The sequence below is a fragment of the Juglans regia genome, chromosome 6 (assembly GCF_001411555.2).
Source record: "Juglans regia cultivar Chandler chromosome 6, Walnut 2.0, whole genome shotgun sequence".
NCBI lineage: Eukaryota > Viridiplantae > Streptophyta > Magnoliopsida > Fagales > Juglandaceae > Juglans > Juglans regia.
In genome coordinates this window covers 11,397,243-11,469,331 of record NC_049906.1, presented here as the reverse complement: position 1 = coordinate 11,469,331, position 72,089 = coordinate 11,397,243, and the positions used below count along the sequence as shown (strand labels likewise).

Here is a 72,089-nt window from a genome sequence, read left to right as displayed (position 1 = left end):
GTCCAAATTAGATTAGAGAAGTTTTATTTGGACACTTGGTAAGATCTTATCCACACCTAGTGAATAATTTTAGACACTTGGCACCATGAGGAACATTTGTTCGATTTGAAGGAATCAAGGTGTGAGATCATGTCACTTAAGCAAAACTTTGTTTCATCTGCTCAACCAAATGGTGGCAGACCAAAAAAGGCTTCCGTCCTAGTGAAACCCTTAATGGTGAGAATCCAATTGAAAGCCCAAAAGCTTGGTTGAAACCGAAACCCTAAACGGCTTCCCAAACCCTAAAGTTGGCCTTCAAACCCTTTCTAATCCGATTTCTAGCATTGTGTTTAATCACTTGATTAAATCAGTTCCACATGCTATTAATCCTTCAAATTTGTGTTAGAACATCATTATCCAACCTTGTTAACCTTGAAAATTGATTGGGCCAAGTGATATTGGATTTGGGCTTGATAGCAACCCAAACCCTCTTTAAACCCCAAAATTTAGGCCCTTTCGGTTTAGGCCCACGAAATTGACCACATTAGCATTGCTTCACGGCTAAGTTTTGTACCCCCACTTGGCTGGCCAGATCTTTACAAGAAGGGCCTAGAAGGTTCTTTAAATACAAAGCTAAATGGTCACCTCACTCTTTCACTCTTACACTCCACCTTGTGAAAAGATCTTGGACTGATTTTTATGAGAAGAAAAGGCCAACACTCAACCTTTCCTTTCAGTCATATCCTTTCCATAACTTGTGTAAGAGGCTCTCCAGTCCACTTCCCACGAAAAAGCAACTTTTCTTTACACTTTTCCTTCATAGAACACAAAAGACAGTCTCGGACTATTTTTCTTACCTCTTTTGAATGCCAGTTTCGAAACTTTTGTAAGTGTTTTCTCGCAAAGTTTCCTTCTTGAAAGTTGTTTTTTTTGGAGTCTAATTTACGTGGATATCTTATTCGTTCCATTTGGAGATCAAGTGATTGGTAAAAAGTGGTTTAGACCCCAGAAAGGTCATTCTGGGCGATAAACTGTAGAGTGTGTTATATTTTGGAGTTTATGACCAAGCTAATGAATAGATCTTAGTCCGAAATTTTTATGGAGTACTGTTAACATGTGTATATGATTATTGGTTGAGGATTTGTTGCATGATTAAGAGTTTTGGTGAAATATTTTCTTAGGTCTAGAAATCTAGAAACTGGAAGAGGAAAAACAATTTCTGTTTTGAGAAAGTTTAAATCTTTTATGGTTTAATCTTACTCCAATGGCTTTGATATTTTTATTGGAAGATCCTAAGCCTCTTATATACATGTTAGAATGTTATTTTGAAGATATTTGGTGTTAGTTTCGAAAATATGAAATTTTATGTAAGGAGATATTCGGTTAGGCCAAAATGATGATGTTCTTGGCTAAATTTCTGTTTTGGTTGATATTTACCCATGTGATCTTGAGTTTGAAGCTTGGATCTGTTTTAGGACACCTTTTTGAACCATGTGATGTTTTGGTTTGAAGATCACTTCTTTATAAGTCATGGATCAAGACGTTGATCAAAACAAGTTAGAAACAAAAATCTGTTTTGAACTTAGAAGAGAAACCAAAAAGTTCAAGTATGGTTTTAGTGATTTTGATGAATTTTGTTCATGATTCAAAACATGATTATTCTTAAGAATATTTTATGAGTGTAGTAGAAGAAAAATTTTGGTTTAATCATGAGTTTTGAGATTTGAAAGAATTAGAACAAAAATCAAAGGAAATAGCCTTGTAAGTTTCGGCCATATAGAGTTTTAATGGTTGTGTTTAATTTTAAATTTTTCTGAATTGATATTTGAGCTTAGGACAAAATTTACATAAGGTATGTAAATTTTGGTGATTTTTGGAGTTAGGATGCCAAATCCTTAAGTTAGGGGTAAAATGGTCATTTTCCCACATGTAGAGGGTAAAATGGTAATTTTACTCTAAGTTGATATTTTTCCATATTTCTAATTGTTAGTGATTAAGTTCTAATTTTTAGAAATCACTACTTTCAGTTTCTCATGATCGCACTTGAGTTTTGTCTCGAAGCGCGAAAATCGAGGTAAGTTAGCTTTTAACTTACTATCAGTTTAATGTGTATGAGTGATAAGTAAGGGAACTAAAGTGTATGTATGCATGTTATCATATGTGCCATGCCAAGTCATTACATATTTATCTGTTACATTGAATTTATTATGTCATGAATTATTCATCTGTTACACAAGATATTCTGTCACGTATTGATATACATTGCAAGTATGTCATGTTAAGTTAAGTATGCCATATGTTACATGTATTTCATGTCACATAATATTCACTGTCACATGTTATGCCATGTTAAGAAATGTTGTCTGTTACATGGTATGCTATGTTACGAAATGTTGCCTGTTACATATATACCATGTTATGAAATATTTTCTGTTACATTTATGTCTCGAAGTATGTCATGTCTGTCATCTTAGTTCATGTCACATTATGCTACGTTAGGACTTCTGTCTTTTATGTCATGTTTATGTTACGTCACGTTACGAAATATCATTTATGCCAGTTAAGTTATTCATGTCAATCACGACCCTAAACGTAAGGATGGGGTAATATCCTAGTGGAACTCCTTTGTTCACGCTGGAGTGTCTAAATAGGTGTGAAATTCCCTGGGTTGACGAAGTACAGTCAACAGGTTGCGAATGGGGCGTAATTAGCTGGTCACAGGAGCACGCCAGGCACTAATGCCGATGGTGCCACACATTATGTTACGTGTGTCCACAGCAAGTGTGGCACAAACAAATAAGTCATGGGGCCACAACAACTGTGGAGCATACAATACGTGAGACACAGCAATTGTGCCACGTAGAATACGTGGGGCCACAACAACTGTGGAGTATGCATTAACGCACTCACAGCTGGTATAGAAACGTATGATGTGATGCGGTAATCGGCAGGGACACAAAGCTCAATGGGACCCGTGTAGCACCCATATGGTCACTTAAATGATGAAGTCTATTGAATAAGATTCCAAGTTCATGCATTTCACGTTCAAGTCATGTTTCACGTTATGTTATGTTCAGGTTTACGTTCACGCAATCATGGTAATCCCATGAGACAAGAATATGTTTCAAGTTCATGTTATGTTATGTTCACGTTTACGTTATGTTCCAAGTTCACATTTATGTTATGTCATGCTCAGGTTCATGCTATGTTTCAAGTCCATGTTATGTTTCAAGTTCAAGCTCATGCTATGTTTCAAGTCCATGTTATGTTCCAAGTTCACGTTCATGCTATGTTTCAAGTCCATGTTATGTTTCAAGTCACGTTCATGCTAAGCTTCAGTTTCAGTTTAAGTTATGCCAGTTATGTTATGTTGTATGTCAAGTTATGCTATAATTACTTATGATTTGATTATGCATTCATGTTTTTACTGCCATGCATGCATCATTAACCTGTGTGGAAGTTTCCTGTTAACTTGCTGAGATTTATAATCAAATCTCACTGTGGTAGTCCCAACTACCAATCCTCCCGAATGGTAGATTTTGTTATAGGATCTGAAGGAGAATCGAGAATCGACCAACTGGAAATAATCGACTAAACAATGGTGTGACGTAGATGGTAGTACAGTAGTTACCTCATTACTACTTGTATTTGTGGTGTTCAATCTCCAACACTCTTTTGATCACAACCATTTTGGACTAGTGTTGTGATCTCAATTGTTTAATACGTCATTATGTATGAAGTATGTTTTAAGTATTTGAGATATTTCGGTTTGGTGCATAGTATTGCTGAAGAAAAAAATTATCCGCTGCGAATATTGCATAATGCTAGATGCATGTTAGAAATATTGCATCTTATATGTCATGAACGGGGGCAGGTAACCTTGTGTTGCATGTCTCGACGCTTCAAATGTCTGTCCGATCCCAAGCGGAATTTGGGGGCGTCACAGCAGGGGTTGGCAGGGGATGCCTCCAACGTGGCCTAACAAAAAAAAAAACAACATCCACACCCGCCCCCTGCATCAATTTCCACGGTGCAAGGATGCTTAAGTTTTGGCCCCCCAGTCTGGGGAGCACACCGTTTCGACATTGGGGGAACCGGTTTGAGCTTTTTTCCCATGTGCGTGGTCATTCGCCCATTCGCAAACAAGGTTCACATGATTTTGTTGACCATCAGTCAACTCCAATAAAAAATGTTTATCATCAGGGATGTGCCCCCAATCAGCAGCAACAGGGTAGTCCTTAATGAGCATCTCATCGGCAAGATACTCCTAGCCATTGCCAAAATTCATGAAAAACTTACTCGTCCACTGTTTGGTATTGGAGTAATGCCCTTCAAAGGCCACCAGGCGTTGACCGCGCACACGAAAGCTACAAATGTTCATCGGCAATGACACCATCCCGTAAAAAGAAAGGAAATCATTTGTCGTAAGGTTGGCATACCTCTCCGTAAAAGGCTCCAAAACACTACGGAAGATGATGCAGACGCACATCAACGCGCGTCATACTTTACTGTGAAGCTAGGCAGGAGCGAGATTCAAAAAATGCATAACATCACGCACTGGACGAATGAAAGGAAGACAAAGCCCATTTGTAAGGGTGCAAACCATTAGGGCTACAACCCTGCCATAGTCCTCCTCGTCGACACACCCCCTCTCCTGGACATTCAAGTCCATCGACTCAGAAATGTGGAAGGATTCCCTCAGTTCGACAAGGTCTTCCACGTCTAGAACCGAGCACCACGAATGTCCCTCAAAGGAAGTGGGTTGACGGGTGATAGAAGATTCGGGCTTTTGTTTGGAGGATTTCTTGGTAGGGTTGCGACTAGCCATTAAGAAGGTCTTGAAGGAAGGAGATGCAAGGAAAACATAGAAGAGTATGAGGGAACCCGAATAAAAGAGCAAAGGGGAATATGAAGTAAGATGAGGAAGACGAGGATGACGAAAGAGCAAAGAAGGGCAAAGAAAGTGATAACCGGAGGTGAAACAGCATGTGAAGCACACCCAAGAAAGGTAATCATGAGGATCCTAGGGAATCCGAAAGTTTTGGCTGTGCCCGCAGTTACAGTTCTTTTTGAAACCCATTAAATGAGCGGGAACAATTATTGCTGATGTAAGCACGCCTTTCCTAAAAAAGAAAGGGTGGAAGCTGGTGCACCCCACTTGCATTGGTTATTGTCAAAAGAAGGAAAATAATGAATCAATACGAACAGACTAGTGGGGTAAGTAACCAATAAAAGAAAGGAATGAAAGCATGATTGTTTAATTTCCCATTGCTAGGACAAAGGAAATTTGCGGGGTAACTAGAGAGGACATTTAGACCCCCAGGCTTCGAGCCCATTTCTAAAGCCAAGCCCATCTCTAAGGTCAAGCCCATCGGTAAATCCAAGAAGACTTGTTGATGGCTTGAGGATAAGAGCCCTACAGATAGAGGACTCGTACCATAATTAAACAGGACTGGTGATTAGAGTTAATCACCATCACGCCACATCCTTCTATATATAAATAACTCGGTAGAGGTAACATCATGATCATCTTTATTTTTATATACTTATTTCATGTTGTTACTGACTTAAGCATAGGAGTTTCACAGGACAATCAGCGCCGTCTCTTCATTGCTATAAGTGTCATCCATGTGATTGATAGTGTGAAAACACGTCTTCAACAAGTACGTAATAGAATCACACTAGTTTTGAACGAGTTGTAATGGTTGAGGAAGAACTACTACTCCCCGGCCGTCGAGCTTGATAGGAGAGCACGTACATGATCTTGAAGATAACTCATATAAGGGTAGTACATGACGTTGAAGGACCAAGATTTTTTGGGCATGCAACGTTATGAAATTTTACAATCTTCTAAAAGAAATTGGGTCTTTCTTGCAGGGATTAAATTTTGTGGTCGGAAAGTATATAAAATATGAGATCAGCCTCAATAATTTAATGACAAATACATGGGATAAGACCGATCACAATTTTGTCGACTTCCGATCCATCGATCGAGGAGCTTGACGTGCATGGCCTTTCATCACACGCTGTGCCCACCCTTATAAATTTTATATGACAATGTCTTCCAATAGTACCCCGACCACCCTACCTGTCCCGAAAGAAAAATACCAATCAAAGAAAAAAAGAAAGAGAAGAAGACGATGTGTCCCATTCCTTAAATGTGAACTGCGATAATCGCCATTGACTCGGCACAAAGCGAGTCATTGCATATTACATCATATACAGGATCCAACAAAATTCACAAGAAGTCGTTTTCATGGACCCATGCAATTTACGGAAGATTTCAATCAGTGGCATTTCAAATTTTCAAGGACGATAGTAATATTAGATACCAATAGTATTCCTTTCATTGATGGGTACGTAAATACTCATTTTAAAATATATTGTGAAAAATATTGTGTAAGTATTATTACTCCATTTTCACGAACAGGTCATTTAGTATTTAGATTAGTTCGAACTTATTCACGTGCTGATTCATTTAGATAGAATAAATTATTTATATATATTGGTTTTATAACTTTTTCTAGAAGCTGTTTTGACAAATAAAATTTGATATTTAGCTAATTATATTTTTACAACGTTTATATGTATATAAATATTAATTATATTTATAAGGATTCATGTAATATGTTTAAATTTTAGTATTAGGTAATTTCTTTTAGTCTCTTCAAATATTTAAAGTAATCACATTGGAGGTGCCTACAATTATTGCGTGTAAGAAATAGTGCTTTTTATAGTAATACTTTTAATTATAGAGCTTTACCATAAATTAGCTTTATAGTTGAAAAATTGAACGCTTTAAACATGTAGAGCTTTACTATACTCTTTCGGGTGCGGCTACTCTGCCGCCCCTTCTTGACCGCTGGGCTTACCGCCCAGCGTAAAGTAGTTTTTTTTTTTGTCATATTTTTTTAATATATTTAAATACATTTAAAAAATAAAAAAAATATATCAATACATTTAAAATTACTTCCTTAATCACTAAGTAAAAAAAATAATAATAAAAAAAAAAAAATAAGTGGTCAAATAGAAGTGTCAAATAAAGTGGGCATAGTAGTGTTTTCCTACTCTTAATTGTAGTACTCTAACTTGTATCTAAAGCGCTCTGAAGTTAGTTGCGCTAGTTTTTTAAAACTGGACTGTTATCTATATGAGCTTGTTTCAAGTGCTTAAACCATTTTTTGTAAGTTTATCATACATATCTTTTTTTTTATATGTACTTTTAGGCGATTAAAAGTTCTTTTTATGCTTCCAAATTCAAATTCAAACCCAACTAAATAATAAATATAGATATAATACTGTAAAAATTCATAAATACAAAGTTCTTCAAACTCGATCTGTTTTTTATACTAATTGATCATGATTTTATGTTCACAATCAATTAATTTAATTAATGAATCAACCCCAAAACCCTTAGCCAATTTCAATAGGCTTCTCGAATAATATTGTTTATTTACCGTCCTACTTATTGATTCTCCCAAAACAACCGCCCAAAGCAGAAAGACTCTCTGTAATGAACTCAAATATTTGTAAATGATGAAAATGAAATGAGATGTTGTAATGGTGTTTGTATGATGTAAGAACAGAATGCTGGAATGGGAATGAACTGAACTCTTGTATTGCTACGGGATCTTCGAGGGTCCCTAACCTCCACAATAACAACAAACGAGTAAGTCTACAATAGCTTTCTCAAAAATAGTCAAATTAGAGCACTCCTTCATCCTTATAGCAGTGGATGTCAGAGAATACAAGAGAGAATCTTCTAACTGTTTTTATTCTATTTTAGCTAAAAGACAAACAGGTGTATAACGGATCAATAACACAGCAATGCCTCTTCTGAGTAAAACGACAACGTATTGCCACTCCCTTTAAACACAACACTTCATTAACCTTCCAAAACGCAGCACTTCGCAGCCCTTACTCCTTCAGTAAACGTCGCCGTATTACTCAAGGTCATAACAAATTCCCTCCCTTTAAACAACCTTGTCCTCAAGGTTGCAATCTTGATGCAATTCTATAATATTGGCGAACAAATGCAGATTGTTGGTGATGATCTTCTTGTCACAAACCCAAGCGTGTCGGAAAAAACAATTCAGGAGAAAGCCTGCAATGCCCTTTAGTTGAAGGTGAATCCCATTGCTTTGGTAACTTGACACAACAAAGAATGCAGCCGTGGGCTCCACAAGAGCAACAAAACTTTTGTCTCCATTGTTGAGTAGGACGAAGATGAACATGGCATTCCATTTTCAGGATTTCTTTTTCCCTTCCTCTATCAAAAGGCCACAAGATTAGTTCCCAAAGTTTTAGCAAATTTATCCGCATCTGTTCATTATGGAAATGACCACTGATAAAGATTCTTGTGAGCAAGTGGCTTGCACAATTGGGTCAATTATATGTTTCTGGACACCTTGGATCTTCGAAGATGCCATCTCATTTAGCAAAAAGGACTCTCTTCTAGCCCATACTGAAGATCCAACAATTGCCTCCAATAAGCTGAGTTCGAAAATATAAACATCAGCCCCTAATTTTTTTATTTGCCATGATCTATGACCTTTTCCTATTGCCTCAAATCTGTCAGTTTCTTCCAAGATAATGGACGTCCCATATTCACTCAACTTTGCCAACCAACACTCACATAATAGAATATTATATGTCCTCAATTTGTTGTCCAAGGAACCAGAAACAACCCCAACTCGTAGGAAGTGCACAAGCTTGGTTACGGACTCAGATGCTAGTAAAGGGTAATCACAAAAAAGAAAATGGAATATAAGAGAGGATAGGGCACTTAACTTAGTGAGTTGTTCTTTGTGGAGGGTAAAAGAATCAGTGATCCCAGAAAATTGGAAAGTGCTCTCATCAACAGTGCTGTTGTCATGGACCTTCAAGGACTTGTAGTCGACAGATATAACCAAAACATGGGAAATGAGTTTGCTGGGTTGTTGTGGTTGTATTGTGATCTCCCACGTTTCACCAAACACCTTATGTGCCACATCCCCTATAGTTAACTTTTCTGCCATCAAAGACGCTGCCCACTTTGGAACCCAAGATTCTTTGATGGTGATGAGGTGCATATTCCCACCAACGATTATAAAAGAGAAGAGAGGGAACAAGGGTTCCACTGTGATATGGTGAAAGTCTCAAGTGTAAAAAAATGTATTGTCTTCTTGATCTGTTTCTTCCTCTGCAGCCTCAACTGTTTCATTATCATCTTCAGACTCACTAGCCTTGCCTTCAAGCATGCCTCCACAATTATGGTGAATCTGGAAAGATAAGTCAATCTCGTTCTTCATTTTCACGAATTCAAAAGAGGACTTTCCACTGATGATAAGTGCATAATTATGTTGATAAAAAACTCCCATCTTACTAACATCGGCTCCAGCAGAACTTTGGACAAATCTCCGCCAACCAACAATTTTAACATGTATTTTAACATGTATTCCACCATCCTGTTGAACCAAAAGTTCAACCCCATTGAATCCAAGCAATCCATAACGTCGGAGAGCCCATGGCACCACTCCCCTCTGGTTTGTATCACAAGTACCACTACCCTGTGGTTTAATCAGACCATGAAGAGCACCCAGAGATTTCACATACCTACAAGCCATTTTCTCCAACACAGTTCTACACCCACTTCGAGTCTTTGAACAAGTAGGAGCAAGAGATGCATCAAAGGTGACCCTTCCTCTATCAAAAGGATCTAACACACCCCTCAGCAGCAATACATCAAGCAAAAAATGAGCCAAAACATTCTTACCCTTCAGATTTTCAAGCTGTTGCAGGTTGGCGGTGAGCTTGGCCCACATCTTGGACCCATGGAAGGTGTCGCTGGAGAGGTTTTTGACACATGAAGGGGATTGGGCTTCAGCTAAGCCAGATTTGAGGGCGTCGTTTTGGTGGATGTGTGGGTTTTCTTCTTTGGATACAACTTCCATAGAATCTCCCGAATCATAGAGGGAGTACTTTCTGACAGAATTTCTTAGAACTGATGAAAGAGGTAGCTCGTTGGAATCATGCTTGACTGTTTCTTCTTCATTTTGTTTCGCCCTAACCTGGTCCTGCAGATGAATCTTCTCTTCCTCCCCTGCTTCATCTTCTTCAACTATAGATTTTTCTTCAGCCAACACTGCGGTCCTTTTGGAAATTTCGTTGAAATCCTGTGCAATTTCATGAAGATGCTCCGGAATGGTGGTGTGGACGATTTCTTCCTCCTCTATTGGAATATTTTCCTCTTTTGCTGTAACTTCTGCGCCGTCCTCCACACACTCTATTGCCTCTTCTTCTTCATCCTCCTGGTCGTCCCACTGCGTGAGAGATTCCTTCATCTTTTTGGAATTTTGTTCCATTCCGTCGAGTATTTCACTTATATGATCTACTTTCTCCAAAATTTTTTCTAACAACAATATTTGTTGTTTATTTAATCGTGCTAAACCCATGAAGAATCGGTGGCTCTAGATACTAATTGTAATGAACTCAAATATTTGTAAATGATGAAAATGAAATGAGATGTTGTAATGGTGTTTGTATGATGTAAGAACAGAATGCTGGAATGGGAATGAACTGAACTCTTGTATTGCTACGGGATCTTCGAGGGTCCCTAACCTCCACAATAACAACAAACGAGTAAGTCTACAATAGCTTTCTCAAAAATAGTCAAATTAGAGCACTCCTTCATACTTATAGCAGTGGATGTCAGAGAATACAAGAGAGAATCTTCTAACTGTTTTTATTCTATTTTAGCTAAAAGACAAACAGGTGTATAACGGATCAATAACACAGCAATGCCTCTTCTGAGTAAAACGACAACGTATTGCCACTCCCTTTAAATACAACACTTCATTAACCTTCCAAAACGCAGCACTTCGCAGCCCTTACTCCTTCAGTAAACGTCGCCGTATTACTCAAGGTCATAACACTCTCTCAATTCTGTTATATACAGTGATTTGGAGCATGAATTCACACACCCCAATTGAGGAGGCACATTGTTTTGTTAAGAAAAAACACAGAAAATAAAAATAACACGAAAATAAAAAAGACGAAAGCCAACTACTCTCTCGTTCCTCCCCACGCCAGACTTCCCTCTCATTGCTTCGGCCCCAAGCACAGTACGTTGCAGCAACCACACTTCTATGAGGAATAATTCCAGAAAGTCATCCAAACAATAAAACCAAAAAATAATTCCAGAAAGTCATCCATGAAAACAATCTCACGTCTGAATAATTCCAGAAAGTCATCCCTCCCTCCATCACCCACAAAACTTTTGTTGTGTTTGTCACCATAGCTGAAGAAACAATACCCTCTAAATTGAATCTATGGCCCAGTGCTCCTTTCCAATCTGCCGACCACATGTTTGTGAAAATATTCCTAACCTTCTCAGATCTGCTATCTTATTTTTACTCTTCTTGTTCATGGTTTTGGGATTACAGGTTTTAATAATTTGATCAACAATTGCCACTCTCGATTCCAAAATGCCACCAACACTAAACCCCACCATTCCTCCTCTGCTCATGTCCTTTCTTCTTCTTGTATAAGTAAAGTACTATAATTCAAATCATACAACAATGAACTAATATTTATTCTAAAAACAAAACCTAAAAAGGGAAAAAAAAAATAATAATAGAAATGTGAAAGTCAATTACAAAACAGATATTTTCTTGTTTATGAGTTTCAGACCCTGCTTTCCATTTTTTGGATCTGTAAATTTTCAAATTTTATGATTTGTTTATTCTTAAATCCATCTCAATTCATTTCAATTTATCATTATAATTTTTTTAAAATTTTAATATCAAATATAATAAATAATTACAACTTTTTAAAATCTTAAAATAATAATAATATTAAAAAATAATATTATAATAATATTTTATCATTTCAACTTAATTCATTTTAACCTAATTCAATTTAACATAAAAAAGCAGCCTTAATATAAAGACAATTAGGTTTAAGTGGCAATATCTATAAGAGTTTGCGGGAAGCATGTTCGAAGGGGAGAGAAGAGAAGGGATGCTACGGGATACGTTTCAATCGATTAGAGAAGAAGAGAGGGGAAGGTTCAGCTACGAGTGGAATGGGAGAGAAGGCGTGGAACTATCCCATACCAAAATGCATAATGCAACTTTTTTGTTTTACCGGATCACGTTTCGTGCGCAAGCTGGTTGAGCCAAAACGCTTGCATTTAGACTTGGAAAATGATAAGTTACAATTGGTTTATAATTAATTTACTATTTTATTTAAAATGAAGGATAGTTAAATAAAATTATAATTATTTTTTAATAAAATATCATAATTAGAATAATTGATTTAAAATAAATTATAAAATAATTGTACATATATTATTATCCTACTTTTCCACGGGATCCGTAGAAAGCTATAAAAGAAAGTGATATTTTGTCCACAGCTTTTCAGTTCTCTTGCACCTAAAAGTTAAAACGTGGCACGTCTTTCCAAACGAAACAGTTTTAAAAAGTTTTCTTCCCTATTCTCTCCGTGATTCACGTTTTACAAAGTGGGCAAATGAAACCGACTTACAATAGTTTGATATATAAATACTTTTAATTTTTATAGATTAAATAAAATGAGATAAATTAAAATTAAAATTTTAAATTTAAATAAAATATTATTAATAATATTATTTTTATTTTAAAATTTTAAAAAAATTAAATTATTTATTTTATTTTATGTAATAATTTAAAAAAATTATAATAATAAAGTGAGAGATTTTTAAAATTTTTATTTTATTAATATAATTTTTTTTAATTTTTTATATAAAATATAACAAATAATATAAACTTTTTAAAATTTTAAAATAATACTAATATTAAAAAATAATATTTATTCAACTCTTCTAAAATCATCACACCTCATCCCATCTCCCTCTCTCTTTTCATTCCTCTTTGCGGCTATAAAAGGAGACTCAAGAGTTTCATTTCAGCACAATTGTATTCTTGATTGCTTATTTCCTATAGGCTTATAGCGAGGGTGATTCCGCCTTAACAGGTACTTTTCTTTAAAATTTATAATATAGTGTGATCATATATTTATTTAAACTTTAAGTTTCATTATTTTTGTAAATTTCTTTTTTTTTTTTAAAAAAAAAAATTGGCTAGACATATATACTATAAATCTTATTTATGTACATTTACAACCCAAAAATACTCAAGAACTCCAAAAATTTATCACCCTTCCTAAAATAATTAACAAGGAGTACTCTCATTTAAGGCTTAGCAACGACAATGTTAGAGTCAGAGTGCCCTACCTTTAACTCTGACTCTGACTTTGTCCGATTTTGATTTCGATTTGCATAACTCGTGATCCAATTCCGACTCTAATTTGTCAAAGCGGAGTCCAAGCGAAGTCGGATTTGAGTTTTTTTTTATTAACCCATTTGATAATCTTAGACTCTCACTAATCAGATTTAGGTTTTCAAATTTTAGTTTTTTTAAAAAAATGTTTTTCAATTTCAATTTTATTAAAATATAACAAAAATTAAAAAAAGAAATCATTGTATAAATTATTTTTATTATACATTAGTTTTATATGTTATTATATGTTATAAAAACTCTGGCTCCGCTCCAACTCAACTCCGACTCCGACTTATCTGAGTCGGAGCGGAGCCGATGCGGAGTTAGAGATAGAGTCGGTTTTTTAAATTTTTACTCAACCAAACTCTCATTCACCACACTCCAAAAAATAATTGTAATTTTGGTCATATCAATAATCTTTTTAATCAGTTGCACAAAATGGAGGTATATATTCTCTTAGTGATATCATGGATTTTGATCACCAAAGTCGAGTTGAATTTAGATATTAATATGAGTTGACTTGAGTTGTAAATAGTAATATTTTGTGAGTTCCATTAAGATGAGTCTTACTTTTTTAAATTGAGATGAGTTGAACTTTTTAAGTTAAAATGTACGAAGTAGGTTTAGATGAATTTAACTTTTTTATGGAAAGTTGAAGAAATAGTGGGTCCCATCAATAATTAATTTTAGATGAGTTAAGTTTGGTTCAACAACCGAACATCTGCAACAATCTCAAACATGCATTAAGTGGAGTACTCGATCTAGATAAATCATGCGCATGGGTAAATTAATGGGTTATCGCTCATTTGTTTCTAGAAAAAGTTCAAGTTTTGCTACTAGCTAGTATTTAATAGAAGAATTATATATTTTGTCTTAGTCTGTGGGGTTTTGTAATAGTTTGGAGTTTTTACTGTTTATTTTGGAGGTTGTATCACCGACGACAGGCTTCATGCTTTATGAATGCTCAACGCGGGGGGCATCGGCAGGAGAATCCGGGGAGGTTAGTGCATGTTTACTGCTCTTTCATTTCTCGATCGTATGCTAACGTACGTACTATATATATATATATCATCATTTCGTATTGCTAGAAGTCTAGAATTAAGGCATAAATTTGATATATATATAGTGATCCGTACTGCAAGAAGGTGATCATGCGATAAAAGAATAACAAATATATACTAATTGCATGCATGGTTAATTGATTTGTCTCAAGGCATGCATATTAATGCATATACGTCTAGACAATAACTGTTTATTTATTGCCAACTATTTCTTGTAAAAATAATTATTTTCTATTAAAATGATTATGTTTTTGTCTTATAATCTCATAAATACCTATATATCTAGTTCTAATAATTACAATATTTTTGGAATGGTTAGTTATAAATAGTGCATCTAAATTCACCAAAATTATTTTCCGGTCCCTATCCGTTTTAAATTAAGGAAAATAAAATTACTGTCTTAATTATCCTATATGTGTCTTAATTAGTTCTTTGGTATCAAACTTAGGATTTGATTAGTATTAATTTTATTTCTTAAATAAAATTTATTTACCGTCATATATATATATATATATGCACTAAATATGTACCAGGTCCGGGTTATAATTTGTTCTTTGAATTCAACTGACAACATATTTTTTAAAATCTGTTTGATCTTACTATGGTCCTGATATAAACCTGCGGGAATTGAATTCTTTGAACCCACAATCAATTTGAAAACTCTCAAAAAAAGCCAAATCAAGTTAATGGATGAAGAATTTAGACCCAATCAGAACTCATTATGATTAGGCCCACTTTGATTCTCCATCAGGTTCAGTTCAATACCTGGTATGGATTGACATATTTACTTGAAAACTACTTCCACGATCAACATAAATTGACTACATATAATATACATCACATGAAGTATGTGTAATCATGTAACAAAGACATATCCTCAAAATGAATGTTTATACATCTTAGGAAATAAATAAAATGAGCAAATTCAATTGATTTAAGAAAATAGGTCTAGGAATCTCCCACTTTTTCATCAAATAAATCTGGTATGTACTACTTTTACATCCCTAGGGTTAGAGTCCATTTTAGGCGGCTTTCGTAGGTTCTAGGATTTTCTCTTGGGTTCTATTCTGGGTTATAACAAATGGGTTGGGTCATTTTAAGGATCCAACTAAATTCTAAGGTTTACCTATAATTTCATGGGTAAGTTACCAAACGATGCTAATGGGCGGATGTTAAATTCCAAAAGGAGTCCAACTTGCCCCCTTTTGTGCTTTTAAATAAATTCTTGCGTCTAGTACCAATGAAATTGGGCCCATTTGATTTATTAATATTAAATAGGCTGTAATCTAACCATTGGGCTCAATAAAATTTCATAATCAACTATAATAAAACTTGGATCCGTAGCTTATTCAAAATTATTCAATAAATTTCAAATGGGCTTCTTAAAATATTAATATCATTCCAAAATCATCCACTTAACGGCCTTAACAGGAATGTGAACCTAATTAAAATGTCTATTCAAAATTAATAAAGAATTGTTTATGGACTTATCCAATATATCACATTAAACCTCATTTAGGCCCAAATAAATTATCCATATCCATTCCTTATAATATTGGACTGGGTTGTTATATGTTTTGTGAAGAACCCTTATATTTATCTTTAGTATCACTCAATATGTTCATCTTAAATTCAATTAAGAATCAATGATATTGATTGGGGATAAATTAATTCCCTTGATAATTCCCATGTATGAATGCCCCTACGTACCCCTTTTGGCATTTGATATATTTTGAAATTACTCCTATTGTGTTTTTTCAAAATCACAAAACACAAATTTCTTTATGAACTAAGATAGGTAGAGTAATTTCTTTCAAAACGATCGATAATTTTTATTTTATATTGAGAATTAGACATCGAAAATATATCATCAAAGAATCTTTCATAAATTTTACGGTATGTTTCTCTTATTTCCTTCCATTACCGTCCAAGATGGGTTTGGGATTTGTTTTCTTCTTCTTTTATAGGTCCTAGACCTCTTTTGTAAGGAAGAGGTCCTATTTAAAGTAATATGCACGTAGGTCCTCTTTACAAAATAGATATACACACTCTCTTAGATGAAGATTAGAGCCACAGTGTTTATATACCATTTTTTGTCATCATTCAGTAACATTAATTAGCACCGACCTGGTGAATAATTGCTTATTGCGGCGATATTATTTGCAGCAGACAAAAAATCACTGCAATAGACCGTTTTTCTTGTAGTGTGATAAAAATATATATTCTTAATACTCTATTTCATGTGTGGATCAAATTATCCCTCAATAAGTAGTTCCAACATATAAAATATTTAATTAGAATAAATTTTAAGGTCATGGTTTGAATTCAAGAATTCTGTTCAAATACTATATGAAAACACTTGTCCTAAAAGACTGGAGTTAATGGGAAGAGATAAATTTACTTATTTATATACATAATAGGAAATTGAAATACATGTCATGATGTGTCTATATGTTTCAAGTTTGAATATCTAATTACTTCTTGATTTCGACAGATTGAACATGGCGACAAATATGATCTCAAGCACAATTGTTCCTGAGGTTCTTAGAAATGACAATTATGCGACTTGGAGTGCTTGTATTAAAAACTATTTCTTGGCTCAAGATCTTTGGGATATTTTTGAAACTACCACAAAACCTTCAGAATCAGAAGATTGTGCAGTGGAATTCAAAGCTTGGATGAAGAAGAATGCTGCAGCTTTGCATGCGATTCAAATTTCATGTTCGGTGGAAATACTATCTCAGATCAATCCTATCAGTTCTGCCAAAGATGTTTGGGATAGTTTGTATAAATTAATGAACCAACCACCATCGAAAGGAGTTAACCCAATGGCTGAGAAGGGAAACTCATCGAATATCTCATCTAGTGGTATTCATGGGGATAGATCAACGACTACACCTGATCAAAAGGTTGAAGTAGGAAGCTCCTCAAACAATCCAGGTCTCGATCTCTCTCTCTCTCTCTCTCATCTCTCAAATCAAACAATATTAAGATTATTGTCAAAAAAAAAAAAAACATAAGATTATAATTAGGGACCAAGAAGACAAAATGATGACATGCCCATTGAAACATATGTTTTCTTCTTTCTCTTTTCTCTTTTTTTTTTTTTTTTTGATAATAAAGGATCACATTCCATTTATAAAAAAGGACATACAACTTTGACTTAAAAAGTCAGTTACAAACGTTAATAGCTCCTCAGCACACTTTCGTGGCTGACATGGTCTAGCCCAGACGACAGAAACTCTAAAGACCGAAGTCTAAGAGATTCGTCGTACACATCTCTGTCCCCGACAGGGTAAACAAAACCCATACCCCGACTACACGAGGTAGGGTGCACAACCCCATACACCACCAGAGCGGAAATGGGAACACACCGCCAGCGGACCACAGTCTGCGGGGACTAAATTTTTTGATTTTTTTTTTTTTTTATTAAACAGAACACAAGAAAATACAATAAAACACAACTAAAACCATAAGCACAAGAAAAAGCTCCGAACGGCTGCGGAGGCGCGTGCAGAACACGCGCCACCCTGGGAGAAAACCACCGACCGATCTTGGAAGATCCGGACTCACAGACCCCAGCGGCGCCGCGCGTGGCGACGGTAGAGGGCCTCTCGGCGTCGCGAGAAGGCCACTCGCCGAACGCCTCCGAGATTTTTGGCCTCGCGTGCGAGCAACTCGCCACTCCGGATGGCATCGCCTTCGGTAGACTTGAAGATCGGCGGATGGGCAACACCATGGAGAGGCGCGTGCTGATCTATTGTCGCCGGAAAGACCAGAGCCGCTGTTCCCCCTTATTTTGCCTACAAAACAAAAAAAAAACACAAAAACGGAGCGGCTGTGTGCACAGAGCTGACGGAGGTGGGGAGAGGTGGGGAGAGGGGGAAGGAGCTGGAGCTCCCACCCCCTCAAGCCCTCGAGACAAAGCTGTAACAAGCGCAGAGACGGGTTCGAGAGAGACGGGTTCCGAGCCGGCGTATACACTAATAGGGAATGTACAGCTCTCAAATATGAAATTCCTTTCTCTTTTCTCTTATGTTGTGTAGAAAGTCATGGAAAATTTGATTAAACAGTACTATAAAAACAAGATTTTGGGATTACCTTTTAGGAGCATTTTTCTGGTTACAAGTGACGTACATAGTAGTCTACTATATATTAACGGAACTAAAAGCATAAAGAAATTTTCTTTGTTATTTACACAATTTTAAACAAGGTCAAGATATAAAATACAATATGTCACTACATGAATTTTGCAATAACTCACTCACACAAACATATATCTTCTATTTCAAAAACAATATTTAAAATAGAAGCATAAGCCATGGAGGCATGTACGATTAATCTAGGTGAATGTGACATATGGGACCATCGAGTTTGGCTGGAAGCCTCCAAGACATGCTTGAGGAGGTCCTCAAAGATTGGCTTGTGAAAGCCCCTCCAAGTGAAATCTCTCCCTTTCAAACTAGGCATGTTGAGTGTGCACACAAGAAAGACCAACATTGAAAATCACTTTGTCTCCAAATTAAGTAGGTACACTTAGAAATAGAAAGAGAGATGTTGGTACCAACATAATAGTAGAGGCCAAAATTTACCCCCGTGGTAAGGTTATAACAAATGCAAAAGTAGAATAATATGCTATATGGTTTTTAGATACAATAATAGAACAGTTCATTGAAATAGATAATTTAATATTATCACGTAAAGATTTCAGAACTCATTCACATTTTATGCAATAAATAAACAGAGTGCTACAAATGCTCTGTCTACACCAGTCATGATAAAATATTACAATCCATTGTTTATATGCATAGAGTAGTGTAGAAAATAATGAAAGTTGTTTTCATAACAAAAAGTGCATAGGAGCTAGCACCACTTACCCGACTTTTGCAGTGAACTATGATCTAAGCCTTGTAACAAAAAAGTAGTAGAATTAAAACCGAGACCAAAATTGTCACTAACGTGCTAATAACTCATACCAACATTAATCTGATCCAAAACTCATAAAGAACAAATATCCATGGGCTCATATGCAACCCAATCTAATTTAGTCCGCTTGGAGCCTCAAGCACAACTGATAGGTCCCTTGATAACTTAAAATACAATACTCAAGAATTGTCCTCTTCGGGTGAGGATGTACCACCTTTACTGGAATAATTTTTCTGCCCCTTCATTGATAACTTACGGCTGCTTAAATAGCAGACCATGCTTATACACTGAAACAGAACACTAAAACAGAACTTGCGGAAACAGAGGAACAACCTAAGCCACTACCAGTAGCCGACGCCTAACAAAGGGAAATGACTCACGTATTAACTGAATAAAATGCAGCAGCAATTAATCATAAAACAGAAGATAAAACAGAAGATAACATAGAGCCGAAATGTCTCTAACGGCTATGACCCAGTCCATGCACGTATGCACGTCGTTTCCCTGCACTACGTCCTGCGACGAACGCTACGTCATGCGCATTACGTCCCGCGCACTACGCGCACTACGTCCGCTTGCGTCGATCTTGTCCGTCTAACCTCCTCCCAAATATTTGGGATTTGGTTTGAGTCCTCTAGCTGAACGCCGTGGTGTATCAATACTTCCCCCACTGGGTGGACGCTTGTCCGCAAGGTCCACATTTGGAAATTGCTCCATCAATGATTGAGGCCTCTCCCACGTGGCCTCTTCAGCTGGCAAGTTTTTCCATTGAACCAAGTGTTCTTCTTCAAACTTTTTGCCTTGTTTGACCCAGCGGGTATCCAGGATGCGTTGCGGCTCAAGTATGATTGTTCCTTCATCATCTATAGGCGGTAACTCAGTAGATGGCGGTGTATGTTCTCCCAGAAATTTCTTTAAGAGGGAAATGTGAAAAACTGGATGAATGCGGGCTTCGGCTGGCAACTGCAGCTTGTAAGCAACTGCTCCTATTTTTTTTAGCACCCGATACGGCCCATAAAACTTACTGGCAAGCTTTTGGTGGGCACGTTTAAAAACTGTCTGTTGCCGATAGGGATGCAGCTTCAAGAATACCATGTCACCGACTTCAAAAGTGACATCCCTCCTCTTTTGATCAGCGGTTTGTTTCATACGATTGATGGAGGCTGCTAGATGAGCTTTGAGTTGCCGTAATAACTCATCTCTGTTTTTCAGCTGCTCATCTATTTCGTGGATGGAAGATTGACCAGTAGGATAAAGTGGAATTGTGGGAGGTGGCCGTCCGTATAAAGCTTGAAACGGCGTCATCCCTGTTGAGGCATGATACGTTGTATTATACCATAACTCAGCCCAAGGAAGATAGGCACTCCATTTGCGCGGCCATTGATGCACAAAGCACCTAAGATATTGCTCTACACAGCGGTTAACGACTTCCGTTTGTCCGTCGGTTTGCGGATGATAAGCGGAGCTAAGCTGTAATTTTGTGCCTGACATTTGAAAAAATTCTTGCCAAAACCTGCTAATGAAAACCGGGTCACGATCACTAATGATAGATTTTGGCAAGCCATGCAGCTTGATAACTCCTTCCACAAATTTTTCAGCCACACCTTTAGCAGTAAATGGATGAGCTAAAGTTAGGAAGTGTGCAGCTTTGCTTAACCTGTCCACTACCACCAGTATAGTATCTTTGCCGTTGGACGTGGGTAATCCTTCAATGAAGTCAAGAGTGATATCATCACAAACTTGGCAAGGAATGGGCAACAGTTGGAGAAGTCCCGCAGGTGAGAGTGTCTCTGATTTCATCCTCTGGCATACTGCACAGTGCTTAACATATTCGGTTACAGCTTGATACATTTTCGGCCAATAAAATTGATTTGCCAAGCGTTTGAAAGTCCGCAATACGCCTGAATGCCCTCCGATCTTTGTGTCGTGAGCCTCGTGTAACAACTGCTTCCGTAATTCTCCTTGGGAAGGAATGAGTACCCTGCCTTTGAAGAAAAATAACCCCTGACGTTGTGTATAGGGTCCTTCGTTTTGACTCTTGGTCACTTGCGTGATTGCCTGGATGTATGGGTCTCCTTCGTATGCCTTCCGAATTTCATCCCATATAGTTACGGTGGGTAAATGGATGTGGTTGAGGACTGGACTGTTGGGCTTGCGTGAAAGGGCGTCCGCAGCAGAATTTTCACGACCTGGGCAATAGGTGATTTCATACTCGTAGCCTAGTAATTTGGCTACCCATTTTTGCTGCTCTGGTGTTGCCAAACGTTGTTCCAGAAAATACTTTAAGCTGCGTTGGTCGGTTTGGATGAAGAACTTCCTCCCCAATAAATATGGTCGCCATGTGCGTATCGCCTCCACAATAGCAAGCATTTCTTTGGCGTAGGTGGACCATGATTTTTTTGTAACTCCCAGTGCACGGCTCATGAAGGCAATGGGTTTGCCTTGTTGAGTTAAGACTGTGCCTATTCCTTCCCCTGCAGCGTCCGTTTCTATAGTGAAGGGCTCATTAAAATTTGGCATGGCCAAAACAGGGGTGGTAGTCATCGCTCGTTTAAGAGTGACGAAGGCTCCTTCGGCTTCCTCGCTCCATACATACTGCCCTTTCTTGAGGAGGTTGGTGAGGGGTCGAGCGATGATGCCATAGCTTCGAACAAATTTTCTGTAATATCCTGTCAAGCCTAAAAACCCACGCAATTCATAAATATTAGTTGGTGTAGGCCATGCTACCATGGCAGCAATTTTCTGATTATCGACCTTCACTCCTTGAGGCGTAACAATGTGTCCCAAATACTCTAGCTCCTGTTGGCCGAATACACATTTGCTAGCCTTAGCAAAAAATTGTTGTTGCCTCAAAATCTCCAAGGATTGTTTAACATGCGTCACATGCTTTTCCCAAGTAGAGCTATATATGAGAATATCATCGAAGAAGACTAAAATAAACTTTCGAAGATAAGGTCGAAATATAGAGTTCATAATGGCTTGGAACGTAGAGGGTGCATTACATAGACCAAACGGCATTACTAAATATTCATAATGACCGTTGTGAGTACGAAATGCAGTTTTGAGAATGTCGGAAGGATTTACTCTTACTTGGTGATATCCGGCCCTTAGATCGAGCTTGGTAAAGTATGAAGCGCCATGTAATTCGTCTAACATGTCGTCTACCGTCGGAATGGGAAATCGATCCTTGATGGTGGCGGTATTGAGTGCGCGGTAGTCCGTGCAAAATCGCCAACTACCATCTTTTTTCTTTACCAATAATACGGGTGACGAGAACGGACTGGTACTTGGACGAATAAGGCCGGAATTCAGCATCTCCTATACTTGTTTTTCGATTTCCTCCTTCTGAAAATGTGCATATCGATACGGTCTTACATTGATTGGCTCGGTCCCTTCCTTGAGCGTAATGCAATGCTCAACCTCGCGCACTGGTGGCAGACTTGAGGGCTCATGGAATACGTCCTCATAGTCTTTAAGGATCCTCTGCATTTCTTGTTGCTTAACATCAACTGACGCAGCAGGTGAGGCTTTGCTCAAAGTTGGCTGAATGTATATCGCAAATAGAGCATGGCCTTGGCGGAGCTCTTTCGATATTTCAGTCGGTGTTGCCTCCTGGATTGCTCGCACGTCTACACCTTGCAATCTTCGGTCTTGGTTTTGCCAAGTAAAGTCCATGGTCAATTTCCTCCAGTCACAGACCACTGATCCGAGCATTTCAAGCCATTGCACACCAAGTACAAGATCTAAACCTGTTAATGGCAGAGAAAAAAGGGTGAGATAAAACTCGGTACCCTGCAGCTCCACTTGTACCTGATCGTAACGCCCTCGGCATTTTAATTTTTCTCCATTGGCCACCCGGACAGAAAATGCTTCCGTGGGTACTACTGGCAATTTGAGCATGTTCGCCTAACGCTCACTGATGAAGTTGTGCGTCGAGCCGCTGTCCACCAGAACCACCACTTCGTGAGGACCCATTCTCGCTGTTATGCGCATGGTTTTGGGACCTGACCACCCTGTTAAAGCATGCAACGTGATCTCGGGTTCTTGTTCAGGTTCTTGTACTTCCCTTGTTTCTCCACCTTGGTCTTCCTCCAATGTTTGCTGATCAGTAATATCTTCGCATATGACATTATCCGTATGCCCCTCCAAGAGCAGTAACTGTGGTTTTTGACATTTATGCCCAGCGGTGAAGCGTTGATTGCAATTGAAACAGAGACCTTGAGCTCTTCTCTTTTGCATTTCTTCCCATGTTAAACGTCGGATTGGAATTGCAGGATTAGCAGGGCTACACGCGTGGTTGGTGGAAAGACTAGCGGAGCTCTTGTGAGTGGTGATCGCACAAACAGTTGCTGGCGTGCAAGCTGTTCGTCCCGCATTCGTGCCAAATTAATGGCCTCCTTGAGGGATTGCGGCTTAAACATCCTTATCCCATCAGAAATCTCCGCCTTCAAGCCCCCCATGAATGTCCCTATTAAAGCTTTTTGCGTCCATCCACGTACCTTATTGCCTAGCTTCTCAAACTCACGTTGATAGTCTCGCAATGTTCCCGTTTGCCTGATCCGTGAGAGAGCTTCATCAAAGTCTTTGCATCCCGATGGCCCGAAGCGAGCCCATAATTCCTGTTCGAATTTTTCCCAAGAGATCACATTTCCTTCTTCACGTAACGTCCTGCGAAGCCATTGCCACCATTGGTTGGCTTCCCCTTCAAGGTGGTACGCAGCCATGGGGACTTTTTGGTTCTATGCCGTATTCTGATATTCAAATAATTGTTCCACCCGATTGAACCACTCCGTTGGATCGTCTCCAGAGAAGTGTGGAAACTCTAGCTTGGCTGATTTGGACGAGACGATCATCCGTCCGCCATCTGGGTTTTCGTGGTGGTGATTGCCCGGGTTTGAGGTATCCGGGTTAGTGAGCAATACATTGGAAAGTCGATTGAGGGTTTCCTCTATTCTCTGTAAACCCTCTTGCACAGCGCCCAATCCATACTCCAAGTGCTCAATACGCTCCTTGTTGGTTCTCATAGTAAACCTGGCTCTGAGGCCAATGATAGGTCCCTTGATAACTTAAAATACAATACTCAAGAATTGTCCTCTTCGGGTGAGGATGTACCACCTTTACTGGAATAATTTTTCTGCCCCTTCATTGATAACTTACGGCTGCTTAAATAGCAGACCATGCTTACACACTGAAACAGAACACTAAAACAGAACTTGCGGAAACAGAGGAACAACCTAAGCCACTACCAGTAGCCGATGCCTAACAAAGGGAAATGACTCACGTATTAACTGAATAAAATGCAGCAGCAATTAATCATAAAACAGAAGATAAAACAGAAGATAACATAGAGCCGAAATGTCTCTAACGGCTATGACCCAGTCCATGCACATATGCACGTCGTTTCCCTGCACTACGTCCCGCGACGAACGCTACGTCCCGCGCATTACGTCCCGCGCACTACGCGCACTACATCCGCTTGCGTCGATCTTGTCCGTCTAACCTCCTCCCAAATATTTGGGATTTGGTTTGAGTCCTCTAGCTGAACGCCGTGGTGTATCAACAACGTACCCTATAGGTTACTCATAATCCACATTCATATATAATCCCAGACTTTTAAAACACTAGTCCACAGTTTACAATCATTCCACATCCAAAACATATATATATACTAAACATTTTGTTGGACCCTTGAGGATATTATCTATTATGCTTGTTTATGTTTTCTTGTATTTATATTATATATATTGTATATTGAATGGTGTGGATGAATGATGACATGATAATGTTTGAAATAGACATGAATTTCAACCCCAGGCATTATATCATTAGCCTGAGTAATCCCTATTAAAGACCACGTTAAATGAAGTTACAAGTGTTGTAATATATGACAATAATTTTGTTGGTTATATAACAAAGTAAGGACCGTATAGACTCACTGGTAGCTAATGTAACATTGATAAGAAGGAACTCTTACCATATATGTATTTTGGGCTAGGAAGGTCTTTTGAAATCGAACGTGCACATGAATATGGGTACGTTATTCTCTCGTAATAAATCCATATAATTTTATTTGTAAAAGAAAATATTGTTTTATGAGTGCATGTATATTGGGTCAAGTGAGAGAATATAAGAGCTTTATTCTAATTAGATGTCTCACACACCTATATCTCAATATGTTTATATCGATTAAAGGGTTAATGGTTCTCCCCTATAACATATATAATTGTTCTCTAACAATTAGGAGACACTCAAATGAAAAGTTGTTATGCGGAAGTACTATGCAAGGCTTTGCAAAGTGGTGATTGGAATTTTGCAAAAGAATTCCTTAAGCTCCAACCCAATTCAAAGACCCCAATAATTAATACTACTACGGGCATGACCGCTCTTCACGTGTCTGTTGAGGCGGGACATGTCCATATAGTGAAAGCGTTGGTGAAGCAAATGTCGAATGATGACTTGGAAGTACAAGACCACAACGGTAACACAGCTCTAATGAAGACAACATATACTGGACAATACAAGATGGCGAAGATCATGCTTAGAAAGAACAAGAAGTTGGTCAGCATAGGAAAAGTCGGATATGGGCGCAAAACCCTTCCAGTTGTTAATGCTATTTCATATGGACATGTAAAAATGGCTCGCTATTTGTATTCTCTCACTCCGCCGGAAGATCTAAGTCCAGAAAAGGGCAATAGCGGTTCAACACTCTGTACCCAAGCTATATATAATGTCAGAGCTTTAGGTACGTACGTACGTACCAACAATTTGATCTCCGTCTATATATATATATATAATATACGCGCGCGCGTGTGAAAATATTAAATGCTCCTCTAGTATTTATCCTCTTATTTTAACCGCTCGTGTATTTTTTTTTAATAATTTTTAATAATTAAGAAAATGATTATTAATAAATTTTTTTATTTTTTTATATGTTTAATATTGATGTTTAAAAAATATTTAAAAGAAAAAAAAATACAAATTATGCACTAATACCGGCAACTTTGAAGAAGCAAAACATTAATGTAACTGAATAGCAGCACCATATTTATATATCATCTCCGTTACGATATAATTCTATCTGGGTTTTTTTAATATTGTTTTATGTACCACGTACAGATATTGCTTTGGACTTAATAAAAAAATATCCAGATTTGGCGCTTACTCCAGACAGATCAGGCCGCTACAGCCCTATATTCGCGTTGGCTTCTATGCCAACTTCATTCCCGAGTGGAAAGCCGCTCGTGTTTTGGAAAAAATGGATCTACTCTTGTTAGTATACGCTCACTCGATCTCCTTTCTGTTACAGTACTTTCTTTTCCCTCTTTTATCAAGTTGTTCCAGTATTATGAGCACAGCTAGCTATGATCGATGAATTTAACTATTTCTTACAAGGATTACAAGCATGCATGCAAGACGGAATATCACGATCATATTTCGAGTAACGTTCACTAAAGTTTCTAAAATCCTGCTTCTTCTATTTCTGTTACGTACGTGACGTACGCAAGCATGCATTAATAATTTGGCTTAATTAAGCTTTTGATAATTACCAATTAATTCGTGATTCATCGACATGATTTTATCTGAAGGTATACACATTCAACTGGAAAATGGTACAAGTTATACCAATATTGAAGTTCAAGAGGACGAGGAATGCCAAAGCAATGAAGTAAAAACTAACAGATCATCAGGTACGGCGTAGTTGTTAAAACTTTCTTAATTCCCTAGTTAAGGTTTTCGCTTGCAATAAGGATCATATATATTTTGCAAAGGTTCATGATTTCTCTATTGTGGTGTTAAGCTAATATTTAAAAGAGTTCCGTTTAGTAGGGCGCTAGAAAGTTTACTCTCCCACAGTACTCATGATATCTTCTTTTTGCATTGTCTCCCCGATTCTTAGGTTAGTCTAAAGGGAGAGTAAACTTGATATATACTTTAGCACTATTCACCCGCCCAGTTCTGGACTGGGTAACCGGCCGGTATACTCTAGCAATTATCATTTCTTAAGAATACCAAATTTGGAACACAACGCGATGAAAGTCTCTCAATCAGGCCAGCTCAATACGTTCCGGGGCTTAAGACTAAAATTCTGAGTGAGAATTTTTTTCTTTTTTTCTTCTAAAGTAAAATTAAATAAATTTATTTTTATTTTTATATTATATATTTATTTGAAAATAATTGCTATCATTTTGTCAAGTAAAATTATTGATTAAGATTTTATACCAAATTTTTAATTAATAACTGACGTTAATCTTTATTAGGAAAATTTTAATTTAGAGAGAATTTTATCAAATCTAGTTTTACAAGTACTTTAGACTCTTACAATTATAATCATTATTGTCAATAAAATTCTATAAGCAACTTATACATTTGAAAAAAAATGGGCCCTTGCCTCTACAAAGGATTATACAAAAACCTTTTATAAATATTGAAAAATTAAATTTTGCTATTTATAATTTTCACATTAATTATATATTAAACTAATAAAGACAAAAGAGAAGTGTATTCTTAGAAGAAGAATAGGTGAAATAATTATTATATGTGATACCTTTAAAAACTAATAATGATATAATATCTATTTGATCTTATTTCTATTCTCATTCTCATTGAGTTAATTAAAGTTTTTTATTGGGTATATATATATATTTTTTTAAAATTCTACATTATATATATATATTTTTTTTGGGGCCTTCTTACATTAGGGGTCTTAGGCAATTGCCTAACTTGCATAATGGAAGAGACGGCCTGCTCTCAATAATATACCATGAAAGCAAATAAATTTAATTACAAAATAATTAAGGTTTCACAAATGGATTTCTTACCTACACTGCGTGATGGGAATATGAGCAAATTTCATATTATTTTAGAAATAATATATTCGAACAATCTTCTAATGTGTGTACATGATTAATTTCGTTTCTACTTTGTAGTTCGAGACCTGTTGCGCTGGCTATTTTCAAAACTCATTAAACTCTTGGGTACGTATGCAAGTTTCATTTGCCAAATTTATCTCATTTCTTTAACCTTTTTATCCCTTTTTTTCTGTGCATTGATGTTTCATTTGATCAATTGTGGACAAAGATATCGAGCATTTATATGAAATGAAGTTGGTCCATAAGCAATCCCGTGAACTTCTGAATCTTATGTGCAAAGAAATCGTAATTTCAGACCATGGAAAAAGGCATAAAGGTAATGTTAATGCAGCTATTTTCCGTGCAATCAAGAAGGGGGCTTTTGAGTTTGTTCAAGATGTATTGAGAGCGAATCCAGAGCTTCTATGGATCCGTGATGGCAATTCAAGAAATATATTCTCATATGCTGTCCTATGCCGCCAAGCAGAAATCTTTAGCCTTATATATGGAATAGATATGAAAAACAGAATGGCACTTGAACAGGATTCCTCCTTGAACAATATATTACATATGGCAGGGATGCCACCAGTTTCCAATATGCTTGATGACATATACAAGCTGGCGCAGCTTTTCAAATCCAAAGAGAACTACAATGGTTTAAGGTCATCTCTTTTACTTTCTATATATATATATATATATATATATATATATGATATACTCTTCTTCTTTATTGCAAGCCGGGGATTTTAGGACAACTGACACGAAATGTGGTGAGGAAGACAAATATAGGACAAGCAAAAAACCAAACTTTAGGTAATAAGGCACGAATTCAACCAAATGAGGAATCTCATTGAAAGATATAACATTTGGAGACTACTATTCTAGGGGTTTTGAGTAGTAATTTGAATTTGAGTACTGCAATTGAATTGAGGAACAAATCTTTATTAGATTCTATTGATGTTATCTCTTAGCACTATGCAAATGTGTTATGACTAAGAAAGTTCATTACAAATGGATTATGCACTCTATGTTAATCTTTGGTATACGGTAATTTGACTAGATTAGGGAATAGCTAGGTATTACATATTTTAGCTAAGGATATAATATATATATTTTTTATTTTTTTTTATAAACAGAATTTCATTCAAACTCAAAGCAAATTTTATAGTAACTTGATCAACAAAATCAGGGACATTTCCCCACCACATTTGAACATAGAAAACATTACATGCATATCTAGCTAATCTGTGTGCAACTCCATTACCCATTCGTTTAACATGCTTAATGCTAACTCTCTGGAAATAATTCTTTAAGCTCTTTGCCTCCATAATTAAGTTCCCATTAGCTTAGAAAGTATCATGGACAACTTGTAATTCCTGTACCATAAGCAAACAATCAGACTCATTGATTAGTTTAGGAATACCAAGAGGAATGCAAAGCTGCAACCCTCTTAGCACTGCAAGTAACTCGACTGTTGCAGGTTCATTCACTTCAGTTTCTGAAATAGTTGCTACCATTACCACCTTTCCATAGCTATCTCTTAAAATTAGAGAAAACAACTCATATCGACATTAAGCTTCAAATAAATTCTTAATGGAGGCTACCATCTACAAACCTTCCTCACCTCAATAGTAATTGATAAGCTTAAATCTTTATAAGACTTAGATAGAGACATTGCCAAGTTAGCTGCTGTAAAAGGAGTAATAAACTCTTTCTCCATTTTCATCTTATTCCTCCTATACCAAACACCCCAACAAAGCACAAAAAGAAGAGTAAAGTTTGCATCATTTCCTCATGTCAAAACAAATCTCACACTTTCCATAAAACACTTATCAGGTTTAAAAAGCAACACCATTAGAGCAAACCTTTGCCTGACTACTTGAAGCCGAGGACAAAAAAATAAGGCATGGTTAATATCTTCTCTAGTCTCTTCAAAAAAACAGCACCCCACTCCACCGCAATATTTCTCTATCTCAGGTTGTGTAAAGTAGGCAGTATACCCCTACAAACTCTCCAAGCAAAAGTTCTAATTTTTCTTGGAACTTTTATCTGCAATAGCTTTTTCCAAAGCTGCTTATCTTGTATCCAACTAGAGCTTTCACCAATACTACTTGAACTCAAACCTTGAATCGTCTTGTATGCACTTTTCACACTAAAAGAACCATTTGACTCCTCTGACCAAATCCATTTATCTTTGTAAGGGGTAAAAGATAGCCTAAGCTTTAAAATTTCCTAAGCCACTATTGGATTAAAGAGAGCTCTAACATCATTAGCCTTCCATGTTCTTGTTCTACTTACATATAAGACTATCAACAGTTGCAATTTCTTGAGAGGAAGGTAACATATTTTTACAATCCAACATTAAGACTTTATGACCTCGGACCCAATAGTCTTTCCATATCTTGATAGAATCACCAGTCCAAACCCTCCATCGGCACCCTTCAACTCATAGAAAACTTGTTCAAATGGTTATAGATTGTAGCTATTTCTTTAAAGAACAAATTCGAAGTTGCAGTTGAGCTTGAAATCCGCAAGATGACATTGTAAAAAATCTTCAAAAATCCTACAGAAACCTTGATGGTTTCCCAATCCTTTAAAGTTGGTGGCCCTCTTCGTCCAACCTCACATAAATATGGTCCAAACTGATCGTCTTCATCTTGCATCACTTCAAACGCCGCATGATACTCTAGAGCTACACTCAACATTAGATATGTTGAGTTCCACCTGGTTGGAACATCAAGAAAAAGAAGCCCATCACCCGAGATATTTTGTCTCTCCACACAGGACTTGAACTTATCGAGTCTTGTAGGGGAAGACTTCACATACTTCACTACATTTCGAATCTTTACAATCAATCCATCAATTTCTTTCAATCCATCCTGGACAATGAGATTCAAAATATGTGCACAGCATCTTATGTGCATAAGCTCGTTGTCTAATACCAAACAATCCCTAACTTTGGAACTTTTCCTCAAATAATCAATGGTCGTAGCATTAGAAGATGCATTGTCAACTGTGATCGTAAATATCTTCTTTATACCCCATCCAAGTAAGGATGACTCTATCTCTCTTCCTATTGTCATCCCTTCACGATCAGAAACTTTCATAAAATCTATTATTTTTTTATGTAAGATCCAATCGTCATCAATAAAATGGGCCGTTATGCACATATAGTTAAGATTTTGCACCGATGTCCACATATCAGTGGTGATGCAAATCTTATAACTTGATGCCATGAATATGTCCCTTAACTTGTCCTTTTCTAAAAAGTATATCTTCAAACAATCTCGCATAACAGTAATGCGAGAGAGTCTTGGAAATCTAGGCTCAACTGCGGTCAGAAAATCTTTAAATCCTTGTTTTTCTACAAATCTAAACGGCAACTCATCCATAATTATCATCTTAGCTAAAGCCAACCTTATTTTATTCTCATTATACTTGACAAGTCCAACACTAGGACCATTACTTGAATCATCCCCATCATCATTCTTCGTAGCTCCAGTTGGAGGCACATTGCTATTTAAATGCATCGCATCGTCGTTTGATTCAGACCTTGCCGAAGGTATAGTACCACTAAATTCAATATGGCTCAACTGCATTTTCAAGATAAAAATCGAAAAGCAAATATCATTATTCATTAATCAATTCTAAGTTAAGAACACCAATGAAAACAGTACTGTTCATTCCCGTGGTTTATTTTAATAATGCTTACTTACGACAATAATTAAAAATAAAGTAATTCAATCACAAGCAAGCTTCACTTACTATTAATCAATCACATACATATTAATCAATAACAAGCATAAGATGTGTATAAGTATAGGATGTGTGGTATTAATCTAATAGATCTAGTTCTGGAAGACTAACAGTAACTTAATCATGAGCTAACACTTAATCATAATGCTCCATTTCGTATTTATCTGACAGCAATGTGAAGACCAACAGTCATTCAGATGCCAAGTTTTGAAAACCATTATGTACCAGCCGGAACAGTTTGAATTTGCCGTTTCGGAACAGTAACTGAAACAATGTGGCTGACTATTTCATACCGGATTCAATTCCAGTCATTTCGGTGCGTTTCGGGTCATTCCAACCATTTTGGTCCAAAAATTAACACAGTTTTTTTGTAGTTATTTTGAATCCCATGGCATATCTGTAATTTCCTCATCTTCTTATTTACCTTCACTGATTGCTTTTCTTATCAACATGTCACTAGACTCAGTACATGTCTCCATCTCAATGTTTTTAATTTCGTACCGTACCGGCCGGTACGGTCGAAATTTTTCGTTTCGGGCGTCCGGCTGGTACAGGTACTATGTGTGTTCCGTACCGGCCAAAATACCGGCCGTACCGGACTGTACCGGCCGTTTCGGCCTAAATTTCGGCCGGTACCGGCCGATATTTCGGCCGGTGTTTTTTTTTTTTTTTTCATTTTTTCAAACTACAAATTTATTTTTTAACTCCTAATTCAGACTATACTATTTACAATTTATATATATATGTATTTATATATAATTTATTTATATATAAACTATTATTTTGAAATATAATTTTTATATATATTTATATATATAATTTATTTATATATCGACTATCCCGAAACGTTATCTCGAAACGCTATCCCGAAACGGTACCGGTATCGAAATATTTCGTTCCAGTGCCTTGACCGGTACGTCGTCCGGTACGATATTCAAAACATTGCTCCATCTACCATTTTACCTTTTCTGATCAATATGTGTCAGTACACGTCTCCATCTACCATGTAATAAATAAAAGATATGGGATTTTCAGGCAAAAAATAAAAAAAGTTGCTTGCATGTTTTTAAAATATTTTCTTTGTGGGAAGTTGGAGAAGAAGGACGTCCTTGTGATTATCATTCTGAATGTTATATACACTGGCGGCATTTACTTGAGGGAGGAATGGGAGGTGTGTTTATTGAGTATTTTATTGAGTTTTATAAATATGTGTGTTTAAGACTTGTATTGACTATTGAAAAGTATTATTAAGTTTATTAGGTATGTATGTTTTTAAAACTTGTATTGATTTTATTTTGAAATATAGTAATTATATATATAATTTATTTTATTTTTGATAAATAAAACAACTTTTATTAACAAAAGAATGGACAAAATGCCAATTACGAAAACTCTTATGCCCTAACTAGGTAGGCGCATTAGAAGCAAGGTGTAGATTCATATTATATATATAATTTATTCATATAATGTCTATCTCAAAATAGTATACCGAAACATACCGAAACCGAAATATTCCGTTCTGGTGCTTCAACCGGAACGGAATTCAAAACTTTGTTTAGATGCCTTACAGAGCTCAAAACTATTTGCCATAGCTGAGTACTTAATTCTTATAGATAAACTAGAGAGAGAGCAGAGTGAGAGAGTGGGTGAAGAAAATTTCCTTGCATGCCTTGGATTATTGGCCCAGCTGGTGGGCCAAGTGGAGGGCCATTGACTCCATTAGAAAATTTACAGCAAATCTTTGCGGCTTTAATGTTAAAGATTCGGTTGCAGTTTAAAAACATAGCAGATAGAAATGGTCTGATACCGGTTTGTAACCTCTGGAAATCGAGTAATGACCTCCGAGCTAGCTTGGGAAATTGACTGAATCGAATGGACTTAAATAATATTTATTGTAGCTTCAAATGACTTTGCACTATTTTTATTTATTTTTTATAAGTAAGAAATTTTATTGAATGAAACTAGGCAGAGCCTATGTACACAAGAAGTAAACAAAAGAAGCACCTAATTACACTCTAGAAACCTGACTTTGCACTATTTTCTTCTGTTGTTTTATATATAGGCATAGACCCCTGATGTTGAAGCAATAATAACAAATTAGGAATGCAGTATATATGAATTAATAACCACCGACACACACACACACACACATACCTCATATATACACATATCATGGAGCTGTTCTACACTCAAAATATCAGGCAATGCTATTATCTCTTTCATCAAAGAAGAGTGGCCACCATCATTCCACTTGCAATTTTATTGGGCTATAAATATATGCTTTTGGGCCATAAAAGTTCATTACTAGCATAAAAAAATCTTGTGGATCCTATTAAGCTATAGAGTGTAGTGGCCTACCACTTTAAGTTTTTGGCTATGATGTTTATGGAATTTACTCTAGTTTCGCTCCTTTTCAGAACTGACCCGCACTCCTTTGCGAGAGGGACAAGGAAACCTTTTAGGTCTACCTCTCCCTATACAACCCTGCGGGAGGTAAGTTATTAATGGAGTCTTCGTTTAGTACAGTTGACTTTGTTGATGGAACTTCGTTGATTTTGTCGTTGCAGTGTCGGGTCGTACAAAATAGAATTCACACCACAGGAAATAATTGCGTTAGTGAAATAGAATTCACACAAGTTTGTAAAAAGACAAACTGGAGCGTGTAGTTGCCACAACTGATTTTTTGCTCACTGTAATTCGATTTCTCCCTTTTCCTCTTCTTTCTTCTTCTTCTCTTTTTTCTTTTTTTTTTTTTTTTTTGCTTGTCAACTACTTGACCGAAGTTGTCCACAGTTTTTTTGTCATTTCTTCTCTTCCTTGCTCCTCCTTTTTATTTCCGCTTCTTTCATCATTTCATTTTTTATTTGTTTTTGTTGTTGTTCATTCGCTGGACTTGTTAACTGTGAAGCTAAGGAAACGTCAGCAGTGCTGCATATATGTCGCACTGTGTGATTGTCTGCAGTGCATAGCGCACATGTAGTGACCGTGTAACCTTTGACATATCATAAATTATATCTCTATAGCAGAAAACTCAATATTTCCATTCAAATTAAGTACCTATGATCATAGAAAATAGCAAGAAAAATATTGTAGGGAATAAGATATAATAGAAAAATTAATGTACGTTTGTTGTTGGTTTCATACGTCTTTTAACTCTTAGTAATAGAAACATTTCAGGTCAGTCTTTTTAAGTAAAAGATAAAGATTTTATTAAGATTTTAGGCGAAAATTTTAATTTGATAAAATATATATTTTTATTTTTGACTGGGCATCTAGTACTCATTTACTACAATTTTTTTTTTTCTTTTAAGTATGTTTTTAACATCCTTAATTATTAAAAAAATTAAAAAATTATATAATTTTAATAATATTAATTTCTTTAATCATTAAGTAAAATAAAAAAATTAAAAAAAATCAAATATAAAAAAATAATAAAAAAATAATAATCATATCATTATTCTATTTGAAATATCCCACAAGAACTTTTAGATTTTTGTAAAATTTCGAGAAGTTAAGTCAGATTTGAAGTGTGAGAAGAGAATTTTATGTTTTATTTAAGAATTTAAAATATTATATTTTAATATTATTATTATTTTATAATTTAAAAAATATAAATTGAGATATAAAAAAATTAAATTATTTATTATATTTTATATAATAATTTAAAAAAAGTGTAACGGATGATTTGAAAAAGATTTGAGAGTTTATTATATTTTGAACTTACAGGGAAGGAAGAATTTTTAATACTTTTTAGAGGCAAGAGAGTAGGTTTCGGACTTTTATTAAATATTTGAAATATTTTTTAATAATTCTTTAAGTGCAGGCCTGCCCCTGGCCATGGGTCCATGCACTCCAACCTAGATCTAGATCTATTCTATGCTTTTTTGTTTGAACTTTTCACGACGCTCAAGGTCTCCTTGGCTGAATTTAAGTATCTCTAAATTAATTAGTTAATATTTCGAATCTGAATAATCCGACACGCATGCATACAAATGACGTGACACAAATTAACACAAAAAATATTATCTTGTTTGAAAACGTGGCACGTCTTTACAAATAAAACAAAAGTTTAAAGTTTGTGATAATATAATATTAGATAAAAATTAAAAATTTAATAAAATATTATTTTTTAATATTAATATTATTTTAATAATTTAAAAAAATTAAAGTTTGAAATTTTTTGTCCTATTCTTTCCGTGATTCACGTTTTATGAAGAAACCAAAGAGACTCCGCAATAAAAGGAGATTTTAGAGTTTCATTTCGGCATGGTTGCTTATATTGCGCTTAGCCAGACTGATTCTACCTTCCCAAGTACCTTTTTTTTTTGTTTTTTTTTTCTTAAATTTATATTACATTGTTTGATAGAAGTTTAAATTTTGAGAATTTTGGCTGGCCATATATTTTGGTAAATCTTATTTATTAACGTATATTTACAACCCAAAAATACTCAAGAATTTCAAAAACTACTCACCCTTCTTGAAATTATAACAAGGAGTCTACCTCATTCATGACCAAAACTCCAGAAAAATACTTGTCATCTTGCTCATATCAATTATCATCTGTTTAATTAGTTTAATCGGTTGCAAAAAATAGAGGTATTCTCGTTCTGAGATTGATCTTTACTCAAAATATCATTGATTTTGATCGCCGAAAAAGTCTTAAATGTTGTAGTGTACGTCATGAGCCTTACAAATAGCTTGATTTTCATTAACTCTAAAAGCACTTTAAAGTTTAAACCCAGGATTACCAGAAAGTAAACTGTTTTTCAATAGTAGAATCACTACAAGGTTCAACACATTTACCAGCGATTGTGTATCGCTAGCTATACACAACAAATCGCTGGCATATATATACCCCAGAGATTTTTAAGTCGCTGGAAAATCGCCGGTATTAACGCCCCACTTTATATCTACTGCAACGGACACTAAAACTCGCCGCCATATAACCATATCCCGGCGATTTTTTTTTCGCTGCTGATTACAAACTAATCGCCGCTAATTCAATATAGGATTCTGTCGTTAAACGATGCGATAGATTATTCGCAGCGATTAATTTTCGCCCCTAAAATTAAAAAAATCGCTGCCAAATATATTTGCCAGCCACTCCACAAAATCGCCGTAATCAAAAAATCGCCGTATAGTTGCATATGGCAACGATAAATTATCGCCGCTTTTCATTAATAAGCGGCGACTTTTTTATCGCCGCCATATTCTTCATAGTATTTAGCGGCGAATATTAGATCGCTGCTAAATACAAATATGCGGCGAGGTTTCACTCTCTGCCAATTGGTTTTCAAATCGGTAATTATATGGCGGTGATTTAAAAAATCGCTGCCAAATATATTTGCCAGCCACTCCACAAAATCGCCGTAATCAAAAAATCGCCGTATAGTTGCATATGGCAGCGATAAATTATCGCCGCTTTTCATTAATAAGTGGCGACTTTTTTATCGCCGCCATATTCTTCATAGTATTTAGCGGCGAATATTAGATCGCTGCTAAATACAAATATGCGGCGAGGTTTCACTCGCTGCCAATTGGTTTTCAAATCGGTAATTATATGGCGGCGATTTAAAAAATCGCTGCCAAATATATTTGCCAGCCACTCCACAAAATCGCCGTAATCAAAAAATCGCCGTATAGTTGCATATGGCAGCGATAAATTATCGCCGCTTTTCATTAATAAGCGGCGACTTTTTTATCGCCGCCATATTCTTCATAGTATTTAGCGGCGAATATTAGATCGCTGCTAAATACAAATATGCGGCAATGTTTCACTCGCTGCCAATTGGTTTTCAAATCGGTAATTATATGGCGGCGATTTAAAATATCGCTGCTATAGAATTAGAGGCAGCGAGTTTCCAAATCGCCGTAATGTACATTCTGCTATATAAATGTATTTGCGGCGAATATTTAATCGCCAGGATTTATCTTTAGTAGCTATTTGTACATCGCTGGTTTAGGAGAATTTAAGTGTTAGTTTATAGCGGCGATTGAAAATTCGCCGGAAAATGCGCTTAATTCGCCGCTAAAACTGAATTCGTGTTTAAATTTCCTGGGCTTTATTTTCTTTCTTGGCCTGGTTTTTAGTTGTTCCTAAATGCACCATTCATAATCCAAACTCATTCATTCAAGTTGCTAATCAATATAACATGCAAAATAAATACATAAAGTTCCATCCAAGCCCATCAACAAAATCCAAACTCATATGTATTACAATAAGGCGGTGTATTAATGTATTCTCATATACAAACTGAACTTTTATCCTTAATAATAAATAAGCATCACAATCATCCAAAGGATTAGTACCAAATCATTGGTTGCAGGAAGAATTACACTTGATCAAAAGGATTAGTTCCCTTAGTCTTCTTTTGAGTTGCTGGAGTATTCAGATGAAGTTACTTCAGATGAAGCACTGGATGACGTATCACCGCTGGAGCTAACTCCATTCCTAAAGCTCTTTGATGCTAGTGCAGGGTTTCTTTGTGGATCGTTAGCTGCAGGCACTTGTCCCTCTTCTGCTAATCTTTTAAGAAGATTCATTACCGTGAGAAGGAACTTTGAAGACAAGGTCCCTGTCCCTACCCACCCCACCCAGCAAGCAGAAATTAATACATATGCTGGGTACAGGACTGACCCCTGAGATAGATATAATATTAAGAACAATAATAAGCAATCAATATAACTAGTTTATAGCGGGACATAGAAATTATTAGACCAGAGCAAAAAGTACAAGAAAGTCTTCCCGACATAAAAAACAGTAGAGCATACAAAAGACACTCACATATGTACCATAACAAGGTCAATAGACCTGGAAAGAAAAACAACTTAAAACAGAAAATCTATGGAAAATCTAGCTAATACTACCGCTCTTTATTATATGATAGATAAAGCCGATGGAAACTTTTAGAACTGAGCATTACAACAAAAATCTTAAAATTGACTGAAAAAACTAAAATCAAATATCAATCAACAAACTGCTAAATTCATCACGTCGATTCAACATATTTTCTAATGGAACATCTGAATCAAATTCCGAATTCTTCCAATGAACTAAAAGTAAAAGTCACTTTTTTTTTCCCTGAAAACACCCATATATCTTCTAATATCACTCTCGCACAAAGCATATATTATATGAATTTTCATTAAGGGAGAGACAGAGTTGCTGCCAAGATGATACAAGTTCAATTCTGCAGCAGCAAGACCAAATAGCTTATGTTTTTACTAGACCACTAGTGGCTGATCGTTTTTTCATTCTCAGATCGAGTCTAATGGGATCTTACTGTGCTTGACACCCCATTAGACTCGGGGTGTCGTATTAACCTAAATCAAAATGATGCCCACTCAAAGAATAAGGAGCTGCAACAAATCCCCCTCAGTAGCTCTAGAAGTTTCAAGATCTCTACTCTCTTACTCTCTTGTTTATGTTATAACAAACTTTTATTCCTTTTTAGTCATTACCTGCTATATCATATGCCTATAGAAGATTTCTAAGGCATTATGTAATCGTTGCATTCAATGAAATGAATATTTGGAAAACATTGTATCCCTTTCTATTATTACTCTAATACTATAAATACCCATGAAATGTATATGACCTAAGATGAAAACATACCTCAAATACAAAAGTGTGATCCTTTGTTACATGGAGTACTTCAAGGGCCTTCAAGTAGGGATCTGGATATGGCTTGGCATGGTCACAATCACTCCCGAGAATGACAGCATCGAAAAAATCTGACAGCATTATGGATGATATCATGAGTTCGGCATTTGGTTTTGGTGCATTGGTAACTGCTGCTCGTTTCAAGCCTCGATCTTCAATCCATTTTCTCACTTTATATAGGCCATTCACAGCTTTCAATTGTTCTTCGGCCAATCTATGTTGTTTCATTAAAGAAAGTCTAAGACGTTGAAGCCTTAAAGAAATTGCAAGCAGGGAAATACAAAGAAAGTTCGTTCTAATATTTATCATATATAACATGAATATGTAGAAGAATTTTTTTCGTACAATCGTGAAGTGCGCAACTGTCATATAGTCACTTTGAAAAAGAATGAGGTCTATTATTAAAAATTATTATTTTTTCATGCGGTTCCGTATTTATTCACTTTTTTTAAAATGATTGTACGATGATTACACACTCACGACTGTAACTATCATTTCTCTATCTAGAATGAAGAGAGGCTTTACTCTAACAATTTTAATGTACCTCCGAAAAATGGGGTCCTTATCGTCTGTGGACTTCAAGCCCCTTTGAACATCATCAGGGAAGAGTAACACAGCAATATCATCATTATGCTTGCCAGAAATATTCTCCATGTAGAATTCCTCAGTAATTGGAACTCCTCCATTAAAACCAATCTGTACACCACCACAATTTCTGTCAATCCTACATAACTATTGTTCATATATATATATATATATATATATATATTAAATTCATACAAATTATGAGCTTCCCTTGGCTAAGCAACAAGTAAGCTGCCAAAAATCCAATTCATCATGGTGGATTTGATTGCTTTTTCCTCACATATTTTAAGTTAAAGATCAAAATGTTTGTCATAATTCATTAGATAAATAAAAGTTATTTCTGGTGTGGAAGAACGTGATCTAAAGAAATGTTGAGACATGAATTAATAGAATTATGAATCAGAAATCTGAGTTTTTTCGAGATTTTATTTTATATTTTTGCTGATAAGGTAGGTAGTGAAAGAAATTCCACCTATTGAAGCATTTCACGGAAGGCTTGGTAATGGAGTGGATCTGAATCACATAAAGTTCCATCCACATCAAATAGTACTGCTTGAAGAGGGGCAAGTGCAGCAAGAGAACTTTTGCAGCTGGTTCCATGACAAAATTAAGGCAATGAGACAAAGTACTGCAACCAAGTGACATTAAAAAGATGTGGTGCTTTAAAGTTTCAGAGAATATTTGAAAGTGCAGCACATCAAGAGGTCAGTCAATTCATCCCTAAACTGCTCTGCAAGAAACTTAATGTATTAAAGGCTCCTTCTGAAAGGCCCGACCTACAAAACCAGGAAAGGCTCCTCATCTCATGGTTGATATAGAAGCCAAGAGATCATGATGAGTTGGGACACTTTATTCAACCAATTATAAAATGACATTAGCTTGTCAGACTGGGGGCATCTCTCTTTAATTATCTGAAATACACTAGTAGGAAACTTCTTACTAAGAACTGAGTGAAGGATTGAGTTTTGATGTATCAAAAGAGAAAGACAAGCGTTAATCGACAGAATTTCAGCGACCGGATGCCGTGAACAGAATAGGGAAGCAAAGAGTACTATAGATTTGAACAATAAAGCTTTTTTTCCCATGATTTTCAACAAATCTAACCTTTCGACAGTACCAGAATTTATGTTAAAGAAAACAAAAAACGTAGTGGCTATTAAATATAAGGGAGTAAATATAAATGAAATACATATTGCAAAAAAAAATCTAACCTTTTGACAGTACCAGAATTTAGTCATTACGTGCTATATCATATGCCTATAGAAGATTTCTAAGGCATTATGTAATCGTTGCATTCAATGAAATGAATATTTGGAAAACATTGTATCACTTTCTATTAGTACGTACGTACCCTCACACATACACACACACTTATATATTAAGTACTATGTGAGTGTATATGGATATAGAAAAGACCATATTATAGACATGCATGTTCAAGTAAGATAAATATTGAAGTGGATCAATAGATCAGAAGTACTACATATAATAATTTGGGAGGTGAATTGAGGGACTCCATATGGCTTAAGAATGTAATGGGAGGCATGCGTGATTGCAAAAATAATCATCATCTGCAGCTCAAGCTGTGGCAATGAAAACATATTTACTAGAATTTCCAAAGCGACAAAGCTAGTTAAACTACATACATAACTGTAGAGGATCAATGTCATTTTACACGGGAAAAAAATAAAAAACAAGTTGTAAGTAAACTTTTACAGAGCAGGGAAAAGGTGTCGGAACTTACTCTCTCTCTAGCCTTAAGCTTCTCTTCCAACACAAGTAATTCCTTCTCCTTCATCTCAAGGAAGCTTCTCAGAGAGTTAGCCTTCTGTGATTCAAATTAAAAAAAAAAAAAAACAGCAATTATGTATAAAACCATCAATGAATTATTCATCGGGTTTGGGAAACCAAGTTGCTAGAAATATATTTAACACTTCACTTGTACAAGTACATTTTATAGTGGATAACTCCAAATGATACTAACCTCATTTGCAGACCATGAGAGATCCAAGAGATTCCCGGTGTAGACATAGATCCAAGATTTATATAAATATATATAATACTATATATATATATTTATATATATAGCCCAGTGTCGTATAGAGTAAGTACAAAAACCACCCAAAGGCACAACACGTCGACACCCTTGACTCCTCATGCCTCCCCGGTGTCACAAAAAACCACCCAAAAAATGTGCCCTTTTATGAGAAGCCCCTTATGGGCCGGGGGAATCGTTACACTGAGTCTGTCGAACTGACTCAGTGAACGACGGGAAAGCCCTAAAGAAAGATTGCATCACTTTGTCATTTTGTATCTGATGCTCCCTCAACTCCCGCATCTCTGTCCTCATTTCATCCAGCTGACTCTTGTAAGCTTCAGCATCCTTCTTATATTGCTCAGCATCCTTCTTATATTGTTCAGCATCTTTCTTGTGCTTTTCAGCCTCAGACATGTATTGTTGCATTTGAACTTTGTCACGTTGTCTACTTGACTCGGGGATGACCATTTCCCCAAGTCCCCGTGCATATCCAGATCGATGGCCAAGAACCTCCCTAAAGACAGTCGCTGCTGCCTCATCACTACGTTGCTCTGGTCCTAGGCCATCCAACCTACCTTGCATCTCCTTCTGCACATTGAGAAAGCAACGATTATTAACAAATAATCAGCTAGTGCTATATTAATGATTTTACTACCGTATAGAAATTCAACATAGATCCCAACGGCTGTTTCTGCACTACTCACATAAGTACTTTCTGTAGCATCTGTGACAAATGCATTCTTTTTCTTCGACCAACGCGTCTCTTTGTAGAAGTCAACCAAATTCCCATTCTCATTGCGCTGTCATGTGTATGAACCATGTGACATTTGAACAACAAAAGCTATGAGTAACCACCTTTAGTGATAGTAAAGTAATATTGTCACTAAAATCTCAAAGTAAAGTGCATTTTCACTATTCTATTGAAATGAAAAGATTGTTTTCCCTTAGACATACCTTTTGCTCAAATAATCGGACGAATGATTTACGTCCTGATGTGTGATTAATGGCCTGCTTGTTTCGGTTCTCCCGATTTTGAGCTGAAATTTTTTGTCATACACAATAGGGAACAATTACTTATAATAGACAAACAGATTTTCCACCACAATATTTAGACATATTAAATATATACATATTATATGGTTGTATGTGAGAAAGACTATCTGTACCTTGAAGGCATCGCTGCCCCACCTTTCACACAACTTCACCCATACAATGGGGTCCACCAGACTAGTTCCATTAGCCAACGCTTCTGCGTGGCTTCCATAGGATTCATAAATCTTGTGCAAGTCGTGGTGGAAGGAGTTGAAGCGCTTACGTAAAGCCTTTGTCACCGTCAATCGGTGGTTTTCGCGATCGCAGTCCAACACAAAGTCACTCTACATAAGGCAGCATGCAAACAATCACCAGTTATCTCGTTATTTAGGCGATGATTATACTACATAAACAACACCCCAAACAAGGACAATTAAATTTTTGACTTACCCGAACACGGTCAATGAGCTCCTCTTTAATCGCTAGTGGGACATCCGACCAACGCTTGTAACTCATGTCACAGTATTGTTTCACAATCCACGATACTCGTGTTGTGAACATAGAAGCGTGTTCACAACATGGGGCTGTCTCACCATCGTTTATCTTCAACTGCACTTTCCCGTTCTTCCTTAGCTTGTCAAAGAAAATGCATCTAGATGGCCCACGAGTTCGTCTCCTCTGTTCTTGCGTTCCTTCGGTCTCCATTGGGGCATCTGCAGCTGTATTTTAAGGTACAATATATTAGTATTTTAAATTGTAATGTGGAATATTCACACTTAATAACACATACAAACATGCTAATGCTTTCAAAATTAATGTATTGGAAAAACATGCACCAGTTTGTTCTCCAGTAGGTGATTGTTCCCCATCAGTATTTGGTTGGGGTTCTTGAATAGGTTCTGGCGCGTGAGTTGGCACAACGCATGGTGGGGGACTTGGGGGCTGTGTTGAGTCATCCGAGGAGGATTGATTACACTCCTCCGTGCTATGATATGAAGATAATTTCGCACCGCGTGGTCGGATGTGACGACCTGAGTATGGGATATAACGCCTTCCACCTCGAAGACCTCGAAGTCTGCCTCCACCTCTTGAACTGGGTCCCGGCTGATTACCTGCACGAGTACAAGTTAATAACATAGTGGGATAAAATTGATGCCCTAATTGATACAAAATAATCTCAATATGCACAGACAGGTTCGTAAGCAAGCAAATTTATCTACCATTTTCAGTTACTTTTAGGTAGACTAACCCTTACACTATGAGACTTTAAATAGACAAACGAATAACTGAGAGTCGGCCGTATATATACCTTGATAATGCATAGTGCATCGCAGTTCACACAGCCTCCCGATATTGAACGTAACCTGAAGCAAATTAAATCACATGTCAGATACTATTTAATTTAGGTATAGATGTTGTAAAACTTGAATACTACTCTCAAGATTGTTTGCTACTTGCATAATAAGAAAATATGAGTTTGCATAATAAGTAGTTCGAGCCAGGTAAAATGATTTTCTTCATGGTAGTAAGAAAATAAATTAAAACATATATTTCACCCAAACTCATATTGACCTGTCTATATACACATACCAATTTCAAAGTCAATCTCATATTGTCATATGTCTATATACACATGGAAATTTCGAACAAGAATTCTAATATCTCAACCTTAAATGAACGGAGTTCCTGGGTTATATTTACAGGTCGCCAGACTCATCAGATGTTGTGTGCCCATCCTCATCTGAATGTTCCCCCTCATTTGTTGATAGGTCCTCTTCATCTGAATATTCCCCCTCACTGGCCGCATTTCCAGACTCAGAAGTGATCATGTCATCATTAATAAAGCCTGTTGAATCTATGCATTGACCAACCGGATCCATGATTTCTCGTGCATCTACATGGCTAGGTAGTATATCAGGCCTATTCAGTTGAGTTGCCACTTGATCTGTGTTATCACACTGCACTGGTTCATAATAATATGATGGCTCATCTTCTTGATCGGCATCAGGAGTACTTGATTCCCCATCAAGTACTTCAAGAACTCTCGGCAGTGGCGGAATGTTGTCTACATTCCTATTTGAATAGTTCTGCACAACACCCCAATTCCCTTTCGCCCTTAAATCTCTTATGTAGAAACATTGATCAGCCTGACTCGCCAACACGAATGGTTCATCCTTATACCAAGTCCTGTTCATGTTGACACTAATCATATGGTCATCCACTCGCACCCCTCGTTTTCGATCACCAACGTCAAACCAATCACATTCAAACAGGTACACCCGACGCCACTCCATGAAGCGTAACTCTACAATATTATTAATAACTCCATAGAAGTCCAAATTATTTGTGGCCTCATCACCAGTTACCACCACTCCAGAATTTTGTGTACGACGGCGAAGTTCACGCTGTTTCGTATGCAACCTTTTTCCATTTATTATGCAAGCAGCATATGTTGCAACCCAACGGTCAGGCCCGCAAGCTAACGCGTACAGATCAGCGGACACATCAAGTGTATGCGAGGTACGATGTTCCTGGATCTATATATTTAAAAAAGCAAATTTCATAACGTTTATTTTCGATTAGATCCAAATCATATAAAATGAAAGCTATAGCAGCACATCTTAGATAGGAATGGATAAGAACTTACACGTTGCTTAAACCAAGTTGGGAACTCAGTTTGGTGCGTGCGCTCGATGCAATTTTGGTGTTGCACCTTACATTTCTCGTAGTGTTCCCTGCATTTGGTGCATCGAGGCAAAGCAACATATTGAAGTTAGATGGTATTGGGTTCATAACAAATTGTATAGAATGAAAGATGATTTTTAAGTAGACTCGTTAATGCTTACTCTATATAAGGTCCAATCTCCGCACAATTATTGAGCACGTACCAGATGGCTGCCCTAAATAGTTTATCTTCTAATTGCACGTTCGAAGGCATGCCCAAGGGACGAACTTTCTGGTTGAAAATTTTGAACCCATCTAACGTTTCCTCTTCGTCAGCATCAATGTTGCGGTCCGGTCGACTAAACCTCGTCTCAATATCTTTGAGATACATGGAGCAGAATGTCAAGCATTCGGTGTGAATGTAAGCCTCGGCTATTGAACCTTCTGGGCGGGCTTTATTCTTAACATACCGCTTGAATTTGCCGAGATACCTCTCAAATGGGTACATCCACCTATATTGTACTGGACCCCCAAGTCTGGCCTCACGGGGTAAATGGACAGCTAGGTGGACCATAACATCGAAAAAGGAAGGAGGGAATATCATCTCCAGTTTGCATAGAATGGTGACAACATCAGTTTGGAGTTGGGCCAGGCGGTTGACATCGAGTGTTCGAGCGCACAACTCTTTGAAGAAAGTACCAAGTTCAGTCAAAGCCAAGCCAATGTCACTTCTTAAATACCCCCCAGCAGCAATAGGGAGTAGTCTTTGAAGGAAAACGTGACAGTCATGGCTTTTCAACCCTGAGATTTTGCAGTCACGTCGAGATACACAGTTCGAGATATTGGAAGCGAACCCATCTGGAAATTTGATATCAGACAACCACTCACAAAATTTATTCCTTTGCTCGACGTTTAATGTGTACTGTGCATGTGGCATTGTTACACGATCACCATGCCATATCAAGTGTAATTCTTTTCTATAGCCCAAAAGCTCTAAGTCACGCCTTGAATTGATGTTATCCTTACTTTTCCCTGGACTATTCATTAAAGTGAATAAGATGTTGTCGGCAATATTCTTCTCAATATGCATAACATCTAAATTATGCCGAAGTCGAACTGTTGACCAATAAGGTAACACGAAGAATATGCTACACTTTGTCCAGTTTAGCTCTTCAGCAGTGCGTTTTTTCTACCTATGAGATTTGCCAAACTGAACATCCCCAATCATCTGCAATTGATTTTGAATCTCTTCAGGACCAAATTCCCTTGGTGGCATGCGATGATCTTCTCTACCGTTGAACAACCATTTCCTCCTTCTCCATATGTGATATGGGGGTAAGAAACGACGATGTCCCATGTAACAATATTTTCGCCATATTTCAACCAATTAGAGTCTGTGTCTGCATTGCAAGACGGACAAGCCAATTTTCCCTTTGTTGACCAGCCAGACAGATTCCCGTAGGCAGGAAAATCGTTGATTGTCCACAATAAGGCAGCATGCAACATAAACGTCTCCTTGGTTGAGGCATCATATGTAGGTACCCCATCTTCCCAAAATTCAAGCAGTTCATCGATCAACGGCTGCAAGTATACATCAATCTCATTCCCTGGTGACCTTGGGCCAGGAATAATCAGAGATGTCATGAAGAATTGGTCTTTCATGCATGACCACGGCAGCAAGTTATAGGGGACAAGGATGACTGGCCAAATGCTATGAGGTTTAGCCAAGTTGTTGAATGGAGTGAAGCCATCACTTGCCAGACCGAGCCTAACATTGCGAGGATCCGAAGCGAACCAGCCATGATCTTCATCAAATTTCTTCCAGCACTCAGAGTCGGCCGGATGTCTCATACAAGTATCTTCTTTCGTCTGCTGCTCTTTGTGCCATCGCATATCACCTGCTATCTTTGCAGACATGAAGAGACGCTGCAATCTCGGTTTCAAAGGAAAGTAACGCAACACTTTTTGAGGTACCGCACGCTGTCCGTGTGTATTTGGTATCCACCTCGAAGCCTTACATACAGGGCATTCATTAAGAGCTGCATTTTCCTTCCAAAATAACATGCAGTCGTTGGGGCACGCATGGATTTTGTGGTATTTGAAGCCCAAACCGCGCTCCAACGACCTTGACTCCTCATATGATTGTGGCAATAGGGCATCAGGAAAGGCAGACCTCAACAAATCAAGTAGCATGTCAAATGACTTAATAGACTACCCACCGATTGATTTGATGTGTAACAACTTGACAACAAATGACAGTTTGGAAAATTTTGTACACCCATCAAATAACGGACGTCGGGCATCCTCTAGTAGTTGCTCGAAAGATGGTGAATCTACCGTCTCTCGTGGCCTGTTTGCTGCAGGAGTGCTATCTTGGGGCGCATCATCGAAGGTGCCTGCCCGGATGTCATCCAACATATCCTGCATGTCATCTATGTAATCGTCTTCTTGGTTGATATCATCATCAATATCTTCATCACTCACGTAGAATGTTGTATCCTCCTCCCCATGAAATATCCACTACGTGTAATTTGGGTTGATCCCTTTCATAAACAAATGAGTTTCCACCTCAAATATAGGCAGCCACAGATTGTTAAGGCATGAACGACATGGACACCGGATGCGATCCCTTCCACTTGCATGGTTTCGTGCTTGTGCGAGGAAATATTTAACGCCTTCGGCGTATGCAGGTGATACAAGCCTATCGGGATCATTCATCCAACTTTTGTCCATCTGAAGCACCATATGGGAGAGGAAGAAAGTTAGTTAAGCATGGACCGTAAACAACTCAGTTCGATGAAAAACTCACCATAGTGCGCATTCACGTTTGGAAGAATGAATAAGAAGTTGTTTGAAGAAGAGAATTGGAGGCACCTAGTTCACTTCATAAAAAGCATATTAGAAGGTGGTTGAGACACTAGGCTTTTAGAGCGTGGAGGTAATGGGAGTAACCTTTACGTGGAATTCAGGAAACTCAAATCAAGACTGTGAAGGATGTTATAGAGGTTGCCAGCTTATTTAAAGAGCATATATGTGTGGCACTGTTCACTTATTGCATACCAAAGGTTAGTGTAATATAGTTTATTTAAAGAGCATATGTGTGTAATAGTTCATTTTTTCAAGGCAATGAACTGTGTTGCTTACTCGTGCCTACAACTTACAAATAAGTTGCTTTCTTGGGATATAGGAAGGTGGTCTAAGCTATGGTGTTTGCATACACCACTGGAATCATGTAACAACATCTGAACTAAACAATAGGCATTGCCCAAGTACCTCATATGTACTTGGGCAATGCCTATTTACTTGTATTATTAAAAAAAAATTACACTTCTTGAATCAGAAGCATAGCTTTATTATGTTGTCTAAAATTTCCATTTCATTCTTTGAGGTGGGTGAGTTCGGAAACATGTTTTCATCTATGGAAATTACAAACCAATCGTAGATAGATGATGTAATATTGTTAAAGCAATTTTCCTAACAAAAGTAAGCAAACAACTATAATTGGTCCGACATTATAGTTGAAGATTATATATGGAAGATAAGAAAAGATAGAAGATTCAAGAAGATATCAGGTTTTCTTGATATCATCTCAGTTGGGAATTTGAGTTCGTTTGTGAGGCCATAACACTGACCACTTTTTCTTGTTTGGTCGGAAGAAACTACTTATCTACCTTATATACTCCATACTGTTTTAGGCAATTCCTTATAATACTTGTCCGATATACATAATCTAAGAAAATAATTGTTTAATCACAGGATTGAAACATAGATGCATTAAAGTTTGCATAAATGATTATATTCAATTATAGTAATAATTGTTTTTGGGTTTGCATGCAGAATTACTCTTAGTTGACATCTTTTGCATGGTCTTGCTTAAGGATCCTTGAGTACTTTGTTGTTATTTTATATCTACGAACTGTGTTATTAAGTAAAGGATATGCTAAATCATAGCACTGCCGACTCTAACTCAAATTCAAATTAATTAATTAGCCACACAAGGAAAAATACATTTACCGGCAAACAACATCACCCAAAACAAAGAACAAACAGCATGTGGAATTTGTTAAGTAGAATACAATTATTATTAGATGGATTATCTAATAATAAACCATGTATATTAACCAATCAAAGCTATGTCTAGCATATATAATAACACTAACAACAAAACATCCATCTATGTTTTGAGAATTCATGAAATGAAAGGAAGAAGGAACTACGGACGTGTATGGGTATTCGTTACCTTCAATCCCCAATACAAATTGTTTCAGCTCACCCCTAGGTGAAATGGCTCACCAATAAGGCCGTCGGGCTCAACCAAGCGCTTTTCAATCAAAATGACAGCACATCCGTCCTACAATTTTACCCCAAAAATGTAACATAAAGTGTCAGATTAAATCTTAATATATAGAAGAGCCTAACACAAACGAAATCAATAAACAAAAGAAAAATATACAAATAAAAGCAAACAAATATAAGAGTAATGATTTTAATCACAAGCTTAACTGCATCTTCCAACTATATAATTTCAACTAGAAAGCACGTTGCTTACATCCTGTCAACTTAGGGAAAATCAACTAACAAGCACGACATCAAACTATTTGACTTCTATCCATACTTAGCACTAAGCCAAACTTTAAAAGTCCTTATTCCAAGCATCCTAAATAAATAACTAGAGCATCATTCAAATTGCATATTTGCTGTCCAATAAAGGCCGTTGGGTTTTGTACATGAAAGATAAATGGATGGAAGCAACAATTGGGTTGAGTTCCTATAAGTTCAATAGTATTTCATGTGGTATTGTACTTTCAATATTTAAGTAAGTGTAGTTTCATTTTTTAAAAAATAGCAATTTGAAATAGGATGTCCCGTATACTAGTGCACAAAGTAGGAAAGCTAGTTATAAGCTTGAAATCGGCTCAGACAACGTACATATTAATACCACGGGCTAAACAATCCATTCAATGCTTAATGAATATTTTATTCAATTAATGAATAAAATACCATATCAATACTTGAGTTCGATCTAAATCACTCCAATTAATAAAATTACTTTTAGCAAATCTCAACTACATGACACTAAAAGTAACCCTAAAATTGCAACAAACTGCTTTCAATTTAGTATGCGATATACACTTTGTTGGTATTAGAAACATGAATAGCATATATATGCAAGGGGAAGCTAATTGTTGTAGGTATTGAGGCAAGGGATATTAAGGCATTTCCATTAATGAATATTTGCATTTTAGGGTTCAACTCGAGTCAAGAATTTTGAAGCATATCTCTCTGTATGAATTTTTATTTGAACTTCATACAGAGATTATGCATTATATGGCTCTTACAATTATAAAATGATTGCTCTCTGCATTTTAGCCCTCAAAATCAAGACAAGCAAAAGCCACATAAATAAAATGAAGGAAACTTGATGTTTTTAATTTTTGCATATGAAGGTTTAAAAAAAGTAGGATGGGATGAGCTGAAGGGAGGCTGGTGTTGAAGGCAAAAGGGGCATACTTAGTATGGTCCTGGAATAAGAGCAGTAAAAAAAAGTTGTGTGATGAATACCCCTAAAGAAAGCAATATCGTTAAAACAGTGGAAAATATATTTATTTACAGTTTTCTACCCTGGCAGGAAAAGAGAGAAGGACAGAGTGGGGTTGGTGCATTTTCTGGCCAACAATTAAATGGCTAAATATCCCAAGTTACTATGCAAATGTAACTGAGAAGTTTAAGTGTTCAGGAATTTTAATGAAGCACCAATGAAGAACCCAAGTTCACAATATTTTAACTCCATTAAAGGACTTCTTGATTGGCTGAAATGATATGGTTACTAGTGATGATTGTCTCATCTCACATAGGGACTTTGAATCTGGTCTTATATATTAGATCATATGCAAGGGGAAGCTACACTCAACTGTGCTATTTGACAAATACATAAAGTTCTGTTTAGTGCTTTTAATCTTCTAGTATATACTTTCTATATATATATAGAAAGTATTAGGATATATGGCAGTACTCACGTCTGCATTATAACCTGGAAAGAACTGGCATAAATAGGACTACTCCTCCATATATATAAAAACTAAAATCAAATTATCAATCAATTTCATTTGCTGGCTGTTCAGTGTTGAAACTCCCAACTGGACAAAACCAGCTAGTAACATAATGGAAAATGATTATATAAAACTATGTAAAGTTGGCGTAATACATGATTAAGTCACAGAACTGGCATAAAGTTACTTTGTATTTCCTGTATTTCTCTATGGAAGAAATCATATTTAGGTGGGAGTCGTGGGACTCATTTAACAATTACTGATCCCCAGTCAAGTGTAGCTCCTTTGATACTCAAATTATGGTTCAAACAAATAAAAAAAATATATTAGAACTAAAGCATTATGGATGGCACGTATGTGCTCATAAGGCAGAATATGGAAATGGAAAATTTTAGGTATTAGTTGATCAATCAGTGATAGTTGATTCTGTTTATAAGCTAGTAGTACTGCTTCATATATATATGTGTATATATATATATATATAATAAGTTGCGCAAAAAATACGTAATGCATGGACTATATATATATATATAAATACATATATATATATATATTATAATGTATACCTTTAGTACTATGTAAATAATGTAGTACCAATGTGAGTAATTGAACATAGTGCGAGATCCCATCATCATCATGATCTCCGTAACATTAATACAATATTGTTTGACAATTAGCTCCAATATGGAAGATAATATATATAATATATATATATATATATATATCATTATAACTTAGATGATGTCACGCTCCTCTTAATTTTTTTTCCTTTAATAAATTTTAACTTTAAACAAGATATTTATTTATGTTTGATGTATTATATTTTAGTTGATAAATTTAACTCTTCGCTATATATTATTTAGTTTTATTTAATTAGTAGTTACAAAATTGGCCGGGTGGTGGCTTTATAGACTAAATATTAGAAGTAATAACACAAACATGTTGGGATAAAAGATTCATATATTTGTGTCATTCTTAAAAGTAATAACACAAATAGCCTAGTACAACTTCATTTTGCAAATAAAAGTATATGTTTATAGATCACATAGAAAGATAAATGTTTGGTTGATCACAAACAGAAATTACAAATAGTTCTTTTTGCATAGAAACTGAAATACATACCTACTTATATATACACCCTTAATATAAATTTATATAGTTTGCTGTGATCATTCAATGAAATGATCAGCTTTTTAAATTGTAAGATAAATTAATCTCTATATGCAAAAAGAACTTCATCGAGTTCCCCAAGGAAATAATATTTGCCTCAATACTTAGTACAGAAAAGTTAAAGCTTAAAGATTACAAAATGGCTGGTTTTTGTCCCTTGTTTTCAACAGTTTTTCATACAAAGAAATAACTTTGGTTGAGCAAAAGATGCAAATGAAAAATGGGAATGAAATGGACAGCATGCAAGCAAAACAGAGTGCAGTGCAGAATTTTCTGCACAACAGAATGGACAGCTAGCAGCTTTAGTACATTCATGCTCTTAAACATCCCTCATTTAACCACAATCTCAACTACACAACCCAAGCATACTAGATTTGAAGAAAACCTGAGAATTTACATCATTTTTGTGTGAAAGCATAGAACACCCATACAAGAGTAGCTCTTGACAAACCAGAAAATTCTAATCGAACCTACTAGTTTGAATAAAATCATCGATTGCTTACATAGGCTATTATCTTGAAGAAAAGTGTTAAAAATAATACATTCTCATATCCACTAGTTTAACACATAGTGATAAAGGGTTAAACATAGTCACAAAATGATTCAAACTCAATATTTAAAACAGAAGATCTTCTCAATATTAAAAAGAGTAGAAATAAATATCAATATTCAATAAGCCTACATTTAACTTTTATGCATGAGTAAAAGATGACACTGTTTTGAGAAGCCCTAGTCCAATAGCTAGGGATCAGATTCCTCATTAATTACCTCTAACAAAAAACTGCATTAAATACGTGGGTTGAGGTTGTGTACATACGTTATTTGTTCTTTAAATGGAGGATATATATGGACTATAACCATATGGAGCCTAGCTAGCTAGCTCGAGGAGTAGTTCATTATACTTAAGCTGCCATCAACCAAGATATAGCTAATTCTGGCTAAGATGCCTATATATATAAGATCATGTTCATGCTTGCATGATCCACTAAAATTTTTAATCCTTTAAATCCTGAAACCACATGGGGCATAATCACCAGGGAACCATACACAAACCTTTTAGTATAATTCAGGATACTTATAGGGACCAAACTCCTTGAACAAAGTCTACGATGCTGCATGCCCAGATCGATCTAAGGTCTATATATAAAGTTGAGAGCATCAGAAAAAAGCAAAATAATTATGGGCCTGATTATTAATGCCTTGGTCTTTATATAGCTGCAAGATGTTTAGTTAATGCCTTGGTTGAGAATATATATATCAAGCAGAACTTTAGAGAAGAAACTAATATATATATAATATGTATATATATATATGCGATATATATATATGTTCGTGTAAATCTTCCAATAATAGAACACACACATGATATGCATGTGGGTGATCCTTTTTCAATAATGCATCGAAATTAGATTGGTTTAGAAACTTTTTTTCCCCAAAAAAATCCACATGATTCAAGTCCTGAGGAAATACAACTAAGTAAAAAATTTTGTTATTCAAAACATAGCTGTATAAAACATTTGATTTCTAGACAAAAATGTCTTTTGAAAAGCATACATAATGACCAAGAAACACTCACTAATTTCAAATCCTATAGCCAGATTAGACCCCAAAAATAAGAGAATAAGAAACATTCAAAAAACAAAAACTAAATACAAAAACTAAAGAAAATTCCAAATTCAATTTTTGCGAGAGTGAACTAGAGCATTATGTGTGAGGAAAGAAGGGAAAAAACAAACAATGAGAATCTTGATAAATGCAAAATATACGTTCTAGCTACCTAGTCATCATGTAGTTAATTAGTAGTATATAAATATCATGAAAGTTCGGCTACTTAATGCTAGCTTTATTTTTTATTTTTTAACTTCTGATATTAACGTCTGTATGAGCTAGCTAGCTAGCTACGGATCATCAGATCAAGTAATTAATAAGATTAAATTAAAAAAGCCAATTCATCTAAAAAAAATGTAGTAAAAGTTATCAAATGAATATATATAGTTTTAATTAATATTATTAATATATATATATATATTAATAAGCAGCTAGTACTACTACTCGATGGTACGTGCATGCAATTGCATGACTAATATCATTAATATTATAAATCAGTTCCCAATCGATTCAGATTTACAAGGCAAACCACATTTGGAAGGCGGCACATGAGTTCTTGTACGGGAACACCGTTTCAGCTCTGGATTGTGAGTTGTTGCATACCCAGCTATTATAAGCTAGCTCCTTTTATATAGTCTGTGTCTGAGTGCGTGCTAGCTAGTTTGGATATAATTGATTCATGTGGTTTAGTTATGCAGAAATGTTGCTTCAGACAATTCTTCCATTCCGTAGCAAAAGTTGATTCTCTCACTTTGAGACATGGTTTCATCTCGGTAAGTACCTAATTATATATATATATATATCATGTATATAAATATATAGCTTTCAGCTTTGTGTTCCTGATTTTATAAACTACTGCTATATATATGTAAACGTACAGTTTTGGACCATAATTAATATACCGATCATGTACTCAGGCTCACCTGTCGGCCAGTAACAACTTCGATTTCCGAAAATATATAAGGGAAAAAACAAACAATGAGAATCTTTATAAATGCAAAATAACCAGGAAAAGGCAATGAAAATGCTAATGAGTCACAACGGTCTGTTTGCTTCTAATGAACAATGATTGAGATTAAAATCAAAAGTTATTCAACCTACCATAACTAAGTTTGTACTTCCAACAAGAGAACAAATATGATATGAATTTTGAGTGAGCCTTTTGAATGAATGCCTCAAAATTAGTTTGGTTCAGAAAATTTTTTTAAAAAAAGAAATCCACATCATTTAAGTTCGGAGAGAATAAAACCAATAAAAACTTTTCGGTATTTCATACAGCATAAATAATGCCACATTTGATTTCCAGACAAAAATACTTTTTGAACAAAAAACAAGCTAGAACTCAATATTTTAGCATCTACCACATTTATATTTCTTTCTTTCATCACACTAAACCCCAAGAAAACAGCAATGCAGCATTCAAACTGCCAAACCTTCATTTCCTTCTCATTATCTCTACTTTGATGAAAAGCATACACAAATAGCAAGAAAGATCACTAATTTCAGATCTTACAAATAGCATGAAAGATCACTAATTTCAAAAATAAGAGAATAGGAAACATACACATGATAATTTCAATAAAAGCCTCAACACTAGTTTGGTTCAAAAACTTTTTTTAAAAATCAAATCCACATCATTCAAGTCTTGAGAAAATACAACTGATAAAATTTTTTTAATATTTAGAACATGAATGATAAAACATTTGATTCGTAGACAAAAATAGCCTTTGAACAAAACAGAAACCAGAGGTGAATATTTTAGCATCTATCACATTTAGTCTTCTTTTTCGCATCATATAAAATCTCAAGAAAACATCAATGTAACATTCAAAATATGAAATATTCATTCCCTTCGCATTACATCCACTTTCTCGAAAAGCATATCTAAAATCAAGAAAGATCACTAATTTCAAATCCTACACATATACAGTATTCTTACTTGTCCAGAAAAGTCCAAGCTGCTAAACTATTGTTTAATTCCATCGGTAATCAAATATATTCTTATAATGATATATATATATATATATATATACACTTTCTAAATACATATTTATGGAAGTCTTTCTAATATATCATCATCATGCACAATTTTAACAGACAGAAACTTCAGGGCTGTGAGATAGCTTATTTTGGACACCGAAATAACTTGCATGACTTTATAACACTAGCAGCCTAGCTAGAGGATTGATTATCAGACCAACAAAAATCAATTTAATTTATTTCCTGGTTGGACATGTATATAATATATATATATATATATATGTATCTATGGTGTGCAAATTAAAAATATCACCCAAAAATTACTAACTATTAACGCCCCACATCAACACCTACACAAAATGCAAATTTAAAGGTGGCATTTTCGTGCAAAAAGCATCAAGCTTCCTGACCCAAACAGATGGAAATTAGTCTACAAGAAAAATGCACCGATTGTTGTAAAGCAACCAGTCTACATATGAAGGTGGAGAGATAGAGAAATTACCCCAAGCAATACCTCTGTTCACTAAAGGAATTCACTCCAAGAGTCTTGGTGGAATATGCTTGCCCTCTGATACTTGATTCCAGAAGAACTACTCCAAAAATTACAACCCTCGCTTCTGTGGGGAAGAAAAATGAAGTGGAGGTCAGAGGCGCAGAAGCTTTGGGGCGTATTTGAAAATGGAGATGAAGTCGTGTGTGTGAAGTGGGTGGATTTAATTGCAGGTAGCCGAACTGGGGAAGAACGTGGAAGCAGCGAGGAAGAACGGAGATGATTTTAGAAATGGGTAAGGCTCGGGACGGGAGGGAAAGGGGGAAATAAATTAGATTTCGCGCCCAGAGCTATCCCGTCGATTTCATGTCGCTACAACATGTGATTTTATATCCCGGCGATTGTTTTCGTAGCTAGAATCTATTAAATCGCTGCAATTGTTGCATTTGGCCCGGCCCGTATTTTTAATGAGGATTGGATTTTAAAACGTGCGGCGAGTTTTTAATCGCTGGCAAAAATTACATATAGCGGCAATTTATTTTGCAGCAGATAGAAAATCGCTGCTATAAGGCCTATTTCTTGTAGTGAGTTTTGGCATGACCACATAAATGATGTTCCATATTTAGTGGTGAAAAAATAGTGGTTCTAACCTAGAGGGGGAGAATAAGTGTTTTTCAATTTTACTGGAATATTTAAAATTATGCCAAACAAACAGTCAATCAATGAAACAATTCACAAAAAAATAATCAACACAGAAATTTGGTCATGAAGTGGACACTCATTTGAAGAAAATTTTCAAATTCTAAAATCACTTTGGATGTAAGTCACCACCTAAAATCCACTATAGAAATTTCATTTGTTACAACCAATTTAGAAACACTCACAAGACCCATTTAGTAGCTAAATCTGGCTTGCAACATCATGACTGACCCACTCGATCTCTACACACATGCAGCTTCAACCCTCTGACCTTTCTATATCATCACCACGAGAACCTCTCGATCTCTGGAGTTAGTCGTTATAAACATCTTAATACTCCTATAAATAATACTTGGAGATATCAAATTGAAATTCATTCATATACATATATTGAGAACATTTCTCTAACTTTGGCATCGGAGTACTCCAAGGCACCCAGTGCCACCATCTTATTTGTTTCAGGTTGTCCGTGCAGTTGGTGGTGTGAGACATGTTCTTAGAAATCTCCTTGGCATAGGGGCTATTCCATATATTGACTCTCAACCTCTACTATCAAAGATATAGGAAGTGACTCTCAAGTCTTGCAGCTAGGGGTATAAACATGCCGAGTTCGAGCAAGTACTGGGTGGTCAAACCCCATTTCGTATAATTTTTATTTGAACACGGGTCGAGCTCAAACTTTTCATCGAGTTAGATTTTATATTCACGAAGAGCTCGCTTAATATTCAAGAAAGTTTAAGATTGTTCATGAGCTATTTCATTTAGATAAAATAGATTATTTATGTTGTATTTTAAGTTTATCTAATAATCTTGACAAGCAAATTTTTGACATTTCGCTAATATCTTTGTAAAGTTTGTATATACATATGATAACACTTAGATTCATAAGTATTCAAGTAAATGAAATAGCTCCTTGAGTTTATTAAAAATAGTACTATAAAAAACAATAAGTACAAAGTTATTCAAGTTTATTGGAATCCGATCTGTTTCCCACCAATTTGTGTCATGGGAGACTCGTGGCATAAAACTGATGGGGAAAAATTCTTTTTTCACCAAACCACAAGTTTATGGGAAAAGCTTTCTTTTTCCCATGAACTGCTACGGTGGTTGAAACCTTTTTTCTTCGTGGCAAATAAGGTTTCATCTGGTATGAAGTGGTGGGAAATAACATCATTCTCCATGAGAAGAGATTGTGGCAAAAACTGTTTATCCATAACATATCTTCAGGGAAAAAGTTATCTTTGGTTTTTCCGATAAAATACTTTAATGGGAAATATATATTCTCTACAAAATATTTTGTCGAAAATACTTATTTACGAAGAAATCTTATCGCAGGAAATAATTACTTCTAGCAAAAAAAAAAGTATTTGCCACGAGTTGCGTTCGCATCAAATGCTAAGAGATTTAAAAAAAAAAATCGTTAAGTAAAAAAATGATTCAGCACCAAAAAGATCATAATAAATAGTCTAATATAGGATAAAAAAAATATATCCGAACCTTGGAGATCCAAATTCACCCTCATATAAATTTTTAGAAAAACATATAAAAATATGCTAACATTAACAAAAATAACTTCTAATGAGAACCCAATTTATACACATACACCACACAACCACAAAACTTTACAAGTTACAATTCATGACTCCACAAATAGAGGGGCGTGGTTTAAAAAAAAACCATTTCATCCCTACTTCAAGGCAAATGGCATAAAAGGAAAGTATACAAAACAATTGATAGAGGGTTCTTTTTCCCCATAACTAAATGCAAAGAATAGGTTCTGGTAACTTGACCTGCAGAATCCCTCTAATGCAAAGAACAGATAATAATCTTGTCACAAAAACTAATAACCCATGAGAGGAAAATAATTCTAGTAAGACTATTTTCGGCAAGAAATGTCGCCGCAAAAAACTAATAACCCACGAAAGTAACATATTTTTGGTAAGTTTATTTGTGGCAACTTTTAATCGCCGCAAAAGGTGTTTATTTCGTGGCAAAAAATTATTTCCCCACAAAGTTTTACTTGCCAACATGATTTCGTGGCAAAAGGCTTGTATTTTTTCCCACGAACAATTTTCGTGCCATTAGCCTACTATTTGCCACGATCTTATATCATGGAAAATTAATTCATGGGAAAAGCCCATATTTGTTGTAATGAGAAGAGATCTCAGTTTGTATTTATGGTCTAAGAGGTAGTCTCAGCTATCATCATCATCAACTTATCTCAAAAACCTTTCTTTCTTTCTTTCTTTTTCATTGTCTTATCATTAATAAACAAACAAAGAAAAGAAAGAGGAAGAGGATGATCACAAGCATGGCATACCGGTTGGGTTGGAGGTTGGTGGATGGCTTGGCATGCATGTGTAATTAAAAATAGTTGTGATTCTAATATGTAGGTGTAATTGTATATAATAAAAAATGTGCTAAGCATTAAAATTCTATGTATATGAACATTGAAGCACTGCACAATTGCCATAACCAACCCACTATTTGTGTAAATATTGTCCATCATAAAGCTCGGGCAAGTGGTTTATACAGATAGTTGGTCAAAGTTTGATCATTATTTACTTTCATTTGCCCCTTCAATTAAAAGAGAGCTACTATGACAGCTTATAATGCACCTTAAGAGCCTGTCACTAGGCCTATGCAAAAACACCGTAGACCTGGTTCGTCCACACAACCCGACCCAACCCGTCTGACAAAAGCGGTTTAAGTTAGATTTCAGATTGAAACCGTTAAACGTCGATTTCAACCTGATACGTTTTAAATTACCTTAAGTTTGCATTTTGCAGACCAAACCCTAGCTGACTAGCCCTTCCCATTCTCTTTGTCATCATCATCGCCTCCGTTCTTTATTGTCATCAACTTTGTTCTCTGTCAACTCTGTTCCCCTCTGTTACAGATTTGAAGTGTCCTCTTAGTTGTGTAGTGTGCTATAGAAGGAAGAGAGCGACTTGACTGGAGGAGAAAGAGTTGTGGCCAAAATGATGGAAAGAGCTGGAATTTTGGAAAGTCCCCCTGGACACAAATATCTTCATGAGGTACCAAAGGTCCAGAGCTATAAAGTGGGCTCTTTTGGTCAGTAGGTTAATCTGCCAAAATTTTTCAGAAAAGTTTTTTTTTTTTTAAATATTTATTTCTTTCCAGAGAAAATGCAGAAATCAAATTTGTTCATCGCTTCCTCCGTTTCCCATCGCCTCTACTCCCCTCTCTTACAGTTTTGAATAATCCTCTTAGCTACCACACTATGTGCTGTAGAAGGAATAGATAGACTTGACTGGAGGAGTTGTGGCCAAAATGCTGGAACTAGAATTTGGGAAAGTCCCCCTGGACACAAATATCTTCATGAGATACTAAAGCTATCAAGTAGGCTCTTTTGGTCAAAATTTTCCAAGAAAGTTGTATTTTTTTTTTAATATTTCTTTATTTCGAGAGGAAAAAAAAACTTATTTATTGTAATGGGGTTGGGTTGTCACCTTGAAGAAACATTTATTGCTTAAAAACTATGTTTTTTTGGATAGAAGATGTTCTCTTATGAAGTCTACATGTATCATATCAAACATTTGCTTATAACATTATATTTTTTTTTGCACAGGATAAGAAATGTGTTTCCTATTGTCACGTCCCAGTCCCAGATGGGTCAGAGAGTTAACTGCTATCACTTAAAATCGTCTTCCAACCACAAAGTATATACTTCAAATTTCACTATCAAATAAAAATACTCATTATTTCACATCAATTACTCCAATATAATTAATCTAAGACATCACAAAGTCTCAAAATAAATGTCAACCTCCCACATACCGTGTCATCAGAAAATGAAAAATTTAATGAAAAACATTCTTCAATAACCATGTCATCTTTATGTGCTTAATCCTCTATACTTAAATAATCATGCCCTTGCTCCATACTCTCGATCCTCAACTGAAACATTCAAATCATCTGAAAAATATTATGGAGATAAGGGTTGAGTTATCAACAACTCAATAAGCAGAAAACATATACTAGTATGTAAACATGAGTATTTACAGAGTTCAGAATGTGAAAAAAACTTTTACTTTCAGAATGCAGACTCAAAACATGTTAACAAATATCACAGTGAAACTTTCAGAAAACATTCTTAATCAAAAATAATCTTTTGGCATATCAAAATCTGAGACATCATCTTTATATCATCACATTGGGACAGATATCATGTTTAGCCCCTGTGGTAGGGTTATAAACCACCATTATATCCATCGCAGAGTCGTATAACACTATTATACCTGTGGCAGAGCCGTATACTACAATTAAACCCGTGGCAAATCCGTATACCATTATTATATCTATGGTAGGGCCGTATATCATGTTTAAACCCCGTGGTAAGGCTATAAACCATCAGAAACAACACAGAAACAACATCGGAACCAAATTATAATCAAATACAGATCAAAAATTCATGCCAAAGTTTTCAAATACCACATCAAATCAAAACAAAGTACTGAAACAAATTCAGATAATTTCACATATTTAAAAATAGATTCAGAACATCTTCACATCTCATGCACAAATTTTCATAAATTTCATATTCGCTCTTTCTGCATAGTTCAGAAACAGAATGTCAAAAACTTGTTCATGTCTACACCAGTCATAACAAAAATAGTTTTCTCTTTCATACAGATTTCATGAGTAATGTAGAACAAATAACTAAGGTTGTTTCAAATTTCCTTTCATAAAAAAACATGAAATTTTCTCAAATTCAACCTCAGTTCATTTCTTTTATGCAAAATCTAGTAAAATCTAGTATAGGAACCCCGTTTACTGGACTTTTTAGCTTTTCAAAAATTTTCAGCAATTGTGCCAAACAACTATTAACCGTCATCTACAAAATAGTCACGTAATTTTTATAAATTTTCAATTGAGCACGTATTTCAATACTTAAACCCGAAATGCTAAATTAACATATTTTTCCAAAAATTCTAAGATTCTTGTAATCCTAAAATATTGTCACTTCCCAAATTTATCGACATCCACTTGATTTCTCTGTATCATACCTTAAACTCTAAATGATTTTCTGTAAATTAAAATTGTATGGCTAACATATTTACTCAATTAACACTAAGCCCGCTTGAAAAGACAACTCCAACTTAATATTTACTTTACATAATTATAATAATATCTATTACAGTAAAAATCAAAACTTCGTTTAATGGAATAGACTTAATCCTATCTAAAGCGTTCAAAATTATACTAAACACTTACTACTGAAATTCATTTATAAAAATTTTGATAATAAATAATATAATAATAAGTAATATACTTTAAAACGCTAACTATCTTCTGTAATAATATTTATACTTAAAACAAAGCCTTCACAGAGTAAATTAAAAGCCCAATGTATAACCAGGGGTATTTTTGGGAATTGACCATAAATATGTATGGGTTCTTTTGGATGGTTGGAACTTAAAAGCCAACTCATAGACACCCAAACTACACCGTGTTATAGAGAGGAGTCCACACTCACCGAGAAAGAAGGAGAGATGCGACGGGGAAGTGCTGGGTGGAGATCGAAGGTAGTCAACAAGGCGGCACGGCGCTGAGAGAAAGAGAGAAAGTGATGAGAGAGAGAGAGAGAGAGAGAGATTAACTTGAGGGAGAGCCCAAGAAATGGGGAGGAGTTTATGCACCATGCAACATGGGAGCTGCAAATGATGGTGCTTGAACAGGGGCGTTTCTGTTTGCTGTGGCTTTGGCTTGGTTCATCATGAAGGAACATGTGGTTGTGTTCTTCCCGCAAGGAGGCACTGTGACTGGTGGCCCGTGGAGTTGGGTATTGTGGTTAGCAAGGCAACGATGCTCAATTGAATTCTTGTTCTCTCTTCCAGGTTGTACGTTGGCAACAACTAGTTTGTGGTGCACGTTTGGCTGGGCTCGATGTCGGATGGAGGACCTGTGTGGTCTGGAAAGCACGCTGCTCTGTTTTGAGGAGCAAAAACAAAGGCTCGGCATGGGCTGTTTTTGGTGGTTCATGGTGTCTTAGCTTGAACTTGGTGCTAAGCCCGGGTATTACACCTATGAACCAGTTTATAGTGATGAACAAGCAAGGTAGTTTTTCCGAACTGTATTGTCTATATGATTTGAACTATTACATGGCCCGCCTTGTGTTTGTCAGTTTTTTCAAAGAGCCCAACGCCAGTAAGCCCACGTTACTCTCTTATTCTCTTTTGTTCATCGCTTAGATAAAGGGGGATTTTATGTGATTTTTTTAAGTTTAGTTATTTTAATTATTTGCGTTAAAGTGTGGTAATCTAGGTTGATGTGCGGCGATTGGAGTTGATTGGTGGTTGCTCGGAGTGGTTTATTGACTGTGTGTGCGATGTGTGTTTGAGCCGGTTGTGTTGGATGTGTTATGAGTGGCGTAGATGCCTGGGATTTAAGTGTTGGATGATTAAAAATATATGGTGGTTGTGCTGAAGTTTTATATTGAAGGTTGGAGTTGATGTGGTTGTTTGAGTTAGGTTTTAGACGCAGGAGTTGTCGTTGTTGGCTTTGGAGATATATTTATTGTTGGTTTGGTGTTGGTAAGAGGTAGTTGTATGGGTTGAGTTTGGCTGTTGGGAGGAGATTTTAGTGGTTGTGTTGGGGTGTAAATGCCAAGGGTTTGAGGAGGGGACAGTTCTGGTTTAATTTTATGGATTATTACTCAATAAATAGTAGCTTACTGGATTGGTTTATTAATTGTTGGGTATATGTTTTGTTGAGGTGGTGATACTGCTAGAGTTCCGACTCAAGGCAAAGATAATACATGGAAGTCAAGTAAGCGGGGTTCTTATACTAATTTTACACAAAAGAAATGAAATGAGTTTGACTTTGAAAATATGCATGTTTATCTTTGAAAAGAAATTTGAAAAACGACCTTAGATGTTTTTTTTCTGCATATGCATAAATCCTATATAAGAGAGTATTTTTATCATGACTGGTATAGACATGAGCTGATTTTAGCATTCTATTCTGACATGTGAAAAAAAGCGAATATAAGATCCCAAAATTTTTGCTTTGATTAAATGAAGAAGTTTTGTGTCTTTTATTTGTGGATATGTGAAATGTTCTAAACGTGTTCAGTATTCAGTTTTGATATGATGTGTCATCTGCAAATCTTGGCATAAATTTCTGATTCTGTATTCTGAATATGATCTGGTTCCGATGATGTTCTGTTTGGTTTCTGTTAATACCCAGTCATGGGTATAATGGTGGTTTATAACCCTACCACGGGGATGAAATATGGTATACGGCCGAATCACGGGTATAATGGTGGTTTATAACCCAACCACGGGGGTGAAACATGGTATATGGCCCAGCCACGGGTATAATGGTGGTTTATAACCCTACCACGGGGGTTAACATGATATTTGTCCCGATGTGATACTCTGAAATGCTACGAAGATAAGGTTTCAGTCTGTGATATGCCAAGGGATATTTTTGAAATAAGAAAGTTTTTTATGAAAGCTTCGCTCTAACTTTTTGATAATGTGTTTCTGTTTATGCATTCTGAAAATAAATGTGTTGTTTCTATTTTTTGAAAGCAAATGTTTTGTTATGCATACCGAACTTAGTAAATGCTCAAGTTTACATACTAGTATATGTTCCCTGCTTACTGAGTTGCTGATAACTCACCCATTTATCTTCACAATATTTTCAGTTGACTTTGATGGTTCAGCTGAGCATCAGTAATAGAGTTTGTGGGCAAGATTAGTTACGAATAGTTGTTGAGTACCTCGCGGTACTAGTGTTGATTGTGGATTTATTTATTTAGTAGGTTGATTTCAGTATGTTTAGATGGTTTATAGAGATTCATATCAATTCTATTTTATTCTATATTGTTAATTGAGACATGAAGAGAAGTTGATATTTTTATTTAGGTTGATGTATTGAGGATCGGATATGTGAGTATGTGTGGTTTAATAAATTTGAAGTGTTTACGTTTGATTTGGAGTTTTGGAAGTATTTGTTTTTGGATTTGGAAATATGTTAGCATTGTTGAAGTTGACTATCAGGTGTCAAGAGTTAACTCCCTGGACCACCAGGGTCGGAGCGTTACATAGTCTCTAATTTGCTTTGTCTTTATCCATTTGTTAAGAATCATGAGAAAAATCACAACTAATTTGTCTTATTTGTGTAGTTTCATATAACTCATAAGCATTAGGAATGTTGTTTTGTTCATGAACATGTATCTTAATAACTTTTGTACTGTAGTTAGTTTGTCAGTTACAATGCTAGAACGTAGGCTTATCTCAACATGCAGTAGCTTTTACAGTCCTTTTGAAAGAATATAGAATTTGTTTTCTTTTAAAGAGAATTCATCCATGGTCCCCAAAAAATTTTGAAAATCCTCCTTATTGACCAATCTCCCAAAATATGAGGTGACTTTCATGGCTTACAAAAAAAATTATAGCCATATTTAATATAACCATTTTTCTTTATGTGAAAAGAATAAAAAGCTTTTAATGGAACTTATCACCCTTTTTTGTTCTTTGTTTATTTCTAGTGTTGCATATTTTCTTCTCTACGTTGCATGTCCTGATCCTAACTGTGAAGGATGTGTTTCATAGCTTATCACACACAATCACATGCAACCAAAGAGTAAAGGAGCTTGGGGGTTCGAGCGAATGCCTCTGATGCCTAAATTAGTGAAGAGTAATATGATTTCTCTAGCAAAATATTCAGATGATCTCATAATTGTACATGGACCCTATAAATAGAGCTTTGTGACTTCTTTGGATAACATTCGATAACCGTCCCACCAGTTATTTGAAATTCAAACCTTAGGAATATTACGACTTATCTTATCTCCAAATGAGCCGATAACCCTTTCATCCCGAAATGCTCAGGCAGTAAGTGGTCTGGCTCCATCCAGATCAGGCTCGTATAGGGTTAGGCCTTGGATTCATTAGCTTATTATTCCATGTTCCATGCCATGGCTCAAGCCCATGATAATACCTAGCGGGCCCTTAGCAGAGGATTAAGCCCCTTCCACTAACAGTTGGGATTATTATTTATTTCTCCCAAACAGTTTAGATTAATACAGTTGAGTATAAAATTTGATGAATTGATATGGATTATGCATTCCAGGCCAAAGATTTTAAACAACAAGGAACTCAGATAAGAATGAAGATGTGGCACCAAAATATGAAGATAAAGTTGATTGTTTAGGAATTATCACTGTCTTAATTCTAATCATTGTCTTAGGAACTTCCTGGACACTTCCCTCACTGGCATGTTGATTCCAATTGTCCTGATAAATCCATTTCCACCTTGCAAATCCATGTTATTGGGTTGCAAGCCTACTTATCACTGTCGAGCCATGGAAATATTTGAAAATGATAAAATTTAAAATGAAAAAGAATATTTCTCATATTGATAGGACACATTAAAGAAGTTTCATAAGTCAACCATTTAAATTAAAACACACTTAAAATTGATAAAATCTAAATTGAAAAGTTGCATTTTTCATTTCAATTGTTTATTTTCATCCAAACAACCAACATTACTCAGTTTATATGGTAGGACAACCAACAATGCACATCAAAGATGAACAATAAATGTGGAGGAACCAACATAAGCATTGTTCTCATTTTCGTCTCCATTATTATCCATCCTAAAACATTGCTCCACAATAGCTCCTTTCATAAATGTTGGGGAAGGAAAGAAAGCCCTTAAAATTAAGTGATGAACACAAACTTCTACAAACCAAGAAATAAAGATATTAGAAAGAAATGTAAACTGAAAGCTGAAGCATTGGCTTTTTAGCCTTTATGGCAAATCAACCACGCATGAAAAGACTTTTTCTTTTCTTTTCACCCTGTTTGCATTGGTTGCTTTAACCCTCCTCCATGGCGCCAATAGCAACAATTTTCACTCAATCACCAATGACTTGTTTATCTTTGTTTCAAAAAGACTCTTTTGGGGATTTTTTTTTCTGTCAAAGTAGAATTAGAAAGTATATGTTGTTTAATAAGGTACTGAGTATAAGACCACCAAACCATCATGTCATCAACAGTTTGAGCATGCCTAACTTGCTCATATAATGCATCTTTAAGCTACTAAAGTGATTCAATGGATCTCTATTGGATAGAAAAGTGTGCAACCAACAGTTGCCTCCCATACTAGAAGTGGGAAATTTCAAACAAAGTACGAGAACAATTGATTGTAGTGCACATTTCATTATAGTCGAAGTAGTAGTTATCCCTTTCTCCTCCCCCTATAATTATTATAACAAAAAAAAGATGAAGGGCCCGTTTGGATGGTGTGACATCCCGAACTTTGCCAAGTACCTGTTCATATTTTTATTTCGATATTATTTTAGTTATTGGAACGTGCTAGGTGTTATAGGAATGCCTTGAGATATGTTCTATTTATTCGGACCTTAGAATCTTAAGCATAAGAGCCCACAAGAGAAAGAAGAGGAAAAGGTCAAGAAAGGCTCATGTGGATTTCAGCCAACCAAGCTAGGATTAGAATTTGGAAGCCCAATGTTGATCACTAAGGATAGAGAAGGCGCCACATGGCATAAGAAGAATTTTTTATTTTTCTAGAAGCTCATCATTCGAAACCTAGGAAAGTAGAAAAGTGTGACACTTGCCCAATATGCAAAGAGGTTCTAGAAGGAAGTGAGTGGATGAGACAAAGAGAGAGGATTCGGCCACACAGAGAACCCACCAACCCTCACCAACCATATGCCATGTGTCTCACATACACAACTCACTTATGGGTCACTTTGAATCTGGATGTGAAAGAAGGCAAGGGGAGTGAGAGAAGATTAGGGTTTTGGTGAACCCAAGAGACCTACATGCCACCCAGGGGATTTTGCCAAGTTCCAACAAGTTTGTAATGATTTGAGAAGACAAAGAGGCACCTAGGAGCACTACAAATTAGATGGCACAAATACTAACGGTGTAACACCTGAGTCTAGCGCCAAGTTTTTTTTATATTTTCGGGTTAAGTATATGAAAAAGCCAAGAGAAATTTTTCGAATATTATTTTTATGGGCCAAAAAATTTAAGGCCGAGTCTAGCACTCAAGTCCGTGCTACCTTATTTTCAGACTTCACGTTCTACACAGCTTCACGTTGGTTTTATCCCAATGCATGCACGTCGCTTTCTCCCATATCTAGGGTTTTAATTTGGCCTTTCAAACGCCTATTTATACCACACGTTAGAATGCACAACTGTCTCTTTTCGATCCCAAGAGTAGCCGTTGCCCAGCTTCTTACAGTTCCTCCCAAACCGTTCCAACCGTGCAGTACCACCTACCCAGTCCTCCACCTCCATGTAGCTGCCCTCTTTAGCCACCCTGTTGTTGTCATCTTCCCAGTCTGCTACCATAAACAGCTGTTCGGCCACTCCACGTGTAGCAACAATCACAGAAATCACCATCGTGCAGCCCCCACAGCTTCTACCATCGGGTTTCTTCTGCCGACAACATACTCAGGTGCCCCCACTGTGCGCTTATGCGGTGCACCACCCACGGCCAGCAGAGGAAGATCATCACCATGGGTTGAACCATGTGAGACGCTGAGCCCAAGGTTCGCACGACAAGAGACTCACCCACACACGTCGAAATCCACCATTAGGCATCCCACAAAAACCTTTGTTCCTCACTCCCGAAACAGAGGATGTGTTCCTCCTAGCTTGAGCCACTGCAACAACTACCCACCGAGAGCACCTTCATGTTGCGGCCCCAGAAACCGCCGGCAAAGTTTTCCATCACGCCACCTCCATCGCACGGTAATCTCCCTCTCTATTTTCTCTCTCACGCTCGGCTTGCTCATCCCGTAACCTCTCTCTCTCTGTTTCCCTCACCGTATTGCTCTTTCTCTCAGTGCTCCGCTGACTTCACCATCTCCCATCACACATTGCGCCGTCGCACGTTACCTTCTCAGTGAGTCTCTGCCGCCGCTGCTTTTCTATTATTCATATGTGTATGTTCATCGCTAGTTTTTCTTCATAAGGTATATTTTTATATACATATATATATATGTAAAGTTTTAACCTAGGTTGGGTACTTACTAGTTTTAACCTAATATATATATCTATATATGGAAGGTTCTCAATTTTAACCTAATGTTTTTCAGGTGAGAAGTTTTCTTTTTTTGGGGTTTATATTTAAATGGGTTTTGCTTTAAGTCTCATTAAATATTATATTGTATTTTGATAATATTGTTAATTAAAGGAAGTAAACCTATTTTTCTTAAGAGATGAGTTTTCCATGACTTTTTTTATGGAAATTTTAGTAGCCAAAGTATTCTATTTATTTATAAAATGTTGTTGGTATTTTAGATATTTTGAATATTAATTTTTATTGAGTTCTATAATTATCTTAATACTTGCTCGATTAAATTCTTATTTGGTACGAATTTGATTAAGTGGATATTGATGGTTTTGGGAAATGATGGTATTTTGGGAATTATGAAAATTTCAGGTTTTGAGGAATAATAAAATAGGACATTTTAGCATCTTAGGCATAAATATTGAAATATGTATTCGATTGGAAATTTATGAAAAATTGCGTTATTATGTTATAGGTGGCAATTAATTATTGTTTGACATTTTTTAGGGAAATTCTGAAAAAGCTAAGAAGTTCAGATAAGCGGGGTTCCTATGCTAGACTTTACATTAAAATAAAATGAGCTGAGGTTATTTTTGGAAAATATACATATTTGATTATGAAAAGAAATTTGAACTATCTCAATTATTTGTTCTGCACTACTCATGAGATTCTGCTTACGAAAAAATTATTTTATGTCATAACTGGTATATACATGAGTTTATTTTTGACATTCTGTTTCTGAACTATGAAAAGAGAGTGAATATGAACTTTTATGTATAAATTACGTTGTGATATGATTTTTTTCTATTCTGAAGATTTTCTGTACTCTGATATGATCTGATGTGATTTCTAAAAAACCTTTGGCATAACATTTTGTTTCTGTTTCTGTTTCTGTTCCATTCTGACCTCACCACGAATATAAAACTATGGCCTCTGTTCGGGTTGGTACCAACTTTTCTGTTTCTGATGCACCCACTTTGGAAACAAAGTGATTTTCTGCGTGGTATTTCCTATGTGCACACTCGGGGCTCCGAGAATGAATAAGGGGAAGATTCTAATTCTGTTTCTACTCGATTAGCTATCGGGATTTGCACAACCCTACCACGGGGGTTAAACATGGTATTTGTTCTAATATGATAAGATAAAATATGATGTTTCAGTTTATTCTATGCTAAAGGGATTTTGATTATGAATATTTTTTGAATTTTCACTCAGATATTTTTGATAACATGTTTTGACACTACATTTTGAAAACATTATTTTGATTCTGCATTCTGAAAAAAAATATTTTTGTTCTGCATTCCGAACTCTGTAAATGGTCATGTTTATACATTAGTATATGTCCTCTGCTTACTGAGTTGTTGATAACTCACCCCTTATCTCCATATATTTTTCAGATAATTTTGAATAGTCTAGCTAAGGATCAAGATTATGGAGCATCAGTGAGATGATTATTTAAGCATAGTGGATTACTCAGAAGATTTTTGAGAATTGGCATATTGTAATGAGAGATTTTGTAGTATTCTGATGATTTTATATTTTGGAGTCTGTAAATATATTGATGAATTGTGAGTTTTAAGTTATAGGGAGTAACTCTTCGATCCCTGCGGGATCAGGGCATTACAAAAGGACTTCTAGGGTTCGACCATGGGGATTACACTCCCCGCATGCATGCCAACCATCTTGGTTGACACTTGTATTGCATGGAGGAAGGGCCTTAGAGTTCCAAGAGATTTTGTTTGGGAAAAAGAAGAGACTTGTGGGAAGGCATGCACCTAGATTCTAGAAGAATCTTTGTGAAGGGAAGTGCAAGGGGAGACAACAAGGTCAGGCCAAGAGGCACATGCCACCTACCCACCTAGGGAAGACTAGAGACTTTCTAGGGGAGGGGAAAGGGTTTTTGGCAAGCCACATGCAGACACACACCCCACTTGCCACACGGCAAACATGCACGCATGTAGTCGTTCAAGATTGATTTAGGATTTTGAGATTTACCCTTTTGCCACCAAGTACATTGAACTTAGACAAATGAAGAAGGCAAAAAGGGAAGAGAGGGTTTTGGTTGGGAGGCCACACGCCACTTGCAAGAAGGTGACTTTTGGTTTTCCAATGCAATCCCATCATAGGGAAGAGGAAGGGACATTTCGGCCAAGGAGCAAA

The 72,089-nt window shown here is 36.1% G+C and overlaps 1 protein-coding gene and 1 pseudogene across 1 annotated transcript; one reads left to right on the top strand and one right to left on the bottom strand.

Moving 5' to 3' along the window:
- The first annotated feature begins 12,925 nt into the window (after positions 1–12,925).
- On the top strand, positions 12,926–28,967 carry LOC109022059. Its single transcript, XM_035690660.1, has 7 exons — positions 12,926–12,972; positions 14,203–14,277; positions 16,833–17,278; positions 26,381–26,533; positions 26,851–26,952; positions 28,430–28,768; positions 28,864–28,967. Exons 2-7 carry the CDS (start codon positions 14,234–14,236, stop codon positions 28,965–28,967), a joined length of 1,188 nt encoding a protein of 395 aa, XP_035546553.1. The 5' UTR covers positions 12,926–12,972; positions 14,203–14,233.
- A 3,184-nt stretch (positions 28,968–32,151) lies between these two features.
- On the bottom strand, positions 32,152–42,148 carry LOC109022257 (annotated as a pseudogene).
- Between the last annotated feature and the right edge of the window lie 29,941 nt (positions 42,149–72,089).

What these genes read in the sequence shown, in the direction of transcription:
- LOC109022059 (XM_035690660.1), top strand. Translation starts at nt 14,234, where the DNA reads ATGAATGCTCAACGCGGGGGGCATCGGCAGGAGAATCCGGGGAG. An exon ending in GAAAAAATGGATCTACTCTT is followed by an intron (nt 26,534 to 26,850) that starts GTTAGTATACGC and finishes TTTTATCTGAAG; the next exon opens with GTATACACATTCAACTGGAA. An exon ending in ATCCAAAGAGAACTACAATG is followed by an intron (nt 28,769 to 28,863) that starts GTTTAAGGTCAT and finishes CGGGGATTTTAG; the next exon opens with GACAACTGACACGAAATGTG.